The sequence below is a fragment of the Schistocerca nitens genome, chromosome 4, assembly GCF_023898315.1.
Source record: "Schistocerca nitens isolate TAMUIC-IGC-003100 chromosome 4, iqSchNite1.1, whole genome shotgun sequence".
Taxonomy (NCBI): Eukaryota; Metazoa; Arthropoda; class Insecta; order Orthoptera; family Acrididae; genus Schistocerca; species Schistocerca nitens.
In genome coordinates this window covers 731,028,069-731,100,157 of record NC_064617.1, presented here as the reverse complement: position 1 = coordinate 731,100,157, position 72,089 = coordinate 731,028,069, and positions in this window count along the sequence as shown.

The window sequence follows — 72,089 nt, the reverse complement described above, 5'->3', positions numbered from 1 at the left end:
TAAGAACACTAAACAAGTAAGACCAATTGACCATGACCCTGTTAACAGCAGACTGCTCAGAAAACCAGTGGCACTAAATGATCAGTGAGTGGACTAGAGAAGGCAAAATTGTTGAACTTTCTGATAAGCTTATGGCTCTTTCTGACAAGTATGCTTTTATATCTACATTCTGAGTAAGCAAAACTCTTGCTTCTTGGCCGACAACTGGACTACATTAAATCATGAATAACGGAGTGCTGCTCATAGGCATTTCAAATAAAATCCCAAGCCTGAATGTTACAAAGAATACTGAAAGCTGACAACAGGGTAAAGCAATACATTTCCAGTGATAGAATGTGGTGCACCCGTCGAGCTCTGCGCAGCAATGAAAGCCATGTTGTTCTGTGGAACATTGAAGACAAAATCAGAATATGTATTTCAGGTCTCGGCTGATGAACTGAATGAATGTTTTTCAGTACCAGACAGCCCCAAAGAACTATCATCTGCAAGAATGGCAAGAAAACATATCTGACCCTGACATCTTCCATGTAAAATACTTTAAAATAAACACAGTAAATGGAGAATTCATTGTGAAGCTATAGGCAATGACAATATGAGCATTACCTTCAGTAAGAAGCCACTAATAACTTAGTACTAGTGTTGTCAAACATATTTATTTTCTCTCTCCTGAATGAGCTGTATCCCATTCATGGGAAACAGGCATAGTCCTAAGAACAAAACACACACTCATCTTGTGATTACCGGGTAGTTAACATCTTACCTGCCACCAACAGCACAGAAATTTATTAATCACAACCAAATGACTGAACATTTACGCAAATTTAACATACATGATTATTGTCAGTCCAATATTTATTAACATTAAAGGAAATATACCCTCAGTACCAGACCTTGGCAAAGCATTTGATGCATTAAACTGTTCAGGAAAATGCAACAGATAAAATTTTCTGATAGTGCGCTGAAATGATTTTGTAAGGAGGGACAAACAGCAATTTGATGTAGATCTGGATGTATATACTAATTACTTCTTAGATAAAACAGTTAACATGGGAACAGACCAAGTTCGTGCTTTATGTAATACTGGGTAAGTATTCACTCTGCTACAGTAAATGGAGCTGCAGTTTATTAGGTTTTCTGTTGGAGTTGCACACAATATTTTTATTAGTATCAGTTTGGAAGATTTTTGCTCATTCTCAAACCGTTACCTACAGTTAACGCAGAACAGGGAATCAGCGATCATAAAGCGGTTACGGCATCGATGATTTCAGCCGTAAATAGAAATATTAAAAAAGATAGGATTTTTATGTTTAGCAAAAGTGACAAAAAGCAGATTACAGAGTACCTGACGGCTCAACACAAAAGTTTTGTCTCAAGTACAGATAGTGTTGAGAATCAGTGGACATAGTTCAAAACCATCGTACAATATGCGTTAGATGAGTATGTGCCAAGCAAGATCGTAAGAGATGGAAAAGAGCCACTGTGGTACAACAACCGAGTTAGAAAACTGCTGCGGAAGCAAAGGGAACTTCACAGCAAACATAAACATAGCCAAAGCCATGCAGGCAAACAAAAATTACGCGAAGCAAAATGTAGTGTGAGGAGGGCTATGCGAGAGGTGTTCAATGAATTCGAAAGTAAAGTTCTATGTACTGACTTGGCATAAAATCCTAAGAAATTCTGGTCTTATGTCAAAGCGGTAGGTGGATCAAACCAAAATGTCCAGACACTCTGTGACCAAAATGGTACTGAAACAGAGGATGACAGACTAAAGGCCAAAATACTAAATGTCTTTTTCCAAAGCTGTTTCACAGAGAAGGACTGCACTGTAGCTCCTTCTCTAGATTGTCGCACAGATGACAAAATGGCAGATATTGAAATAGACTACAGAGGGATAGAGAAACAATTAAAATCACTCAAAAGAGGAAAGGCCACTGGACCTGATGGGATACCAGTTCTATTTTACACAGAGTACGCGAAGGAACTTGCCTCCCTTCTTGCAGCGGTGTACCGTAGGTCTCTAGAAGAGCGTAGCGTTCCAAAGGATTGGAAAAGGGCACAGGTCATCCCCGTTTTCAAGAAGGGACGTCGAACAGATGTGCAGAACTATAGACCTATATCTCTAACGTCGATCAGTTGTAGAATTTTGGAACACGTATTATGTTCGAGTATAATGACTTTCCTGGAGACTAGAAATCTACTCTGTAGGAATCAGCATGGGTTTTGAAAAAGACGGTCGTGTGAAACCCAGCTCGCGCTATTCGTCCGCGAGACTCAGAGGGCCATAGACACGGGTTCACAGGTAGATGCCGTGTTTCTTGACTTCCGCAAGGCGTTCGACACAGTTCCCCACAGTCGTTTAATGAACAAAGTAAGAGCATATGGACTATCAGACCAATTGTGTGATTGGATTGAGGAGTTCCTAGATAACAGAACGCAGCATGTCATTCTCAATGGAGAGAAGTCTTCCGAAGTAAGAGTGATTTCAGGTGTGCCACAGGGGAGTGTCATGGGACCGTTGCTGTTCACAATATACATAAATGACCTGGTGGATGACATCGGAAGTTCACTGAGGCTTTTTGCAGATGATGCTGTGGTGTATCGAGAAGTTGTGACAATGGAAAATTGTACTGAAATGCAGGAGGATCTGCAGCGAATTGACGCATGGTGCAGGGAATGGCAATTGAATCTCAATGTAGACAAGTGTAATGTGCTGTGAATACATAGAAAGATAGATCCCTTATCATTTAGCTACAAAATAGCAGGTCACCAACTGGAAGCAGTTAATTCCATAAATTATCTGGGAGTACGCATTAGGAGTGATTTAAAATGGAATGATCATATAAAGTTGATCGTCGGTAAAGCAGATGCCAGACTGAGATTCGTTGGAAGAATCCTAAGGAAATGCAACCCGAAAACAAAGGAAGTAGGTTACAGTACGCTTGTTCGCCCACTGCTTGAATAGTGCTCAGCAGTGTGGGATCCGTACCAGATAGGGTTGATAGAAGAGAGAGAGAAGATCCAACGGAGAGCAGCGCGTTTCATTACAGGATCATTTAGTAATCGCGAAAGCGTTATGGAGATGATAGATAAACTCCAGTGGAAGACTCTGCAGGAGAGATGCTTAGTAGCTCGGTACGGGCTTTTGTTAAAGTTTCGAGAACATACCTTCACCGAAGAGTCAAGCAGTATATTGCTCCCTCCTACGTATATCTCACGAAGAGACCATGAGGATAAAATCAGAGAGATTAGAGCCCACACAGAAGCATACAGACAATCCTTCTTTCCACGAACAATACGAGACTGGAATAGAAGGGAGAACCGATAGAGGTACTCAGGATACCCTCTGCCACACACCGTCAGGTGGCTTGCGGAGTATGGATGTAGATGTAGATTATAAGGTACACTGCTATTAACGCAACATGATATATATAACATTCAAGCATTTTTTGTGTACAGATTTCAGTAGTGCTATAAATCTTTTATAACGTACCTGCATTTCTAATGTTTGACTGTACATAATATTTTTGTTTTTACTCCAGATCAATATAACAAATGTTATTTGATTGTATTAAGATAGTCTTGGTACATTAAAAAAAACTAGCTGTCTGTAGTTGTTTAGACAAAAATTGTGACAGGCACCTTCAGCTGTGTATGTGGGTCATATGCTCTGTCTCTCCAAAGATCATAAGCTTACAACTAAATGTCTTAATAATGTATTGATAAAGGTCTTGGACATTGTTGCATTATTTTATAAACTACTGATATGTCATTAGCTAACAGCTTTGCTGAATCATGAATCTTTTTAAAAAAGACCAAAATAATTAGTTAATTTAAATTTGGACTCTTCGTTCACCAATTGGCCTGGGTCCTTCATCTTCCGTTTCTATATTTCCCATTCTTCATGTATATCTAACTACATTCCTTTAGGTGCTATTTGTAAAATGTTCATAGTATTTTCAGTACTACATTCTGTATGTTTTGTGCTTTACAAATGATGGTCAACAGCAATCTTGTAATCTTGTTGTGTGGGGTGATATGTTTCTTTTATCTAGTTATAAAATTCTGACAAGTTTGACCTATATAAAAACAATCAGAAGTTCTGCATTTCAATGTACACTCCTGGAAATTGAAATAAGAACACCGTGAATTCATTGTCCCAGGAAGGGGAGACTTTATTGACACATTCCTGGGGTCAGATACATCACATGATCACACTGACAGAACCACAGGCACATAGACACAGGCAACAGAGCATGCACAATGTCGGCACTAGTACAGTGTATATCCACCTTTTGCAGCAATGCAGGCTGCTATTCTCCCATGGAGACGATCGTAGAGATGCTGGATGTAGTCCTGTGGAACGGCTTGCCATGCCATTTCCACCTGGCGCCTCAGTTGGACCAGCGTTCGTGCTGGACGTGCAGACCGCGTGAGACGACGCTTCATCCAGTCCCAAACCTGCTCAATGGGGGACAGATCCGGAGGTCTTGCTGGCCAGGGTAGTTGACTTACACCTTCTAGAGCACGTTGGGTGGCACGGGATACATGCGGACGTGCATTGTCCTGTTGGAACAGCAAGTTCCCTTGCCGGTCTAGGAATGGTAGAACGATGGGTTCGATGACGGTTTGGATGTACCGTGCACTATTCAGTGTCCCCTCGACGATCACCAGTGGTGTACGGCCAGTGTAGGAGATCGCTCCCCACACCATGATGCCGGGTGTTGGCCCTGTGTGCCTCGGTCGTATGCAGTCCTGATTGTGGCGCTCACCTGCACGGCGCCAAACACGCATACGACCATCATTGGCACCAAGGCAGAAGCGACTCTCATCGCTGAAGATGACACGTCTCCATTCGTCCCTCCATTCACGCCTGTCGCGACACCACTGGAGGCGGGCTGCACGATGTTGGGGCGTGAGCGGAAGACGGCCTAACGGTGTGCGGGACCGTAGCCCAGCTTCATGGAGACGGTTGCGAATGGTCCTCGCCGATACCCCAGGAGCAACAGTGTCCCTAATTTGCTGGGAAGTGGCGGTGCGGTCCCCTACGGCACTGCGTAGGATCCTACGGTCTTGGCGTGCATCCGTGCGTCGCTGCGGTCCGGTCCCAGGTCGACGGGCACGTGCACCTTCCGCCGACCACTGGCGACAACATCGATGTACTGTGGAGACCTCACGCCCCACGTGTTGAGCAATTCGGCGGTACGTCCACCCGGCCTCCCGCATGCCCACTATACGCCCTCGCTCAAAGTCCGTCAACTGCACATACGGTTCACGTCCACGCTGTCGCGGCATGCTACCAGTGTTAAAGACTGCGATGGAGCTCCGTATGCCACGGCAAACTGGCTGACACTGACGGCGGCGGTGCACAAATGCTGCGCAGCTAGCGCCATTCGACGGCCAACACCGCGGTTCCTGGTGTGTCCGCTGTGCCGTGCGTGTGACCATTGCTTGTACAGCCCTCTCGCAGTGTCCGGAGCAAGTATGGTGGGTCTGACACACCGGTGTCAATGTGTTCTTTTTTCCATTTCCAGGAGTGTATATGCACCAGGTGCATAATATTTTTTTCATTTTTACTATTTCATGTCTTAGTTGTATGAAATGATGTTTTGTACTATTTAGGGAAAACATTCATTGGCTTTTCCATAATAGAACCATAATAGTTCAATATAATAAACATTTTTTCTTCTTTATATTGCCTGTTTCCCCCTTTTGTACTTTTTTGGAAGCTTGTAACTAAGTTTCTCTTAAAACCATTGTCTACTGCTACTTGTTTGAGGATCCATAACTCTCATAACTCTCATTGTATTTCTGTTTCATTTAACAGGAGCTTACATATGCGCGAGAAAATATGTCTTTTTATGTTGTGGTTGGTGGCAATGGAAGTAATGGTTTGATAGTGAGCAGAAATACTCAAATTTAATCACTAATAAAAATATTATACACAACTCTGATGGAAACCGTAATTAATAGATTACAAATATGTTGTGTTTCTGATCTTGATACCCTCACAATGTTGGAATTATGTAACTGGAGTTGTGCTGTAAATAACAGTAGTGCACACTTTTTCAGCCTTAACTGGAATACATGGGACATGTCTTGGGCAAGGATGGTAGGCAACTAATGGAGACACATTCCATATCATTCACAACTGTACTAAACCTTGGAATCTTTAAAGAAATACACTCAGTACTGTCAATTAACATATACACTTTTTTCATTATCATTGCTGCACCACTGAACAAGCTTCACAAAACACATTCATTATGAATGAACTTCAGAAGAGGAATATGCCTTAGCTACTCGGAAGCCACCTACCTTGGCTCACCCATTTTATTCTGTTGCCTCTCATTCTCACAACAAACGGATTCCGTTATAACCTGGCACAGTGATGTCATCCATCAGACAGACCAGAGCATCCAATGTTTGTGTGTTGAAACCCCTGTTATTGCATTGAACTATAAAGCCCCCTCTCTCATTTGTGATATTCAAAAATTCCGTGGATCCTTTTTGGCACTTTACTTGAACAATTCACTAATCATAAACCCTATCTCACACTTTTTTCCTTTGCCACCACATTTAATGATACATTGTTAAATGATTACAAAGCTGGGCTGTCTTCATCTGTGGCTGTCCGTTTAAAATCCCATTTCTACCCTCAGTGTGCCAATGTGAATGCTCTCTCACAGTTGCCAGTTATGCAATATGAAGTTTTCAACTCCTGTGCACACTGGAGACCAACCCTAGCAGCCCTCATTGACCTACTACTAACAACCTCACATGTAGCAAAACCAGTACCTTAGGCTCCACTTCTACAGTGTGTAAGTTATTATGCAGGCAGTGGCTGTCCTGTAGGATTTGGACCAATGACCAGAACAATTTTAACTCTAAGAGTGTTATCTTTACGGTAAGTAGCAAGCTATCTTTTCCTACATTTTTGTAGAGATCAAAAACTTGTTTTACTTCTGCAGTAGGCTTTGGGTAAGCCAGAAAGTACTTTTCCTCTCAGCAATGGCTGAAGGCGGTAGTGATGTTCCACAGGTCATACAATCTGACTTCTAAACACTCCTCCATCCTAACCAACAGTACACAAGTAGTTAATGTATTTAACAACCATTTCCTAAGTGTGGGAGAAAAAATTGGTGAGAACAGTTCAAAAGAAAAAGCCATGGAAGAGTCTGTTTTGAACAAATTTATTCAGATTAAGTTTCACCTAACAACCTCTTGTGAAATAAGTAAAATTATTAAATCTTTGAAAAATAAATGTTCTGTTGGAGTAGATGACATCTCTAATAAGATATTAAAACAATGTGGAGCAATTACAGCTGATGTTTTGAGTCACATATATAATGCATCATTAACTCAAGGTATTTTCCCAGACAGGTTAAAATATGTCATTGTCAGGCCGCTCTACAAAAAGTGGGACACCACAGATGTCAATAATTATTGGCCAGTATCCTTGCTTACAGCATTTTCAAAAATCTTCAAGGAAGTAATGTACTCGAGAGTGGTTAGCCTTCTCAGCAGTAATGGGATACTTAGTAAATCACAGTTCATATTTCGAAAAGGCTGTTCCACTGAGACAGCAGTATACAATTTTACTGTCCACATAATAGAGTCTTTAAATAGTAAAATGTCTCCAATAGGAATTTTCTGTGACTTGTCCAAAGCATTTGATTGTGTAAACCATGACATTATGTTACAGAAATTACAGTTCTGTGGTATACATGGAGTAGCATATGAGTGGTTTAAGTTGTACCTACAGAACAGGAAGCAAAAACTTTCCTTATATGGGTAAAGTGATTTAAATAAGTTTGCCGCTTCATCTAACTGGGGTGAAATTATATTAGGTGTTCCACAGGGTTCAATCATGGGTCCCCTTCTGTTCTTGATATATGTGAATGACCTCTCTTCCCATCTGAAAGAGGAAACTGAACTGACACTGTTTGCTGATGATACAAGCATCATTATTAATGCGGTAAAAGAAACTCCAATTGAAAATGATACAAATAAGGTCTTTGGAAAAGTCATTAATTGGTTTTCTGCAAATGGGCTTGCTCTAAACCTTGAAACAACTCAGTACATCCAATTTTCTGCTGCAAAAAGTACTGTTCCTTCATTAAATATAACACATCAACAGAATTCAGTAGACAGGGTACAGCATACTAAGTCTTTGGGTGTACACGTAGATAAGAATCTTAATTGGAAAATTAGTATTTTGGATCTTCTAAAGCTTCTAGGTTCAGCAACTTTTGCACTCAGAATAATTGCCAATTTTGAGGATATATAAATTAGTAAGCTAACACACTTTGCATACTTACACTCTCTGATGTCATACGGAATAATATTTTGGGGTAACTCAACATTTAGAGAAAAAGTATTCACTGCTCGAAAGAAAGTGGTTAGAATAATGTGTGGGGTTTATAGTCGCAAATCTTGTAGGCATCTTTTTAAAAGATTGGGAATATTTACAACAGCTTCACAGTACATTTACTCACTAATGAAATTTGTTCTCAACAACATGGACCAGTTTAAAAACAACAGTGACATTCATGATTATAATACCAGAAAAAAAGAAAGACTTACAATATCCTTTACTCAACCTATCTTTGGCACAGAAAAGGGTAAAATATGTTGGTATAAAATTTTATGACAAATTATCAGAGGAAATAAAATGTCTGACAGACAGCAGTAATAGCTTCAAAAATAAATTGAAATCATATCTCCCTGACAACTTCTATACCATAGATGAATTCTTGAATAGGAATAAAGAAATCTATAAATATAGTTTATGCATTTTGTGCCATTTAAGGGAATGGTGTAAATAATAGAAATATTAATCTTTAACTCTGTATTGTGTGTGTATATACATAAAACTAGGCCATTGAGACATCACCAGAGCATGATCAAAGATGTCATTGAGATGCACATGTTGTAAAGTGTAACCAACAACCTGTCAGCAGTTTCAGTTTTAAGCTATCACTACTGGATCTTTTGGATCAACTGCACATAAACTTTGCAGGCCCATTCCAGCAAAATATGTAGATGTTAGTGACTATGAGGTGTCACACTTACAATTTGTCATCAAAATTCTCCACCTCAGCAGAAGCCACCACTCTGGTATTAACCTGCATATTTACATTAAGTAGTCTTCCGAAGGTCATTACCTCAGAAAATGGGCTCCAATTCTGAGTGCAGATATTCAAGAACTTCTGTGCTATTAATGGTATCTACCAACTGCAATATTTCAGCTCTCGTCGAGTTGTCCAACAAAATGCCTAGTACCGATTTCCGAAATGCAAATTACTTGCATTTTTCAGGAACCGAACAGGGTGACACACTAACACCTTTATAAGCACCAACCACATCACATCTATCTAGGGGAAGCATCGAACTAAGTGGCTACATGTGCACCAACAACGAACAGTAGTTCTCCTACTTCAGCCAGACGACTAACAACCATCGTCGAGTGCCCAGTTGGGAATCTCGATACAGGACCCCGTTCTAGTCCAAGGGTTTGGGCGCCACCTCACTGGGTATATGACATCATTATTGAGCTGCAAGGTATGACTATGGTCACCACAGGTACTAAGGCAGGAATCGTCCAGTAACACACCAACAAGATACATCACCAATAGGTCCTTTTATTTATTGAGTCACCATCAGTGCTAGCAGCAGGAGAGCTGATCTTGAGCATCACGCCCAAAGCTCACCATCAGCAGTGGAATTTGGCTTTTATGTGGGGATGTCAGATTCTCATAATTCAGTACCAAGGTAAACTCATGGCTGACTACAAACTGTAACTGTGAAGTTATGCCTGCAGATGGGAAAACTTTCAGCCATCTACTACACAAAGAAATTGAAAAGATGAACCCAACAACTAGCTAAGCATTTCTCTTCTTCCAGGTGCCCACAAAACATTCTCATGCACCATTATTTTACCAGATTAAAATTGAGGTGGATACTATGCATACAGTGCTGCAAGTCAGTTCACTCAGTGGGCACGTGTATAGATTTTAAAAACTGATCAGTTTATCTGCATCAATCTATTTGAAGTACTTCACGAATGTGGTGAGACTGATGAAAATACTCTAAAAGTAAAATTCGTGGTGAAGTCATCAAGTATAGATTTAAGTGTCAGGAAGTAGTTTCTGAAAGTATTTGTATGGAGTGTAGCCTTGGATGGAAGTGAAATGTGGACAATACATAGTTTAGACAAGAAGAGAATAGAAGCTTTTGAAATGTGGTGCTACAGAAGAATGCTGAAGATTAGAAGATTAGATGTATAGATTACATAACTATTGAAGAGGTATTGAATAGAACTGGGGAGAAGAGAAATTTGTGGCACAACTTGGCTAGAAGAAGGGATCGGTTGGTAGGACATGTTCTGAGCCATCAAGGGATCACCAATTTAGTAATGGAGGGTAAAACTTGTAGATGGAGACCAAGAGATGAATATACTAAGCAGATCCAGAAGGATGTAGGTTGCAGTAGGTACTGAGAGATGAAGCAGCTTGCACATGATAGAGTAGCATGGAGAGCTGCATCAAACCAGTCTCAGGACTGAAGACAACAACAACAACAGTAAACTATCTTCACTCCTTTACAGTCTGGTACAAGACAAGATCATCAACACTTAGCTGAAAGAAATAACCTAAATAAATGTAACAACAAAACATAAACAAATCAACATTAAATACCTCAGCTGTGCTGCTGACCTGCAAAAAATACTGTGATAACTGAATCAGGCAAGGTTGCCAAAAAGAAGAAAAGAAAAAAAAAATCAACCACGTACGAATAGTAGCTATAAGTCGTGTAACTTAGGTAAAGCGGCACAATGTAAGCGGTTTTCATTAGTCCATTAAGAGGTTATACCCATTAAGAAACTGCTGATTTCACATGCAACAATTGCGAATTGGACGTAAAAAGTGACACAGTCACATCCCATTTGTAAGCAAGCAACACCAAACGCCTTATGTAGAGGCCGTAAAACACCAAGCAAGACAGAGTTTGGGAGTTCAGTAAATGACAGCAGCCTCAGATGTATAAGCCTACAGCAAATACTATATAAGTGAGCTGTCAGACTCAGTTAACTTTACGCACTAAGGAGAACTTGGAATAGCTTGCCTGTATGTACCTCCAGGCGAGGGTTATTGGTTTTCATCACACATTTGCTCACATGAACCTATGTCTATATGTCACTTACATTGTGATAAGTACTCAAAGCTAAGAGTTTGATTAGAACAATAGAATTTGGCATCTCTGCGGTCCATGGTCTGTAGTTACCGTACATTACTTTATATATCTGCATCTTAATCAAGTTGTTCTGGTAATTGGTTACAAGCTGCATCTATGCTTTATGCTTGCTGAAGTTATAAACTGGTGTCTGTGTTCTTTTGCATGTACCTTGCTAACACGGGAAGAAGCAATAAAAAGCAGGCCAGTAAATCAATCAAGACTCTCATTTTCCCTATCAGCAACATATCTACCTCTTGAGCCTAACATCTGATTCATTCTGCACTGTCTCCAACCACAGAGACCTGAAAAATCTCAGCTTGACACTGTCACTGTTTCATTCCTGTACACAGCCACACTCGTACAAAAGCGTGGATGACAAAAAAATTCCACTTCACCTCTTTTCTGAACACAAGCTTCTAAAGAAAGTACACTGCAAACTGTGTCATGTTACAACATATAAAAATGGTGTCAGGTGTGGGGACCAGGTTTCAATTCCTGGCCGAGTACCTTTACTAACAAGTAAGGGTCTTAGAGTATGAAAGACAGGTTTTTCTTTTAGGAGAACTAGCAGATCCCGTTTTAGGATGGTGTCAGGTGTGGGGACCAGGTTTCAATTCCTGGCCGAGTACCTTTACTAACAAGTAAGGGTCTTAGAGTATGAAAGACAGGTTTTTCTTTTAGGAGAACTAGCAGATCCCGTTTTAGGATGAACTAGCTTGAGCTTCTGAGGTAGATCAAGTACGGTCCACAGGCAGAACAGACATTTCTAGTTTACAGCAGGAACAAGGCAAGAAGAAGTCACTGTCCTGTGTTGAAGAATTATGAGCCAGCGCCTTACAGCAGTAACCAACATATGATGCTGTTGGAGCAGTTCTAACAGCTGAGGTCGGGGCCACTGATTCTTGAATCAGCGGCAAGTGTGTGCTGACTGCACCGAATTCCATCCTAGTGCCTGCATGATACATCAGCACAGCAGACCGCCTGGCTGAAAAACAGAGTGAGTGGTTCACAACATAGTATGGAAACAAGGTCTACAGCAATGAAAAAGGTCGAAAAAACATCTAACTCAGTCTAGAAGATAGTGAAGATCCCATTGAGCATATAGTCTTGTCTGATACACTTAATTGCAAGAGCTTCTGATGGACAATAAGATGAACTTAGGGAATTCATAGACAATAGTGGTCCAACATTCCAACACCAAGCCATAGTCATAATGTGGTATTAAAATTTTTTTAAACTAGAACTGTGGGGAGCGAGGGTGGCGGGTTGTAGCTCAAAGCAAACTACTCATAAATGATTTGACAGCAACTTGAACAGATATAAAAGGAATTTTATTGGTAAGATCGGTTCCCATCAGATCACCAAAGCGGGCTTGGGTAGCCCTCGGATGGGTGACCAGCTGGGTGTGCCGAGCACTGTTGGCAACTTGGTTTTTCTCAGCCCTTGCGAGGCCAATTTAGGAATGCTTGACTGAAAAGAAAATTGACAACGGCCGGAAAGTGGTGAGCTGATACAGGGCCCTCCATATCTGCTTCCAGTGACGCCTATCGGCAGAGGATGACACAGTGGTCGGCTGATCCCACTGAGTCTTCCAAGACCTGTTCAGATGGAGTATGAGTCAAAAGTGACTTTGGAGTACCATTATTATTCACTAGCAGACACATAAGGGCCAAAAGTATGGCAAAATGGGCAAGTCTCTGGATAGGCATGCCATAATTGGGAAGTGGCGCGAGCAGTATTCATACAGGGAACCAAAGTTGAGAGGATTAAAACAGTGGTGAGAGCAAGAGGTGAGGATTTAATGGTAGCACAAGCAGTAGATCTCACATTAACAGACGAAGCATCCATTACATTGTGTAAAGAAAAGTTCAATGAATCCTTTCACATGAGAGATTATTGTTCTAGCTGTAAGAAAGGAGGCCATCATGTGAGGAATTGCACTATGGAAAAACATTTCAGGAAAATATATGCCATGCTGCCGAATTGTAGTGGAGCAGAGAAATGAGAACACCATCCTCCCTCGCCACCAAGAAGGTCGGCACGGGGAAATGGGAAGCAAACGACCAACGGTGTGTCATCAGTGTGATCTTCAAGGGCGTCTAGGGCTGTATGATAAGGCTAGACCCGTGATATGTTACATTTGTAAAGAACCAGGACACTTAATGTGACAGTGTAATGTCAATGCTAGACTAGCGAATGTGAAGAATCAGAAAGCGAGAAACAAAAGTATGGCATGAGTAAGCAGTTGATCCATACCACAAAGTTGTACTCAGTAGACTGCAAGGGCAGGAATAATTTTGTAAGTATATGACACATGCGGGACCCACAAGTTTCATTGTAGATAGTGCTGCTCAGGCGAGCATAATAAAGAAATTGGCATTGAAGAATGTGGTGGGCAGTAACACCAACAAAAGAATAAAACTTAAAGGGATCACTGAAGATAGATGACGATGTGTGTGTGGGAACACAAGTTTAGATAGTGGAGGATGAGTTAGATGTCCCGCATGAAGGAATTTTAGGCAGAGACTTCTGCGACCCTTTAAGGATAGTAATAGATTATTCAGTGAAGATGCTATGTGTAAAGAGCACACCTCTACAGTTACCTAACTGTCGAATAACCGAGAGAAACAAGTTGTGAGGACACCAGACGTACCAGTAGGAATTCAGGTATGATTAAACTTAATAGCCGAAAGAGGAGAGAGACCTCCAAAGTAAGGAACCAGGATAGATAAAAAGCGATAGGGTGCTGCATCCAAGGGAAACACAGAACAAAGATGGACAACTGATGGAAAGGAAAAAAAAAAGAGTCTGTGTGATGTAATATGAATAGGCCCAGGAGAAGAAGAGATTTTAGGGATGCAAGTACTGATACCTGATCTGACTACAGAAATAGTGGAGAAGTAGCAGCTGCAAATGGGAGTGTACAGGTATTTGCCTACAGCCTTTGTGACCATGCAGAGAGGTACCTGCATCACAAGTATTTTGAATGCCACGGAAGAAGTACTTATAGTCAAACATCTTGAAGTGAAGGCTTAATCAGTCCCTGACACGGGAGAAGGTGAAGAATACCGCATATGAACTATAGTACCAGTGGATCAAGAGAAAAGTTCACTAATTAGCAGAATAAAGGAAATGGTTCAAATGGATCACTTAAAGAAAAAAGAAAGGACTTAGATTGTTGAATTGTGTATTGCATATCATGATGTATTTCACATCTGCAGAGATTGATTAATGCGCACTGAGAAAGTGAAGCATGAAATTAAGTTGAAACCAGATGCACAAGTAAAAGTAATAAATTATCCAACCATCTCGACTGTCAGAGGTGCGAAAGCAAGACCTCCAAAACAAGACAGATGTAAAGTTAAGAGAGGGTACAATTACGCCCCAAACATAGGTGGGTTGAATTTCGCGTTGATGATTCCAAAAAAGGTAGGTGCCTCCAGAAAGGGCAAGTGAAGAATATTCGTGAAGTACAGGCGACTGAATGACATTTCTCTTAAGCACTGTATTTCTGCTATCTCTCATTGATGAGAGTTTAATTAGCTTCGGAAAATCCAAGTACTTCATTACTTTGACTCTACAAAGAGGTATCACCAGATACAGTTGAATGAGGATGATACAGAGTAAACAGCATTCTCTACTCCAGAAGGACATTATTAGTACAGAAGGTTACTGATGGGAGTAATAGATAGTGGAGCCAGTTTTCAAAGACTGAACACACTATTAACCAGACTTCAATGACACAAGATGTTTCTATATTTAGATATTTGCTCTTTTTTGGAGCTATGTTGGAAGAGCATAATGCCAGACTTGGAGAAACATTTGAGAGGTTCCAATTACACAATTTAAAATTGTTGTTGTTGTGGTCTTCAGTCCTGAGACTGGTTTGATGCAGCTCTCCATACTACTCTATCATGTGCAAGCTTCTTCATCTCCCAGTACTTACTGCAACCTACATCCTTCTGAATCTGCTTAGTGTATTCATCTCTTGGTCTCCCTCTACGATTTTTACCCTCCGCGCTGCCCTCCAATGCTAAATTTGTGCTCCCTTGATGCCTCAGAACATGACCTACCAACTGGTCCCTTCTTCTTGTCAAGTTGTGCCACAAACTCCTCTTCTCCCCTATTCTATTCAATACCTCCTCATTAGTTATGTGATCTACCCATCTAAATTACAGGTTGACAAATGTGAGTGCCTACAAAAAGGGGTAACCTAAGGCACATAATTATGACAGCTGGATTAAAGCCTGACCCACATAAGGTGAATGTGATAAAAGAGTAACCAAGACCCAGTCCCATGATGCAGTTACAAAGCTTTCTAGGGATAGTGTCATTTTATCTCCAGTTTATCAAGGACTTCAGTTGGATAGCAAAATTGTTACATGAATTACTGAAGAATGGAGCAAACTATGAGTTATTGATTCAACAGGAAGCAGCTTTTCTGGAACTGAAAGAGAAAATAATAAGTCCCCAATCTTACAGTATCCTGATTTTACAAAACAGTTAATAATTACAAAGAATGGTAGCAAGCAGTCAATCAATGAAGTATTGAGCCAAGGAGGATTAGGACAGGATTTGCTAGTAGCCCTTCTATCTAGAACACTGAACTGTGCGAAAAGAGGATATAGTACGATTGAGCGACAGCTCTTGCCCATAGTGTGAGCAGTGAAACACTACAGATCATACATGTACAGAAGAAGATTAATTGTATGTACTGATCACAAACTCTTGAAATGCTTGGCGCATCAAGATTAATGAAATTCAAGATTAAACTGGTAGAATACGACTTTGAGATAAGATACAAAAAGGGAATGCAAAACACAGCAGCAGACAGATTTTTACATATACCAGTGGACCCAGGTGCAGCAGTATTCCAATTAAAGATTATGTAGTGCAAAACAGTGCATGTCAAGAGATTAAAATAATTAATTTAACTTTAGATTTTGGAGGTTATGATAAAGTCGAGTTGATAAAATATAAAGGAGAAATAATAAGCTAAATTCTATCTTAAAGCTGACTGAGAGACTTGCGCTTAGGATTCAAAAGGTATAGGTGAGGAAGACATTGTGATCTGTCCTCGGAGACAGGTTGCCTCTGTTAGCCTAATCCTGGCAGCAGTAACAAACAGGAAGAGAAGGAAGATATCCACAAGAAATGTAAAAGTTCAGACATCCAGAGAATAAAGAAAAAGGGCATGGAAGTGGATGCATGAATTAGAAAATAAGCTAGCATTACATGAAAGAGTAGTGGAGACTAAGAGGTCCATGCGGAAAACATGGGTTTCTGTTTCTGTATCAGCGACCACCACCACTCTCGTAACTGTAGGAGTAATGCTTAGACATTGCAGGTGCAGCACCCAGTACAAAAAGTGGAAAGATGAGAAGTGATATGACCATGTGCATGTGAATTGTTATCCAGCTCAAGGACATATCTCACAAGAATCCCCCCCCCCCCCTTTCAAATGACCAGGTGATGATATTCCCAAACCCAGTGCTTCGCCTTACACAAGAATGCAGATGAAGAATGGAGATGATGTGATCACATACTGTACATATTAGTGTTCCCTGGATGTAGTAATTGTATCTATGGAATCTATTATGTATATTTATATGTTAAAAGAAAAGAGAAAGCTATATATTTATGTATGTACACTGCCAGAAAAAAATTAGTACATCTAGAAAGACGACTTTGATTTTGATCCGATGGTGGCATATGCCACCTGGGGGATAGTTGATGTACTGATTCTGGTTTCAGTGTTGCCTGCCAACATATAGCATAGCACCCAGAGTGCCATATGTGTCTACCCTTTAACAGGGAGTGCTCAAACCCAGAAGGCTCAGTGTTGTGCAAATGTATGAAGCAAGCAGGCACCATGCCACAGAGATGCAGTTGTGCTTCCTGCAACCAACTGAGTGAGTTTGAAAGGGATCAAATTGTGACCTTCCGAGTGGCAGGATGATTCTTTCCGAGAATTATCACTCAAATTGGACATGCTGCAACTGTTGTGCAATGATGCTGATACCAGTGGTCGCGTAAACGTCCTCACACCTGTTGATGAGATTCTGGACATTCACGCAGCACAAATGCCTGCCAGGATCGTCGTATTGTAAGGGCAGCAGTGGCACATCATACAGCTACCACAGCACAGAGAAGAAGGCTTGTGAGCCCAGACAGGTCAACATGAACTGTTGCAAACTGGTTATTAGGAGTGGGATTATGGGCGTGCACACCTCTAGCCCATCTTTCACTCATACCACAATATCACTGTGCACAGTAGGCCTGATACCGTCAGAGGAAACTGTGAAGATGGAACGGCACACCATCGTCTTCTGTGATGAAAGCAGATTCTGTCTGCATGCAAATGATGGTCATTTGCATGTACGATGTAGACCTGGTGAGTATTGTCTCCTAGTGTGTATTTGTCCAAGACTCACTGGCTCCATCCTAGGCCTTATGGACTGCAGTGCGATGAGTTAAAACTCTTTTTCATCTCTGGTGTTTCTGGAGGGTAAGCTAGCCAGTACTTGGTACACACAGAATGTTGTTAGACCCATTACTGTGTCATTCTTGCAACAGGAGTGATGCTTGACCACATACTGCCAGTGAAATTTAGCATGATCTGCAAGACGTGCAGCAACTTCCAAGACTAGCTCAATCTCCAAACTTATCTCAAATCAAGCACATGTGGGATATGATAGGATGAGAAGTGACTCATGTAACACATCAACCGTCAACTTTTACAGAAGTAGATGAACAGGTCAAGCACACATGGCATAACATATCGCAGGCTAGTATTTGCTATCTGTACGATCAACTGGATACCAGAGTCCATGCCTGCCTTCGCGCCCGTGGAGGCTACAACACATACTAATATGGGTTTTTCAGCATGGGTTGATATCTGTTACCTCAGAAATGCTTGTGCTATTTATCTGTAAATGTAAAGATTTCATGTACTCCATATACACTGTTGCAGCCTCTAAAGGGGTGTGGAAAATGGAAATGAAGTCCCATGCTTCTTGACAGAGTGTAGGGGAATGATGCAGGAGACTAGAAAAAGGTCCTAATGGAGGTGGTTTGCTGTTGCCTTCCTCCAACCATAATGGGGATGAATGATGATGATGATGATGATGATGATGATGATGATGATGATGATGACGTCACAACAACACCCAGTCACCTTGGGGCAGGTGAAAATCCCTGACTCCCGCCGGGAATTGAACCCAGGACCCCGTGCTTGGGAAGCGAGAACGCTACCGCGAGACCATGAGCTGTGGACTCTAAAAGGGTATACTAATTTTTTTCTGGCTGTGAGACTTATAACTTAGGTAGAAGCTCACAGTCCAAGCTGCTTTTGTCAGTCCATGCGCATTGAGAAACCGTTGATTTGACATGCAACAATTGTGAATTGGAGGTAAAAAATGATGCAGTCACATCCCATATGGAATGAAACAGCACCAAACACCATACATAGAGGCCCTCAAATGCTAAGCAAGGCAGAGTTCAGAAGTTCCAATGAGTGATGGCAGCCTCAGATGGATGAACCTACATTTAATACTATGTAAGTGAACAGTCAGATTCAATTAACATTGTGCACTAAGGAGGGCTTGCAAAAACTTGCCTGTATGTACCTTTGGGCTGGAGCTATTGTTTCTATGATACATTTGTCTACATTACCTATGTCTCTTATGTCACTTACATTGTGACAAGTAGAACAACAGAATCTGGCACCTCCATGGTTCATGCTCTGTAGTATCATATATTACTGTGTACACCTGACTCTTAATCAAGTTGTAAGCTGGAGTGGCTATTTTTTCTGGGAACTGGTTGTAACCCTTATCTATGTTTTATGCTTACTGAAGTTATAAACTAGTGTCTGAGCTCTTCTGCACATTCCTTGCTAACACTATAAGAAGCAATAAAAAGCTGACCAGTAAGCCAACCTAGAGTCGCATTTCCCCTATCATCACCATATCTACCTCCTTAGCCTAACAGGTGAGTCATTCCGTACTGTTCCCAAACACAGAGACCTGCAAAGTCTCACCTTGACCTTGTTGCTATTTCACTCCTGTCTGTAGTTGCTCACATATCAAGAAACAGATGACCAAAAATCATACTTTATCTCTGATCTGAGTGTGAGCTTCTAAAGCATGTCCTGATTCACGTCAGGTTACGATACTACCAAGACTACCAATGAAGGTAGACATGCCCTAGAGAGTGATTTAGTTGCATGGAAAAGATGTGTGAAATTTTATGTACATGTGGTAAAGCACAAAGAGACCAAGAAAATCTTCCATATCATAAACAAGGTCAAAAAAAAGTACAATGATCAATGATTAGCTGATATCCAGAAACATCTCACAGAAGTTGCTGTGGACCCACTAGCAAATTCACATTCTATATGCAGGCAGAAGGTATACTGCCATAAGTTCACACTGAAACAACTGAGGGAAAAAGAGTCAAAACCCAAAAACCCTTGAACAATAAAATGATGACTGAACTCTAATAGACTGGAGTTTTTGGAAGATAAGAACAAGACAACTAAAGATAGATAGCAGTGCTAGATAGGATGGGCCAAAACCTTTTCAGTTTCATTTTTCCCATTTATATTTTATGTTGGTTGCTGTTATATCTGGTCATCTTCCTTGACTGACAACTATATGGCTAACAAACATAGAAAAGTTTTAGGTTAAATGTACTAGGTTAGCAATACTTTTCTTACAAGTTTCTGTCATATTTACTGCAGGGCTTAATCATAGTCATCTACACTCCTGGAAATGGAAAAAAGAACACATTGACACCGGTGTGTCAGACCCACCATACTTGCTCCGGACACTGCAAGAGGGCTGTACAAGCAATGGTCACACGCACGGCACAGCGGACACACCAGGAACCGCGGTGTTGGCCGTCGAATGGCGCTAGCTGCGCAGCATTTGTGCACCGCCGCCGTCAGTGTCAGCCAGTTTGCCGTGGCATACGGAGCTCCATCGCAGTCTTTAACACTGGTAGCATGCCGCGACAGCGTGGACGTGAACCGTATGTGCAGTTGACGGACTTTGAGCGAGGGCGTATAGTGGGCATGCGGGAGGCCGGGTGGACGTACCGCCGAATTGCTCAACACGTGGGGCGTGAGGTCTCCACAGTACATCGATGTTGTCGCCAGTGGTCGGCGGAAGGTGCACGTGCCCGTCGACCTGGGACCAGACCGCAGCGACGCACGGATGCACGCCAAGACCATAGGATCCTACGCAGTGCCGTAGGGGACCGCACCGCCACTTCCCAGCAAATTAGGGACACTGTTGCTCCTGGGGTATCGGCGAGGATCATTCGCAACCGTCTCCATGAAGCTGGGCTACGGTCCCGCACACCGTTAGGCCGTCTTCCGCTCACGCCCCAACATCGTGCAGCCCGCCTCCAGTGGTGTCGTGACAGGCGTGAATGCAGGGACGAATGGAGACGTGTCGTCTTCAGCGATGAGAGTCGCTTCTGCCTTGGTGCCAATGATGGTCGTATGCGTGTTTGGCGCCGTGCAGGTGAGCGCCACAATCAGGACTGCATACGACCGAGGCACACAGGGCCAACACCCGGCATCATGGTGTGGGGAGCGATCTCCTACACTGGCCGTACACCACTGGTGATCGTCGAGGGGACACTGAATAGTGCACGGTACATCCAAACCGTCATCGAACCCATCGTTCTACCATTCCTAGACCGGCAAGGGAACTTGCTGTTCCAACAGGACAATGCACGTCCGCATGTATCCCTTGCCACCCAACGTGCTCTAGAAGGTGTAAGTCAACTACCCTGGCCAGCAAGATCTCCGGATCTGTCCCCCATTGAGCATGTTTGGGACTGGATGAAGCGTCGTCTCACGCGGTCTGCACGTCCAGCACGAACGCTGGTCCAACTGAGGCGCCAGGTGGAAATGGCATGGCAAGCCGTTCCACAGGACTACATCCAGCATCTCTACGACCGTCTCCATGGGAGAATAGCAGCCTGCATTGCTGCGAAAGGTGGATATACACTGTACTAGTGCCGACATTGTGCATTCTCTGTTGCCTGTGTCTATGTGCCTGTGGTTCTGTCAGTGTGATCATGTGATGTATCTGACCCCAGGAATGTGTCAATAAAGTTTCCCCTTCCTGGGATAATGAATTCACGGTGTTCTTATTTCAATTTCCAGGAGTGTATATACAGGGTGTACATAAAGTCCGGAACACTTTCAGTTCTTTATTGCACAAGAGCCAAACATTGTACAGATATCATACATATGTCATTTTGAAGAGAAACCCTGAAAGTTTTTTTCATGTATAAGACCACAGCATAGTTTTGTAATTTGCCGACAGTCAGCGTTAGTTGCAAACATAGTGAGTTCTGGTGCTGAGCAAGCTTTCTGTGTGTTGGGGTTCGACAAAAAAAAGTGTGCTACAGCTGTTCAACAGATGTTTAGAACCAAGTACAGTAAGAAGTCACCAACAAAGAAGGCTATTTACCACTGGCACAACAAATTCGTTAGAAAGGGTTGCTTGTGCCCGGCAAAGAGAAGTGGTCATCCTAGTGTGAGTGAAGTGAATTTGGAGCGCTTGCGAGAGGCTTTAATAAGGAGTCCAAAGAAATTGGTGCGTCGTGCATCCCGTGAACTTGAAATGGCTCCATTGGCAGTGTGGAAAGGTCTGCAACAGAAGCTGGCTACGAAAACATTCAAATTAGAGCTAGTGCAGAAGCTCAATGACAACGACAAAGACAAGCATTGTGAGATTTGTTTGCAGTTGCAACAATTGGATGAGAATGGGGATGGCATTGTTGATCGCTTAAGGAAGCCACATTTCACACTAATGGGAAAGTGAACAGGCATAATTGTCGAATCTGGGGTAGAAAGCATCCACACGAATGCATTGAATTTGAGCCTGATTCCCCAAAGGTAAATGTTTTTCGTGCCTTGTCACGTCGAAAACTGTACGAACCATTCTTCTTCGCCGAGAGCACTGTCGCTGGATATTCCTACTTGGACATGTTGCAGCAATGGCTAATGCCTCAAATGCAGTCGGACTCTCCGTTCATCTTTCGGCAGGATGGGGCTCCACCCTATTTTTATCGTGAAGTTCGTGGGTACCTGAACACAGAGCTGCCGCATCGATGCCGTGCTATAGAAGGGGACGGCCTGTTTCATGAAATGGTCTCCCTGATCACCAGATATCACTCTGTGTGACCTTCTTCTGTGAGGACACTTTAAAGATCAGGTGTATGTACCGCCTCTACCATGTGATGTAGCAGAGCTCCGAGAGAGAATACGGGAAGTGACTGCCACAGTCGACGAAGCAACCATACTGATTGTTACACTACCACCGCAGGGGCGGGTATGGCAAGATTTCGATTACCGTATTGACATCTGCCGGGTCACTCATGGTTCGCATATAGAATGTTTGTAAAAAAAACTTTCAGAGTTTCCCTTCAAAATGCAATTTGTATGATATCTGTACAATGTTTAGTTTTTGTGCAATAAATAATTGAAAGTGTTCCCGAAATTTATGTACACCCTGTACAAGTAGTCTGAGCAGTATTGTGCGACAGCTCTCATCTAGTCGAACACTGCCGTCTGCTACCTTCAAAATATTTGGAAACCCCTCTAACTTTCATGCTACACTCACAAACTTAAATCTACAGTGTCGAATCACATTGTCTGGGAGACAGTATCCAAAAGTTCTCGAAATTGGAATTTTATGCACGAATGGTTGCGAGTACGTTGAAGTACCGCTAGTGGCACGCATCCTTCTTCAATCAGCTTGGAAGTGGCTGCAAACCATGTTTCTGTAAGTTAAGGTCTTGAAATAAAGTTTCGAAAACTGGTCCAGAAATGCACCACATGTTGAAGCAAGTTTTTGGAGACAATGCTTTAGTTCAGGCACAGACTTTATTTCCAGGTGGCCGTCAACTGGCTTCACACCATAAAATGTTTAGAACGCGAGGATTGGTCCTGTAAGATCGTAGACAGACCATCCAAGATCTCTGTAATACTTTGGAAATAATTTGTGGCACGTGTGAAGGATTGCGACGAAGTTTGTGCCACATCTGCTTCAAGACGAAGAGAAACAACACTATGTGGAAATCTGCAAGGAACTGCTTCAAAACAATCCAAATTTTCTTTCGAAAGTTATAATTGGCACTGTAACTTTAATTTATGGTGATGACCACGAACAAAGCAGCAATCACCGCAGCAGAAAAGTCCTTCACCTCAGCAAAAAGCTCGACAAGTGTCAGAAGTAACATTAAGTCCATGTTGATTTGGCTTTATGCATATACTCGTATGTTGACAGAATTGTTCATAAAGGGTTTAGACAGCCAATACTTAGTTCAGTCGCGATGTTCTGTGACGGCCATAAAAGTGAAACACAATTGCGTACGGCCTTCATTATTCGGAAATTATTTACTACAAACAAAATGACAGTTGTTCCCCATTCGCCGTAGTCACCAGTCTTAATTCAGCGAGCCTGCTTCTCTTCCCCAAGATGAAAATTAAATTGGAGGGACCAACATTGTGATACTATGGAGGAGACTGAAGCAGAATCGCAAAGGCTACTAAACACCCTAAACAAAGGAAAACTTGAACGATGCATTTTGGAATGGCAGAAGCGTTAGACTCGTTACATTTGGTGGTGCAGTGTAAGATCTAGGTAAAAAGCAATAATTTTAATTAACATCTCTTTGGATGCTACCTTATAGTTGCAACACCTACAGCACAAAGTTTGCGCTATATGGCACATGATGTGCACTGACGAAGTCTTATAGTAATAGGTGTCTCTCCCAGAAGTTGCCAGGGGTCTGTTTTCCAGTTTCTCAGTCCTGTTTTCCAGTTTCTCAGTCCGTATTTTCAGTTCCGTTTTATGTAATGTGCAGCTTGACTGAGCGGAAGGAGACAGTAATCCTTAGGTGTCCTATGCTGCATCCATTGTCGATGGGCTCTTATTTGAAGTGCCCAGTAGAGAGAGCAGCGTCAGATTTATGTGACGCGACATGCAGAGCAGGGATATTTCATTGGTGGCAACAGAAAAATGCGAAGTATAATCGGTATTCTACGGAGCAGCTGAGTAAGACGTGGCTTATCAATATCAACAAAAGCCGCGACGCGCTGCTTTCGCAGCACCGTCTCGGGTTGCGGTCACAGTGGAACCGATATCGGTGGATTCCTAAGACGACCGATCTCATCATCCAAAAGTACAGACTTCGGACGACAATCGGTGGAATTGAGTTGAGTTTGTTTTCTTTTTGTCAAATCAACCGACGCACTCACACACGAATATGGACTGTGAGAAAATCGTAAGTTTAGTACAAGAAAGAGTGAGTTTTGGTATCCACAGGATGAAAATACCACAATCGGGATAGAGTTCGTAATCAATGGACTGAAATCGCAGGTTTACTGGTAAACGCAGTAGGCAAAATCTTTATCGGAAATTTCATGCGTACATTATTATCCCAAAAAACATTTCGTTCAAGTGAGAATGGTGGTGTACCTTATGCTGATAGTTACTGTAATCGATCTTTTTTGGGTTGTCATTGGCAGGTATTAGCTGTCTACAAATTTTTATTACTGCTTACTAGTGTTTTGGTGTTGTTCAGGGTATCTTATTCTAAACTTTGTCATTCACACATGTGCTGAATGACAGTCATTGAAGGTTACTCAAAAAACAAGATTACAAACGTGCTCCACAACTTGAAATAAATTCAGCAAAACTGACACATGTCAGTTAACTTTCAATGGCTGTCATTCATCATAGGTAGAAGAGAAGGACAAACAGTTTTAAATAAGATACTCTGAAGTTCACCTAAAGTACCGTACTGAAAAGTAGAAAAACATAACCATATTTGCAAACCACCTCAGATAATGGAATCACCACCCTACTAGTGTAAACACGGCAATAATAAAATTTGTAGAGAGCTAATGTCCACCTACCACAACCATAAACATACCCATTAAAATAACTTTAAGCATTTCTCACTCCAACAGATTTTGTTTACTTGTGGTTTCCAATAAAGTAGCGATCTCAGTCCATAGATTCCGAGCTATATCCAGCACCGGATTAAGCAAGAGCGGGCCCGTAGCAAATTCTGACAAGGGACCCTTGGTTTGTTTAGGTCGTATAGTTTAGGATATAAGGTTATTACAAATAAACTTTTCTCGATTTAATGTTGGCAAATTTAAAAGTAATAAAAGTTAGATCAATGTCTGAGCAAAACGTATTCAATGTTGATTATACTGAGGACATTTAGACGTTCCTGTCACATCGTATTTCTTAATTAATTTTTAATGCTCTTTAACGTTGAAAAAAAAACTGTTCTCCACTGCAGTTGGTGATCATTAAAGGTAAGTAAACGCATAAGGCTATTTCTCCTAACGAATTTTCCATTAAAATTTTGTAAATTTGTAGTTCCAATGCCTCGTTCTTTTTCCTGTCATGGGCAACAGCGACATCCGTTTTCAGAAGCTTAGCGAACTGTACCAGTTCGGTGCCTAGGCGGGGAGGCACTGCCATGAATGGTAAAATACCAGTGGTTACAGGTGTTGGAGCAGCACCTTTTTTAGGATAGGTAAGACAGAAAGATGTCAAGTTCTACGAGAGGTCAGGATTGAAACAAATCTTCAGTTTAGGAAAGAAATTAAACAGCACAATTCTAGCACATTGGATCACCAATCACAGCTATCAATTATAAATTTTCACCAATCACCAGAAATTTTATCTCCACCAAGTTGTATCTCAGTCCTAGGTAATTGCATTGATGAATTAAAGTCACCCAACCCAGTTGACATAATCTGCCTCTCTGAACACCGTGTGACCACTGGTATAGGAACTAGGCCTAAGCACAATGAGAAACTCAGACAGGAGAGTACTGCAAATGTTAGAATAAGGAAAGGTTCTCATAAAAGTATAATTAAAAATAATGTAAGTATATTTCATCAAAATATTGGGAGTTTAAAGAATAAAGTAGATGAGCTTCTGGTTTGTTTAGAAGATTTAGAAGCTGAGAATGAAATAGATATACCATGCCTGTCTGAGCATCACATTGTTACTGATATGGATAAGGTAAATGTAAGTGGATATAAGCCCTCTGCACATGTAATGAGAGAAAATATGGAGAAAGGAGGAGTTGCCATATATGTCAAAAGTTATCATTGTGCAAAAAGTATAGAAACAAAAAAGTTTTGTGTAGAGAAACATATAGAAGCATGTGCCTGTGAGCTTAAATTAAATAAAGGCACATTTATAATTGTAACTGTATATAAGTCCCCATCAGGAAATTTTCATCTATTTCTGAAAAATTTGGACTCCTTGTTGTGCTATCTGTCAGACAGGGGAAGCAAATTATTATTTGTGGGGACTTTAATGTAGATTCTCTGAAAGAGGGTAATAGGAAAAATGACCTTGAAGTATTACTCGGTTCTTTCAATTTGACACCCGTTATTGATTTTCCTACTCGGGTGGTAAAGGATAGCAGCTCACTGATAGATAACTTCTTTATAGACCAAGATAAGTTTAACCAGATAAATGCTCAGCCTGTTGAGAATGGTCTTTCTGATCATGGTGCACAGCTAGTTACAATATATGACATAGCTCCATTCAGCAATACTAAACAGTCCTCCAAAGTAGTACGTTCAGTCAACGATTTAACAATTGCAAATTTCAGGGAAAGCCTACAGCAGTTAGACTGGGATGGGGTGTACCGTGAACCTGATGCCAATTTAAAATATAATTTATTTCATGACATTTTTGTAAATGCATTTGAAAACTGCTTCCCCAAGAAAATAGTTAAATATACTCGTAAGAAACCTTGTAACAAACCATGGCTTACTAAGGGTATAAAAATATCTTGTAACCGGAAAAGGGAAATGTATCTGACAGTAAGAAAGAGTAGTGACCCAGAAACTATCAAAAATTATAAAAACTACTGTGTTATATTAAGAAAAGTTATTAAAAAATCCAGGAGTATGTGTATCATGTCTGAAATCAGCAACTCTGATAATAAAATTAAAACAATTTGGAATATTATTAAAAGAGAAACAGGTCAACCAAGAGCAGAGGAAGACAGTATTACCATCAAATTGAATGAAAACTTTATGAACAAAAAGTCAGAAGTTGAAAATATTTTTAATAATCATTTTCTAAATGTTGTGGATATAGTAGGATCCAGGTGTTCATTAGAAGATGCTAGGCTGTTAATGGAAGAGGCCATACCTATGCAATTTGATACAATTGAAATCTCACCCACTTCTCCCTCTGAAATTAGGAAAATAATAAACTTGCTTAAAAGCAAAAACTCACATGGAATTGATGGCATTTCCAGCAAAATACTAAAAGTTTGTTCTCAACAGATAAGTAAGATTCTCAGCCACCTGTGTAATAGCTCTCTGGAACAGGGCATTTTCCCTGATAGACTGAAATATGCTATTGTTATACCTTTGCATAAAAAGGGGGATAGATCTGATGTCAACAATTACCGTCCAATCTCCCTTCTAACAGCTTTATCCAAAATTTTTGAGAAAGTAATGTATTCAAGAGTAGCTTCACATATCTGTAAAAATGAAGTACTAACAAAATGTCAGTTTGGTTTCCAGAAAGGTTTTTCAACAGAAAATGCCATATATGCTTTCACCAGTCAAATTTTGAATGATCTGAATAACCGAACACCACCCATTGGGATTTTTTGTGATCTCTCAAAGGCTTTTGATTATGTAAATCATGAAATTCTGCTAGACAAGCTCAAATATTGTGGCATGAGTGGGACAGTGCACAAATGGTTTAATTCGTACCTAACTGGAAGAGTGCAGAAAGTAGAAATAAGTAGTTCTCGTAACATGCAAAGATCAGCACATTCCTCAAACTGGGGAACTATCAAGAATGGGGTTCCACAAGGGTCAGTCTTGGGTCCTTTGTTGTTCTTATTATATATTAATGACTTGCCATTCTATATTCATGAAGAGGCAAAGTTAGTTCTCTTTGCTGATGATACAAGTATAGTAATCACACCTGACAAACAAGAATTAACTGATGAAATTGTCAATACTGTCTTTCAGAAAATTACTAAGTGGTTCCTTCTAAACGGACTCTCACTGAATTTTGATAAGACACAGTACATACAGTTCCGTACAGTGAATGGTATGACGCCATTAATAAATATAGACCTTAATCAGAAGCATATAGCTAAGGTAGAAAATTGCCAATTTTTAGGTGTGTCCATTGATGAGAGATTAAATTGGAAGAAACACATTGATGATCTGCTGAAACGTTTGAGTTCAGCTACTTATGCAATAAGGGTCATTGCAAATTTTGGTGATAAACATCTTAGTAAATTAGCTTACTACGCCTATTTTCACTCATTGCTTTCATATGGCATCATATTTTGGGGTAATTCATCATTGAGGAATAAAGAATTTATTGCACAAAAGCGTGTAATCAGAATAATAGCTGGAGTCCACCCAACATCATCCTGCAGAAATTTATTTAAGGATCTAGGGATATTCACAGTAGCTTCTCAGTATATATACTCTCTTATGAAATTTGTTATTAACAACCACACCCAATTCAAAAGTAATAGCAGTGTGCATAACTACAATACTAGGAGAAAGGATGATCTTCACTACTCAAGATTAAATCTAACTTTGGCACAGAAAGGGGTGAATTATACTGGCACTAAAGTCTTTGGTCACTTACCAAATAGTATCAAAAGTCTGACAGATAACCAACAAGTATTTAAGAAGAAATTGAAAGAATTTCTGAATGACAACTCCTTCTACTCCATAGAGGAATTTTTAGATATAAATTAAGAAAAAAAAATATTTAAAAAAATTAAAAAAATAAAAATAAAAAATAAAGAAAAACAAAAAACACAATAAAATAAAGTTGTTATATTAACTTAAGTATGTTGTTAAATTAACCTAATTATGTCATGTATTGGAAAATTCGACTCGTTCCACATCATTACGAAATATCGTATTCATGATCCATGGAACTAGTATTAATCTAATCTAATCTAATCTAATCTAATCTACTCTTCTAAATCATCTGGGTAAGCATTCACGACATTAGTTCTTTTCAAGATCTCTTCTCCTGTAAGATATTTAAAGTCACGTAATATTCCAAAAACATTAATCAGGTGATGATTTTCCATGCGTTTAGATAATGCAGCCAGTACGTTGTCAATTATCATAATAAACACCTGAAATTAAAAATGTTCTCCAGGTGTTCGATATTCTACAATTACATCGACTGTAAATGACCCACTAAAACGGACGTACTTTGTATTTTGCTTGTGTCATCTTGAAGTTTGTTGCTAATATTTTTCACAGCTAGTCAGAGATTTGGCTTTAGTCTTAGTTTCTGAAAATATGAACCATTGCATGGGTATATTCACGTAAGGATTTATAAAGTGCATATCTGGTGCTCAGATATTGATCAGATGACTGCAGCTAAACGCCAGTCGCTTGCAAGCGTTCTAGGATTGTGTTCCATGCGATGCACATTATTCCCATTTCCAACTTATTCATTTTCAAAACCAGTAAGTAAGTCTGATTGCGGCACTCTACCTTTGTATGCATGTTAGTAGATATGTCATTCAAAACTTGTCTGATCGTACGAAAACCAAATAAAAGCGCCTCTGTATCATCAGCTCTGGCCGACCATCTAGTGTCCGATAACCTTTTCAAAATCGGAATTTTAGTACTAAATTTTAGTACTATCATTTTTCAGTGCTTTCAGAAGAAGGCCTCATCGATAGGTAGAAGTGGAAAAAAGTGTAGAGGCTTTCAAGGAAATCAAGGAAAATTGATGCTTTTGTACAACAGCACACCTGGCGACCAAATTTAGCGAATGTGAAAAATAGGGAATATATTCAGTGTACTTATTTATATCTTTAATTCGTGCTTCTAAGCTGGTGTACCTGCCACTCATTGGCATTGTCATAGCTTTGCCCATGAGAATCTTTGATATTAATTTATTTAATCATATGGCTAGGGCTCCCGTCGGGCAGACCATTCGCTGGGTGCTGGTCTTTCAATTTGTCGCCACTTCGGCGATCTGCAGTCGATGAGGATGATAGGATGATGATGAGGACAGCACAACACCCAGTCCCAGGGCAGAGAAAATTTCTCGACCCAGCCAGGAATCGAACCCGGGCCCAGAGGATTGACAATCCGTCACGCTGACCTTTCAGCTAGCGGGGGCGGACTTTGATATTAATGCCATCCTCTGTTAAAAAAGATAGTAAGCTTTGGGAGAGTTGTTCAGGAGTATAACCTTCCATATCCAAAAACTTCACTTTTGTAACTGCTGCCAGAGACATGTTTCCTTTGAACATTTTTATACTGGGACTAGCCTTTAACCATGACTTCGTCTGCGCATAAAAGACGCCAGCACAGGTGGTAGCTCACAAAGATTTGCCGTCCTGCTGGCACGTTTCCACTGGTCCGGATTGTAGGACATAGCGCACTATCAGAGTCAGTTGATCTACATGAGATATACCAGGAGTAGAATCCAATGGGACTGAATAGTGTTTGAATCTCTTAATTACACAAATAACATGATCCAGTATGGCTTATGCAATTAGATGGAGAAATTTCTCGCACATTGTTTCTAACAATTATGATGTATGTCCCTTTTATTTCCACGAAGACATATATGTTGGGCCAGAAACACCACAAATTTGGCTAGTAATTCTTATAACCCTAAACAAATTGCATTGCGGGGTGAACCAACAGTTTCATCACTACCTCGAAATGCTAGCCCTCACTCAGCTAAAAAACTTATACAATTCGTTCTCAGTGTGTTCTCCAATACTTTAGTTCGCTATCAATTTGGCTTACAAGTTGAGAATCGACACTATTCACATGCTTTATTAGCCTGTAATTAGTGCCAGAACACTGTTAATGTGCTTTATTAGTCTGTAACTAGTGCTAGAGACATCTTAGCTTTTTACATTATTATACTGTGGTATCATATTTTAAGTTAGATCTACAAAAATACAACTGAAAATCGCACCCAAATCCGTGCATTAGTTTTTGCATGGTGTGCGTAAGTATTGGGGCAAGGTGGGTATGACCCCAGGTGGGTATGGCCCAAAAGTACCATTATCCAAGATGGCGGTGATGATGTCACCCAACCCCAAGGTGAGTACAGCCCCAAACTACCGTTATCCAAGATGGCGAGAAAGTGTCTCGTCCCTCTGCCATGCCCCTCCCGCCCACCACGCCCCCCCCCCCCCCCCCCCGATGCGAAGTTCAGGTTCCATCGGGACAATGCAACCTCTGTTAAACTAAGAAAGTGGCAGAAAAGAAAGGTCACCTGGGCTATCTCCACTTACCTTAGAAAATGGTGGAAAAGAAAGGGCAGTTCCACTAACCTAAGTCACCCAACCGCCACCTCCTCCTAGTAGGAATTGGCTGGGGAGAGGACTCGACCTGTGCTGGACATAAGTCTTTATTATTCTGCATGCACTACTTATTTAAACAATATGATGCAGTACACCCATCCAGTGTGTTCACCATGAGGGCAGGACTCCAACTGACTCAGTACACAGTACCACCACCAGAGAGTGCTATCATTCCTCTCATCTGTTCAACCACTTTCCCTCTCCTGCGATACTAATGGTACTAATGCGATGTGTGTAGCCCGCGCACACATAGTGACATCACAGCTTATAGCCCGCACACGCATACTGACATACAACCTATATCTAAATGAGTGCAAAATCATCTTCTGGGCCACGGGTGTGCATGTTCACTGCTGCTGATGTCATTCTCGTCTCTGCCTGCAGTCCAGCAAATACCTATTTGCAGAACGACTCACCCTTTCAAACACTTTAGAAAAACTGTTCCACCACTTGTGACATATGTGTGTGTCATGCATATTGACATCACAGATCATGCAATAGAATTCCATGCCACCACTCGCGATTCTAACGGTATTCATGCGACGTGTGTAGCCTGCGTGCGCATAGTCACATCACAGTGTATAACCCACACATGCATACTGACGTCTGCCGTATCCTGTCCACTAGACCGCACAGGAGGGTACTGACAGACCCGCGAAGTGAGGTGGCTGTCAGCTTTCAAACCACACACAGGTGCCTGTTTGCGTCCTACACGCATGAGATGTCAACATCCCTTTCATACTTGGTACCTGAGAAATTCCTCTCAAAATAAGTGTTCACCTAGACACTGTTGCTGATGTGACCGTTCAGGAGCGATGATGGTGCCATGAGCCACTGCCTGATGCAAGCCAGCATGACCCATCTCTCTCTCACTCCTGCTGACGGCATGTGAAGGTTTACCGTTCCTGGCATGATGATGCATAGCTGCAGTGTGGGTCCAGTGGGAGCACTGTTTGCAATTATTTTTTGCAGATGAGACTTTCAGCACTAAAATTATTTTGCAAAGATCGCTAAATTGCACTGACAGTTAAACCCACAAACGTTGTCTACTGATCATCAAATACTTACAAGACTCACAAGAATATTGGAAGCCAGGAACATATTTAACAGTGTAACTACAATTAAATATTACGATTACTGCTAAAGTCTGACATCAATCGATGTACAGGCAATATCTCATCTTGACGACTGTGGTTCTGGAACAAATCTTAGTATCTATAGCTCACATAATTTTCCACATAAAAAATCTCTCTCATACCCTCGCCATTATCAATGTGCTGAATCTATATGTCCGTCATGATAGGACACACACTCATCTTCTCTGGTCATGCCACAACACCATCTACAGTAACTTTACAGTGAAATATATACACATTATCCACAAACAGTGCAGTTATCTTTTATATCTGAACAGCACCCAAAAAAGTTATGGTGTACCTACGCTCACACTGGCTATATGTCTCGATTCTCCTCAGTCCTAGGACATTATCTGACAAATTCTTACAATCAGCGGTTCTGGAAGGTGCTACATCCTGACAAGATTCTCTCAAACAAACGTTTTGAAGGACAGGTGTCAGGCACTATGTGATATAATGAATACTGAATGTGCAGACATAATGCTTGGAAAGACATCACTGATGCAGTCCACTGTACTGTAATCATCATCATTATCGATAGAATAACAAGGAAAATGCGAATTCGTTCTTCCTAGCGGTCCTAACATAGCACCCCGTCCATCACATGTTACCCTTCCTGCTTTCAACATACACAGTTGTTCTCACCGCTATGTAGAGACCCCTATATCCCAGCACAATAGATGTCTTGTGAATGAATGTGGGATTATGATTGGCTCTTATCAAATTTACCCACCGAATTACTGATGCTGTTGGTGTGGAAACACAGTCCACCTTTTCTTTTTCTTTCTGCAGACGAGAATTTCAGCGGAAAAAAGGTATTTTACACTGATCGCCATATTGCACCAACAACTAAACCTCGCAATGTGCCATACATATCGTCAAATATGGACAAACTTTTACTCAATTACACTGACCTGCCAATGAGGACAGGAGCTTGAATATTAGAGTGTGAAACCGATCTCCAACCCAGCAATATATCACTGCTTACTGTGTCGATGTAGTAAACATACAATTCGTATCCTACGCCATACAAAAATCGCCCCTGTTACATCATTCGTACATATACCGCAAAGACAGGCAGCACCGTAAATATACTCGTGCACTAGATATCTCTGTGTGAGGTCAGTGGTCATCCACTCCCGACGAGTGACCAGAGCACTCTCAGTGGGCCGGAGTCACTCTCAGAACTGTTCTACAGATTCGGGCTCGTTCCCCCTGACACAAACGCATTACTGTTTCTGATCCGGACCTGCTTCCCTGCTCGATTTTTTCTACACCCATCTTCAGACTCTGGGATTACAAGGACAAATATATTTTCACATGGTTTCCACACGGCAGTATCGTATCAATCACTCACACAACATAATTCCAAAGATGCAGACTGGGAATTATCTGTCAACTAACACAAAACTTCAGGTAGGAGGAGCATACTCTAGACCACTTAGTAACTAGAAACAAACAGAGAAAACTGATATTTCCACTCGCGAATACTGATGTCAGTGATGTAGTAGATTCCAAATCAACTCTATAATTTACAAACTCAACTAAAGTGTTTCTCATGTATAGAGAACCAGCAGACGTATTTTCCACCTGCTAGATGCACCCACCACAAACGATATGCTCTCAACTAACTAAAGCCAGGAATGGGTGGAAGCAGTCAACCAAACAGTTTGCATGGGAGGGAATAAAGGTCCAGTGCAAACGCACCTTCATATCCAATCTTCTCAAGTTTCCGCACAATCACCAAAGCTATCCAATACATACTAAGTATTAGTTCACTATTCGGCTGCCTCCATTCACACGGCCTCTGCTGTTAGCTATAAATGTGTATCATTCCCACCACATGCCATGCATACATGGTATCATCCTACGAAATCGGTCACATATATATTTGATTGCTGTACTTAACAATTAAATATTACGATTGGGGTTTCAGGTGAACGACATTTGACAATGAGCGAAGTATCGGAAATACATCCTGCTGACGAATGTGGCTCTGTAAATAGAAATATCTGTACAATTTTTATGACTTGACATGCTCTTCCCTTTGCATATTTTGGAACACAAACACGTACTTTATAAGCCTGATGCCCAAGATGAACCTATCATGCCGCCCATACTACTATTAAGCATAATACTTCGTCAATAACTAATTGCCTACGATACGAAATAATACTGATCGAAAATCAGTGATGGGCGGACATGTCTAATAAGTTTTTCTTGCGAGTGCTACCACTGCATCTTAGAAAGAGAGTCGTGATCGGCCAGATGTTAAAAAAGCCAATGGCAACAACGACTGTATGTTACTGTCACAACCGGTTGTGGTTTTACAGCGGCATACAAGTATGCATGTTAAAAGCCATACTGGCTTTATAAATCGAGGTATGATATTACCTCTGAATGAGGTGTTTTTTTTTTTCGGACAAATACCGAGACGGTGATCGTAGGAGTGTATAGTATCAGACCAGCACTCCGGATAGACGTAGCCCATGATGCAACGTCGTGATAAAATTACTGCATATTGAAAGTGATTCAGCTAACGAACATGGTATGTAAGCGGTATTTGCGACTTCCTCACACGACGCCAGCTAGATATTTCTATAGTATTTTTTTGTAACGCATTCTTCTTCAATGCAATGTCAGAGGGTCAGTGGTATATCCACTGGGCTATAGGTAATGACTGATTGAGAAGGATCACAAATAGTGGTAGATGACTGAGGTCGTAAGAAATGTACACAAGCTTTTCAGATCTCTAATGCCACACTATCCGCTAGAAATGCTGTCTGGGATTTGGAATCAAATCTTTTTTCTCAAGCACATACATACATTGGATCCTACTGAGAAGTCCATTAATGATTACAGCCACTAGTGAATAATATTTCTGGGACTCCCATATCTCGAAACGAATCACATTGCTCGAATCTATCTGCTACAGTAAAATTACTGCCTCGTTTTAGGTAGCCCCTATGCATCCTGCAAATGCCTCCACACACTCTATGCTACCATCCCCGTACCTTTGCGCACGTGATCATTCCAGTGTAAGTCGGAACTGAGTGGGGTCAGAGGAAACTATATCTACCACCTCCTGCAATCCGTGCAGGAACAGGTGAAGCTGAGTTATTGCGACAGAACTGTGTCGACCATTCAACGGAATCGAAGCCTGCTCCTGCAACACGAAGTAGTATAAAAGACAGTATGGGAACTGTGGGAAGAATGTGGATTTTGCTACAGCGTTGTGGTGCTTCTCCAAACTACATACAAATACTATAGTTCCATGTCCATTCACATCTATCTCCCCAACATGTTATCTTCATTATTCTGTACCATCCATCAGAGAAAAATTACGACCTACAAAAGCTTAACTATCTTCATCCAATAGATAACTAGATAAGATTTTTGCCGCATCTCCCTCCTCCCATATAACGAAAACAAATACCGCATGTATGCAGGTATAGAGCACATGTGACGATCCTATTAAATATACAGTCATTGATCAACTGCACAGACCAGTTTAAAGTACCATCTCCTGTATTGTAGGAGGATGACATTATCCTACAGACCATACTGTAAGCCGCAAGAGATGCTCCCTGTGACCCTGTCTCGTTGTTTGAAACATTATTTTTTTCTGCTCTAATACGCTTTGTACACTGCCAAACATTTTGTTTTTCTGCCACGACTTTGAGGTCTTTGTCAGGTTCTAAATTGACATTAAGACGCTCTGATCTACTGCCTCTCGCAGATAACAAGGACATCGCCCCAAAGTACCATTATCCAAGATGTCGCACTGTGACGCAATTGACGTTATTCAAGATAGTTGCTGTGATATCAGCTGATGACGCGTTTGACGTCATTTATTAAGACGTTCTGATCCGTGGCCTCTCGCAGGCAACAATGACATCACCCCAAAGTACAGTTATCCAAGAGGTCACACTGTGACACGATTGATGTCATTCAAGATGACTGCCATGACGTCAGCTGATGACGTGAGTACCGCTACCGAAGGTGGCTGGAAAGTGCCACACACCCCCTGCCAAGCCCCCCATGGCAGGAAATTTGACTTTTGGAGGGAAGAGAGGTCAATTGGGCTACCTCTAGACGTTGCACTGTTTATTACTGCTGTTACCTTAACACACTGCACACACTGAATGATTTTAAATAAAAGTCATTTACAACATAAGGAAATTGGAAGAGCCTTACGGCATTGGCATGGGTTTCCAAACTACATTTAAACTCTTCTGTCACTTTGACTGAATAGCTGATGGCTCTGCGTTACATTTCTACGGATTCCTCATATTGCAGTCACGCACATGATCACTGTTTCGGTGCTACCCATCCTCAGATGATGTCCCCCCCCCCCCCCCCCCAAAGAAAAAGAAAACTCCTTCACCAATTCAAACAAGCTCTGTCAGTCAGTCAGAACCAACAGTGTGCCAGTGGACGGATGGTATGGAAAAGACCATCGATGTACTCTAATAATAAGCATCACAGTTGATAGTGCAAACAACGATAGCAATTTTACAGTCATTTCAACACCGACCAATGATGCGACAGCATGTTACCCAATTTCAGTATCATAGCTAAGCCACCCCTTCTCCGCTTTGCGAGTATCATTGCGAATACGAATAGATGACTGTGCAGTACATCCATTCATTGTTAATTCTCGAACGCATACACAATCAAAGTACATCAGACGGCACTCTAAATATTTCTAACGCATCGAGCATAGTGATTAATTTGCGATCTATCTCTCTGTGTATGGGAGTCACAGAGCATTCACGCTGTTTTAGGGTAAAATTAGAGAGAGAAAGATCCTCCTCACGCTATCATTGACCAACGCGCCCTGCAGCACCATCACCGATTTAATCTGCAACCGACTAGAAGTAGGTCGCTATCCCCCACGTCTCGTGAATGAATGGTGCTTGCCGAGTCCTCACCCATCCAAGTGCATAAGATTTCTCGAAATGCATCCGTGTCAAGGAGGTTAGCACTCCTTATCGAGATCGTGATGTAATAGCAGACGGTTAAGAAGAACAAGAAACATATGATTTTTATGCACGATGGAGCTCCAGACAGATGAAGTTCGACGCGTTCTTACATAAATCAACCAAGCTATCAACTCCAAAATATTGTTTTAGAGTCTAGGATCAGTACCTGGAAGGTACTAGTAAGAGAGAGCATAAACACACGCACTCCTAAGGCCACAATGTTCTGCACTTAAAACGGACTATAATGTTAGATCGCTTGCGTTTCCAAACTATCAGTCGTATGGAATGTAGCGCTGTTAATATTCCAATGTAAGAAATATATTTCAATCGCAGGACATACATCCTTCTTCCTGGTTTCTCTACGATAAACTATGTTATCGAACCGTAACACGAGAAAAACTACTTCCTTAAATCATTTGCTGTGTGATACCAGTACAATATAGCTATCGAGATACGTATAGCGTCCACTGTTCACATCCGATCACGGTTCGGAAATTACACTATGCCTGCACCAGCTCTATATAAAACGATCGTTAGTAACGGCGAATACTTCCCACAAGGAAACAGATAAACGCATAGCAGCAGCGTCCGACATGTGAAAATTACAAGTCATTCCGTCACTAACCATTCAGACAGATGTGTACAGGGGGATTGCACTACTTCACAAGCACCTATCGCTAACTTAGTTATGACGCTGAAGTCTCGATTTTACACCCAAGATGCGACAGGGGGGATGGAGTACATCGCATAAATCAAAGTTCGTTTAGAGGAATGTGTCACGCTTCATCACACATGAGATGGAAGTCCTCTGATGACCGACAGGTTTACCGTTGACGACCGCAAGTAGACAGTACTTTAAACCACATACAGAACACTTGGCTGTATATGAGTAGAATGCTGGCTATGTCATTCGACTGATGCATCATGACAGAACAGTGGAAAATTTGACCTGCAACAACTTCTCCCTCTCTAGAATGCATCAGTCAACCATTAAATCGAACCTCATTACAGCTCCATCTCAATGGATCACCCCGTCCACTCTCTGTTATCCTTTAACGCAGATGCAAGTAAGTTTAGAGACGGATGGTTCTCTGTCTTCCTGAAAAGCATCAAATACAGTAGTCAACTCGTGTGTATCACTGGTACCTCAATAGACATACAGTATAATACTGCCTCAACAGAGAAAAATTGATTGCTTCCCTGATTCCCTTCGATTTCGACGTTTTCTCGGATTCCTCTTGCTGCAGTATACATGTTCCCATGTACAAATTGTTCGGCGCGACCCGGAAGATACCCAAGTACTTCCTCAATTTGCCCGTATTTTGGTGTATATTTGGTCAATTTATACCTATTCCCTCGTCTTTTTTCGCAATTCTATCGATTTTATGCAGATCTATCCATGCGATCATGAGATAACCTCTCGTTCTGTGTTCTAAAATTGCTTGTAAATGTTGCACAGATGCAAACACCTAGCCCAATTGCAATGATCGGGAGGTGTAGTACAGCACTGTACTCGATTGTATCCAGTCTCCAGTGGTTTACACAGTGCGACGTCTAGAGGTAGCCCAATTGATCTACCTTCCCTCCCAAATTCAAACTTCCCTCCATGGGGCGCTTGGCAGGAGATGTGTGGCACTTTCCAGCCAACTTCGGTAGCGGTACTCACGTCATCAGCTGACGTCATGGCAGTCATCTTGAATGACGTCATCAGCTGACGTCACAGCAGCTATCTTGAATGACGTCAATCGCGTCACAGTGCAACGTCTTGGATAACAGTACTTGGGGGCGATGTCCTTGTTGTCCGCAAGAGGCAGTAGATCAGAGCGTCTTAGTGTCAGTTTAGAACCTGACAAGGCCCTCAAAGTCGTGGCAGAAACACAAAATGTTTGGCAGTGTACAAAGCGTATTAGAGCAGAAAAAAAATAATGTTTCAAACAACGAGACAGGGTCACAGGGAGCATCTCTTGCGGCTTACAGTATGGTCTGTGGGATACCGTCATCCTCCTACAATACGGGAAATGGTACTTTAAACTGGTCTGTGCAGTTGATCAATGACTGTATATTTAATAGGATCGTCACATGCGCTCGATGCCTGCACACATACGGTATTTGTTTTCGTTATATGGGAGGAGGGAGATGCGATAAAAATCTTATCTAGTTATCTATCGGATGAAGTTAGTTGAGCTTTTATTGGTCGTAATTTTTCTCTGATGGATGGTACAGAATAACAAAGATAGCATGTTTAGGAGATAGATGTGAATGGACATGGATCCGTAGTATTTTTGTGTAGTTTGGATCATGTGCGCAGAGGTGCAGGGATCGTAGTGTACAGAGTGAGTAGGAATCTGCAGGATGCATAGGGGCTACCTTAAACAAGGCGGTAATTTTACTGTAGCAGATAGATTCGAGAAAAGTTACTCATTTCTAGATATGAGGGCGCCAGAAATATGATTCACTAGTGGTTGTAGTCAATAATGAAATTCTCGGTAGGATCCAATGTATGTATGTGCTTGAGTGGAAAGACTTGATTCGAAATCCCAGATAGCATTTCTAGCGGATAGTGTGGCATTAGAGATCTGAAAAGCTTGTGTACATTTCTTACGACCTCAATCACCTACTGCTATTTGTGATCCTTCTCAATCAACCAGTGGTTAGCACACTGGACTCGCATTCGGGAGGACGACGGTTCAATCCCGCGACCGGCCATCCTGATTTAGGTTTTCCGTGATTTCCCTAAATCTCTCCAGGCAAATGCCGGGATGGTTCCTTTGAAAGGGCACGGCCGACTTCCTTCCGCATCCTTCCCTAATCCGATGAGACCGATGACCTCGCTGTTTGGTCTCTTCCCCCAAACAACCAACCAATCAATCAACCATTGCCTATACCCCGTGGATGTATCACTGTCCCTCTGACATTGCATCGAGACAGAATGCCTTTCAAATACACTACTGGAAATTTAAAATGCTACACCACGAAGATGACGTGCTACAGACGCGAAATTTAACCAACAGGAAGAAGATGCTGTGATATACAAATGATAACTTTTCAGAGCATTCACACAAGTTTGTCGCCTGTGGCGACACCTACAAAGTGCTGACATGAGGAAAGTTTCCAGCCGATATCTCATACACAAACAGCAGTTGGCCGGCGTTGCCTGGTGAAACGTTGTTGTGATGCCTCGTGTAACGAGGAGAAATGAGTACCATCACCTTCCTGACTTTGATAAAGGTCGGATTGTAGCCTGTCGCTATTGCGGTTTATCGTATCGCGACATTGCTGCTCGCGTTGGTCAAGATCCAATGACTGTTAGCATCGGTGGGTTCAGGAGGGTAATACGGAACGCCGTGCTCGATCCCAATGGCCTCCTATCACTAGCATTCGAGATGACAGGCATCATATCTGCATGGCTGTAACGGATCGTGCAGCCATATCTCGATCCTTCAGTCAACAGATGGGGACGTTTGCAAGACAACAACCATCTGCACGAACAGTTCGACGACGTTTGCAGCAGCATGGACTATCAGCCCGGAGACCATGGCTGCGGTTACCCTTGACGCTGCATCACAGACAGGAGTACCTGCGCTGGTGTACTCAACGACGAACCTGGGTGCACGAATGGCAAAACATCATTTTTTTCGGATGAATCCAGGTTCTGTTTTCAGCATCATGATGGTCGCATCCGTGTTTGGTGACATCGCGGTGAATGCACATGGGAAGCATGTATTCCTCATCGCCATACTGGTGTACCACCCGGCGTGATGGTAAGGGGTGCCATTGGTTACACGTCTCGGTCACCTCTAGTTTGCATTGATGGCACTTTGAACAGTGGGCGTTACATTTCAGATGTGTTACGACCCATGGCTCTACCCTTCATTCGATCATTCTGAAACATTACATTTCAGCAGGGCCTTTCTGGATACAGAAAATGTTCGACTGCTGCCCTGGCCAGCACATTCTCCAGATCTCTCACCAACTGAAAACGCCTGTTCAATGGTGGCTGAGCAACTGGCTTGTCACAATACGCCAGTCACTATTCTTGATGAACTGTGGTATCGTGTTGTACCTGTACACGACATCCAAGCTCTGTTTGACTCAATGCCCAGACGTATCAAGGCCGTTATTATGGCCAGAGGTGGTTGTTCTGGGTACTGATTTTTCAGGATCTATGCACCCAAATTGCGTGAAAATGTAATCACATGTCAGTTCTAGTATAATATATTTGTCCAATGAATATACGTTTAACATCTGCATTTCTTCTTAGTGTAGCAATTTTAATGGCTAGTAGTGTACTATAGAAACATCTAGCTGGGGCAGTGTGAGGGAGTCGCAAATACCGCTTACATACCACGTTCCTTAGGCAAATCACTTTCAAAATGCTGTAATTTTATCACGAGGTTGTATCATGGGCTCTGTGTAACCGGAGTGTTGGTCTGATACTGAACGCTCCTACGATCACCGTCTCGGTATTTGCTCGGAAAAAAAACCACCTCATTCAGAGGTAATGTCGAACTTCGATTTATAAAGCCAGTATTGCTTTTAACTTGGATACTTGTATGCCGCTGTAGAACCACAACCGCTTGTGACAGTAACATACAGTAGTTGTTGCCATTGGGTTTTTTAAAATCTGGCTGATTACGACTCTGTTTCTAAGAAGCAGTGGTAGCACTCGTAAGAAAAATTTATTTAACATGTCCACCCATCGCTGATTTTTGCTCAGTAATATTTCATATCATAGGCAATTAGTTATTGACGAAGTATTATACTTGGTAGTAGTAGGGTCTGCATGATAGGTTCACCTTGAGTATCAGGCTTATAAAGTGTGTGTTTGTGTTCCAAAATATGCAAAGGGAAGAGTATGTCAAGTCATAAGAATGGTACAGATATTTCTATTTCCAGAGCCACATTCGTCAGCAGGGTGTATTTCCGATACTTCGCTCATTGTCGAATGTCGTTCACCTGAAACCATAATCGTAACATTTAATTGTAAGTATAGCGACCAAATATATATGTGACCGATTCTATAGGATGTTTACATGTATGCATGGCCTGTGGTGGGAATGATACACATTTCTAGCTAACAGCAGAGGCCATGTGAATGGAGGCAGCCGAATAGCGGACTAATACTTAGTGTGTGTAGGATAGCTTTGGTGATCGTGTGGAAACTTGAGAAGATTGAATATGGAGGTGCGTTTGCACTGGACCCTTATTCCCTCCCACGTAAATTGTTCAGTTGACTGCTTCCGCCCATTCCTGGCTTTATTTAGTTGAGAGGATATAGATTGTGGTTTGTGCATATAGCTGATGGAAGATACATTTACTGGTCCTCTAGACATGAGAAACACCTTAGTTGAGTTTTTAAGTTATAGGGTTTATTTGGAATCTATTACATCACCGACATTGGCATTTGCAAGTGGAAATATTAGTTTTCTCTATTTCTTTCTAGTTACTCAGTGGTCTAGAGCATGCTCCTCCTAGCTAAAATTTCGTGTTTGTTGAGAAATAGTTCCCAGTCTGTGTCCTCAGAATTATGTTGTGTGAGCGATTGGTACGATACTACTTTGTGCAAACCATGTGCAAATATATTTGTTTTTGTAATCCCAGACTGTGGAGATGGGTGTAGAAAAAATCGAGCAGGGAAGCAGGTCCGGACCAGAAACTGTAATGCGTTTGTGTCGGGGGGAACAAGCCCGAATTTGTAGAACAGTTCTGAGAGTGACTCCGGCCTGCTGAGGGTGCTCTGGTCTCTCGTCGGGAGTGGATGACCACTGACCTCACACAGAGATATCTAGTGCGCGAGTATATATACGGTGCTGCCTGTCTTAGCGGTATATGTACGAATGATGTAAAAGGGGCGATTTTTGTATGGCATAGGATACGAATTGTTTGTTTACTACATCGACACAGTAAGCAGTGATATATTGCTGGGTTGGAGATCGGTTTCATGCTCTAATATTCAAGCTCCTGTCCTCATTGGGAGGGCAGTGTAATTGAGTAAGAGTCTTTCCGTACTTGATGATATGTATGGCACATTACGAGGTTTAGTTGTTGGTGCAATAGGGTGATCAGTGTAAAATAGCTGTTTGCTGCTGAATGTCTCATCTGCAGAAAGAAAAAGAAAAGGTGGACTGGGTTTCCACACCAACAGCATCAGTAATTCGGTGGGTAAATTTCATAAGAGCCAATCATAATCCCACATTCATTCACAAGACATCCATTGTGCTGGGATATAGGGGTCTCTACATAGCAGTGAGAACGTTTGTGTATGTTGAACGCAGGAAGGGTAACATGTGATGTTAGGATCGGTAGTGATGATGATTACAGCTCAACAACCCGCGTCAGTGATGTCTTTCCAAGCATTATGTCTGTGCATTCAGTATTTATTATATCACATAGTGCCTGACACCTGTCCTTCAAAACGTTCGTTTGATAGAATCTTGGCAGGATGCAGCACCTTCCAGAAGCGCTGACTGTAAGAATTTGTCAGATAATGTCCTAGGACTGAGGAGAATCGAGACATATAGCCAGTATGAGCGTAGGTACACCATAACTTTTTTGGCTGTTGTTCAGATATAAAAGATAACTGCACTGTTTGTTTATAATGTGTATATATTTCACTGTAAAGTTACTGTGGCTTTTGTTGTGACATGACCAGAGAAGATGAGTGTATGTCCTATCATGAGGGACATATAGATTCAGCACATCGATAATGGCGAGGGTATGAAAGAGATTTTTTATGTGGAAAATTATGTGAGCTATAGATACTGAGATTTGTTCCAGAACCACAGTCGTCAAGATGAGACATTGCCTGTACGTCAATCACTGTCAGACTGTAGCAGCAATCGTAATATTTAATTGTAGTTACACTGTTAAATATGAACCTGGCCTCCAATATTCTTGTGAGTCTTGTACGTATTTGATGATCCTTAGACAACTTTTCTGGGTTTAACTGTCAGTGCAATTTAGCGATCTGTGCAAAATAATATTAGCGCTGAAAGTCTTGTCTGCAAAAAACAATTGCGAATGGTGGTCCCACTGGACCCACACTGCAGCTACGTGTCATCGCGCCAGGAACGCTAAAATTTATTGGTAGCAGTGACAGAGTGATGGGTCATGCTGGCTTTCATCCAGCGTTGGCCTGCGGCAGCTTCTTTGCTCTCGTCCGGTGACGTCTGCAACTGTGCCTAGGTGAACATGTATTTCGAGAGGAATTTCTCAGGTACCAAGTATGAAAGGGATGTCGATACCTCATCATGCGTGTGGGACATGAATGGGCAACTGTGCGTGGTTTCATAGCTGATGGCTGCCTCACTTCACGGGGCTGTTGGCAGCCTTCTGTGCAGTCTAATGGACAGGGCTATACGCTGTGACATCACTATGTGCACTTGAGCTATACACGTTGCATTGCGAGTGGTGGCGTGGAATTCTATTGCAGGATCCGTGATGTCAGTATGTGTGTCACACACATGTCGTGATCAGTGGAACAGTATTTCTATAGCGTCTGCGAGGATGAGTTGCTCTGCAAATAGGTCTTCGCTGGACTGCAGGTAGAGATGGGAATGACGTCAGCAGTGGTGAACATGCACACACGTGGCCCAGAGGATGACTTGGCGCTTATTTAGGTAGAGATGTGACATCAGTATGTGCATGCGTGCTATACGCTGTGACGGCACTATGGCTGCATGAACTACACACATCGCACGAGTACTGTTATAGTCGCGGCAGAGGGAAAGCTGTCGAACAGCTGAGCGGGATGATAGTTCCCTGGTGGTGGTACTTTGTACTAAGTCAGTTGGAGTCCGGACCTTGTGGTGGACACACTGGATGGGTGTACTGCATCATATTGTTTAAATAAATAGTGCATGCAGAATAATAAAGACTTATGTCCAGCACAGGTTGAGTCCTCTCCCCAACCAATCCCTATTAGGAGGAGTGGCGGTTGGGTAACTTAGTTTAGTGGAACTGCCATTTCTTTCTCGCCATTTTCTTAAGTTAGTAGAGGTTGCCTTATCCTGATGGAATTGGAAATTCCCGGGAGGGGGGGGGGGCGCTGCAGGGGGAATGGCAGGGGGACATGGCACTTTCCCGCCATCTTGGATAACGGCACTTTGTGGCCGTACCCGCCTGGGGCCATACCTGTCTTGCCCCAATACTCGCATACAAAAGTATGTGCAGTACTGAATGGTTTTCGCTGCCAATGTCGTGATTAGCTGGGTGGACGTCACTCCAGATCACCATCCTTTGAAAAATTGTTAGAGGTAGCGTTAAGGGAACACTTCCTTTGAATTGTAAGGCTGCTAACATTAATATGAAGTACAGATTCAAGACCTACACCATTCTTCCACGCTACTGATTTGTAAATCGAAATCTATTAACCTGTTATTAAAACAATTGTTTGTGCTTCACCTTTTCCATTAAAAGTGTACTAAAACATGCTAATGCTTAAAATGTACGTCACGGATGGTCAAAGCTGCACACTATCAAAATCATTGATCAAATTTTGACGCAAAATCGTTTGCAAGGTTGTTACTTCACCAGTGTTCTGTTTTCTGTTATATATAAAGGGTCGAAGGAACAAACTCTGAAGCCATGTTTACAGACACACTACAGAGACGTCAAATAGATGTAGTGACACCAGCGATCCAAGCGGTTACATTTCACATTGAACAGAAGACGAACTATTTTTATGATCAAATCTATGTCGAGGTCCTGGATTTGATCATATTTATTTGACGACGGGTGAGATTTGACTAAGTTCCACATGACATCATCAAATTTGGCGAAGAGTTCTCGGGCTTCCAGCCGGGTGGCGGTGTCTTCAAACTGCGACGTTTCGACGAGTGACATACTCATCATCTTCTGGCGAAGTGCCAAGACTTTGCGGATGCCGGTCCCTTTATACCTGCGGTGTGCCCCCCACCACCTGGCCGCGGGAGGCTGGGTCCAGAGGAGCCGGCGGGCGGGGTGGAGGGGGAAGCGGGTGCGCCGTTCGTGTCTCCGTCAGAGCATTCTGATCGCGTCTCGTGAGCTGGACGGTTCTTGTTGCGTTCCTGGCGTATTGCGGCTAATGCTGGATTCCAGGCCGCGCTCAGTTGATAGCCTTCGTCCCTGTTCACAAGATTCTCATGGACCCGTATTTCTATTGATTCTTTAATGACGCTATCCCAATAGCTGCCAGCTCGGCACAGCACTCTGGTGTTTTCGAAGTCAAAGGTGTGGTTTTCTTTGATGCTATGTTCAGCTATAGCAGATTTCTCTATCTGTACAAGTCGAACATGCCTGATGTGTTCCTCGCACCTTTTAGAGATGCAGCGCTGCGTTTGACCAATGTACTGCACACCACATTCGCAGGCAATGCTGTATATACCAGGTGTGTTTAGTTTGAGTGGGTCTTTAGCTGAGCCCAGCAGCTCTTTCGTCTTCGGCGGTGGTCGGAAGACGGTATTTATGTTTGATTTTCTTAATATCCTCCAGATTTTGGCTGATGTGGGCCCCAAATATGGAAGAAAGGCGAGTCTCTTGTTAACTTCCTCTTCCTCTTCCTGAAATTTGTCAGCCTGTCTCCTCTTGAAGGCCCTGCCAATCTGTGTTTCACTGTACCCGTTTTTCCGAAATACCTCTCTTAGGTGGTGTAATTCGTCTGAGAGGCTTTCTTTGTCACAAATGACGTACGCCCCATGTACCAAGGTGGTCAGTACTGACTGGCGTTGCGCCGGATGGTGGCAGCTGGTTGCATGGAGGTACAGGTCTGTGTGCGTCTTTTTTCTATATACTGAATGGCCCAGCGTGCCATCCGCTTTCTTCCTGATCAGTATGTCCAGGAATGGAATACAGCCATTCTCTTCTACTTCCATCGTGAAGGTGATATTCTTATGTATGCCGTATAGCGTCATTAAAGAATCAATAGAAATACGGGTCCATGAGAATCTTGTGAACAGGGACGAAGGCTATCAACTGAGCGCGGCCTGGAATCCAGCATTAGCCGCAATACGCCAGGAACGCAACAAGAACCGTCCAGCTCACGAGACGCGATCAGAATGCTCTGACGGAGACACGAACGGCGCACCCGCTTCCCCCTCCACCCCGCCCGCCGGCTCCTCTGGACCCAGCCTCCCGCGGCCAGGTGGTGGGGGGCACACCGCAGGTATAAAGGGACCGGCATCCGCAAAGTCTTGGCACTTCGCCAGAAGATGATGAGTATGTCACTCGTCGAAACGTCGCAGTTTGAAGACACCGCCACCCGGCTGGAAGCCCGAGAACTCTTCGCCAGCTGTATACGCCGGGAAAGCATACATTCACAATCATCAAATTTCTTTGACATATCAACTTTGACAAAGAAATATGATAATGTAATACCGGACTAACTGCTGTGCTGTGGGGCGTTGGTTGCATGCCAGGGGTTTGTTGCATGAACCAAATGTCACTAAGAAGGTATTGCTGACCATCTAGGTTACCTCCAAAACGCCGATAACCCTATTCTTCATCGTGACACCAGAAGCATTGTTAATCAGTTGGCAGAATGTTGCGAACTTAACCAAATGGTGAGATAATTCACCTTTTTCAGTAGTATACTTGCAACAAATAAATGCTGTACTCGAAATGACTGTAAAAAAAAAGGAAAGAGAAAAAAAGTCCTCTAATTTGACAATAGTTTTCGGGCCCAGTCCCCCCCCCCCCCCCCCGCCCCTCCCCACCGCTCCCACTCCAATGCGGGGGCCCGTAGCATGTGCCAACTTCTGCTACGTGGTTAATCCGGCACTTGCTATATCCAAATTACGATATTTTTCATCCTCAGAATGCCACAAACTCTCTCTGTCTTGGACTAAACAATTTCTCACAGTCCGTATTTAGTGTCTGAGAGCGTCGACTGACAGGACCGAGAGAAACAAACTGATATGAATTTAACCATTTGTAGTGTGAAGCCGGAACTTTTGGGCGATGAGATTGTCTACTGTGTGACCGCGCACGTAGTGGCGTACTTATTAGAAAAGATCGCCCGTATTTGACCGATGTCGGTCGTCGATGGAATCCAGCGACATCGGAGCCACAGTTTCTCGCTCTTGTTTCTTCAAATGTCTTATATTTTGTATACGTTACTTTGGCTTTTATGTAAATCATGCTCTATGTTGCTAATGTATCGGCTTCAATACCGCCCTTTAATTCTGAGCACTTCGATCTTTACGAGAAATGATTTCCTTTTTTAATCAATTCAGTAATTTACACCATTCGGTGATGGCAGCATCTCCAAAGCTGCTGCCTTTTTATCCTTTATTAATGTCTTAATTTCAACGCTCCGGAGTCTCAATCCTCATCTGGAGTGTTTGTTTTTCCTGGTTTCCAGTACTTCAAAAGCAGTATGCGTCATTATTTCCTTGATTCTAATCCATTCTTCATTTATGTTCTTGTTTACAAAATATTATTGATACTTCTGGTTGAGTCGATTCTGATACAAACGTTTGGTACTGTATTCATGTAGGAAGAGTACTTGGAACACTTCTGATTCGGGTTGAGACTTTGGCAACATTCTTTCCAGTTCTTCAAGTATGCCACAGTGCATCTTACCAAGAAATGATCTGATGATGCATCGAAATCTCTTTTCGTTTCCTAGGACGTAATCGATAGTATTATCGATGCTGCACTTGAGCTGTCCATGTGAATTTGCGACTATTGCGATGCGTGGATAAGGTATTAGAAATTTTCGGTTTATTATGCGTAGCAAACTACTGACTTCGTAGCGGTCGAAGTTTGAAGACCTCCCCCAGTGATGAGGTGAGTGATTCTCTTATCGGTCAGGGTAGCGTAGCTGTTTCCCATCCTGGCGTTTCGTATCCGAACGGCGGTCGTGTAGGTCTGCTTAGGCTGAACAGACGTCCCTGTTCTGCCGGGACAATGCGGGGTTTCACGCTAATGTCCTGGTGCCCCCAGAAAATCATTCGGGACACATATTTGTAGTGGTTTTTAACAGAGGAACTCATTTAATTACATGTTTGTGCAAAACAAATTTGCTAGAAGTAGAACGCTATAGAAATATATGAACCATGGACCTTACCGTTAGTGGGGAGCCTTGCGTGCCTCAACGACACAGATAGCCGTACCGTAGGTGCAACCACAACAGAGGGGTATCTGTTGAGAGGCCAGACAAACGTATGGTTCCTGAAGAGGGGCAGCAGCCTTTCCAGTAGTTGCAGGGGCAACAGTCCGGATGATTGACCGATCTGGCCCTGAAACACTAACCAAAACGGCCTTGCAGTTGTGGTACTGCGAACGGCTGAAAGCAAGGGGAAACCACAGCCATAATTTTTCCTGAGGGCATGCAGTTTTACTGTATGATTAAATGATGATGGCGTCCTCTTGGGTAAAATATTCCGGAGGTAAAATAGTCCCCCATTCGGATCTCCGGGCGGGGACTACTCAGGAGGACGTCGTTATCAGGAGAAAGAAAACTGGCGTTCTACGGATCGGAGCGTGGAATGTCAGATCCCTTAATCGGGAAGGTAGGTTAGAAAATTTAAAAAGGGAAATGGATAGGTTAAAGTTAGATATAGTGACTGAAAGAACCAGAGGTTGTACAGAGTTTCAGGGAGAGCATAAGGGAACAATTGACAGGAATGGGGGAAAGAAATACAGTAGAAGAAGAATGGGTAGCTTTGAGGAACGAAATAGTGAAGGCAGCAGAGGATCAAGTAGGTGAAAAGGGGAGGGCTAGTAGAAATCCTTGGTTAACAGAAGAGATACTGAATTTAATTGATGAAAGGAGAAAATACAAAAATGCAGTAAGTGAAGCAGGCAAAAAGGAATACAAACGTCTCAAAAATGAGATCGACAGGAAGTGCAAAATGGCTAAGCAGGGATAGCTAGAGGACAAATGTAAGGATGAAGAGGCTTATCTCAAGAGACCTTTGGAGAAAAGAGAATCACTTGCATGAATATCAAGAGCTCAGATGGAAACCCAGTTCTAAGCAAAGAAAGGAAAGCAGAAAGGTGGAAGGAGTATATAGAGGGTCTACACAGGGACGATGTTCTTGAGGACAATATTATGGAAATGGAAGAGGATATAGATGAAGATGAAATATGAGATATGATACTGCGTGAAGAGTTTGACAGAGCACTGGAAGACCTAAGTCGAGACAAGGCCCTGGGAGTAGACAACATTCCATTAGAACTACTGACAGCCTTGGGAGAGCCAGTCCTGACAAAACTCTACCATCTAGTTAACAAGATGTACGAGACAAGCGAAATTCCCTCAGACTTCAAGAAGAATACAATAATTCCAATCCCAAAGAAAGCAGGTGTTGACAGATGTGAAAATCACCGAACTATTTGTTTAATAAGTCACAGCTGCAAAATACTAACGCGCATTCTTTACAGACGAATGGAAAAACTGGTAGAAGCCGACCTCGGGGAAGATCAGTTTGGATTCCGTAGAAATGTTGGAACACGTGAGGCAGTACTGACCCTACGACTTATCTTAGAAAATAGATTAAGGAAAGGCAAACCTACGTTTCTAACATTTGTAGACTTAGAAAAAGCTTTTTACAGTGTTGACTGGAATACTCTCTTTCAAATTCTGAAGGTGGCAGGTGTAAAATATAGGGAGCGAAAGGCTATTTACAATTTGTACAGAAACCAGATGGCAGTTATAAGAGTCGAGGGGCATGAAAGGGAAGCAGTGGTTTGGAAGGGAGTGAGACAGGATTGTTGCCTCTCCCCAATGCTATTCAATCTGTATATTGAGGAAGCAGTAAAGGAAACCAAAGAAAAATTCGGAGTAGGTATTAAAATCCATAGAGAAGAAATAAAAATTTTGAGGTTTGCCGATGACATTGTAATTCTATCAGAGACAGCAAAGGACTTGGAAGAGCATGGAATGGACAGTGTCTTGAAAAGAGGATATAAGATGAACATCAACAAAAGCAAAATGAGGATAATGGAATGTAGTCGAATTAAGTGGGGTGCTGCTGAGGGAATTAGATTAGGAAATGAGACACTTAAAGTAGTAAAGGTGTTTTGCTATTTGGGGAGCAAAATAACTGATCATGGTCGAAGTAGAGAGGATATAAAATGTAGACCGGCAATGGTAAGGAAAGCGTTTCTGAAGAAGAGAAATTTGTTAACATCGAGTATTGATTTAAGTGTCAGGAAATCGTTTCTGAAAGTATTTGTATGGAGTGTAGCCATGTATGGAAGTGAAACATGGACGATAAATAGTTTAGACAAGAAGAGAATAGAAGCTTTCGAAATGTGGTGCTACAGAAGAATGCTGAAGATTAGATCGGTAGATCACATAACTAATGAGGAGGTGTTGAATAGAATTGGTGAGAAGAGGAGTTTGTGGTACAACTTGACTAGAAGAAGGGATCGGTTGGTAGGACATGTTCTGAGGCATCAAGGGATCACCAATTTAGTACTGGAGGGCAGCGTGGAGAGTAAAAATCGTAGAGGGAGACCAAGAGATGAATACACTAAGCAGATTCAGAAGGATGTAGGCTGCAGTAGGTACTGGGAGATGAAGAAGTTTGCACAGGATAGAGTAGCATGGAGAGCTGCATCAAACCAGTCTCAGGACTGAAGACCACAACAACAACAACACACAATACATATCGCATTTGGTTTAACTCACGTTATGCCTAAAGAAAGAAAAGCTGGTATTACCAAACCCCGTCACTAACTTGCTGGCCTTCCACTTTATTGCCCTCGAGACAAGTAAAACCAAAACCAAAGGAGGTATAAAGGAGCCTCACTTAAACCGTTTCTCCGAAAGAGACTACAGTCACATGGAGGAGAATTTTGTGACCTATGTGAGCGATGCAGCGTGCTTGTCCTGACAGTCTGCAGCCAAACGAAAGGGCGGCGCATTGTTGGCAGATTTCACTCAGTGACAGATCTTCTACTCTACTGATTTTTGGGGACAACTGAGAACAGTGCTGACTTGTCGGAGGATGATCAACTGCGGACAAAGTGACTACCTACTATTTTTAGTAGTCAGTAAGTGTGACTATTAAACTCAGAAATCGTGGTACCTGATGAAAATGTCCAAGCGGAAGTGTTCATTTAGTGAAACGTTAAAGGAAGAATATCCATTTCTTAAAAAAGAGACAAACGTTAAAGCTCAGTGTACGGTATGCAGATCGGTATTTTCAATAGGGCACGGCGGGAGAAGCGATGTGAATGATCACCTCCAAAAGAAGAAGCACAAGGAAGTGTCATCGGCGTTACAAGAAACAAGAAGATAAATTCGTTTTTTAAGAGAAACAGTCCAGGAATGACAGAATTAAAACTGTCTGCTGAATAAGGTACATTTGCGTATCAAACCGCTTATCACAATCACAGCTTGGGATCAAATGACTGCACTTCTTTGATTCGTAAGCTTTTCGACAGGCCTAAATATTCTTGCAGAGGGTCCGGGATACATTCGAAGGACTTAAGTCAACTTTTTCCCCTTGACAACTGACATCAGATTTTGCTAAATTTCTTCTCTAATAGTTCTTCCCCATTATGGTTGAGATTTCTACCAGATCAGTTACTAAATTTTGTTGCTACTATTAAATAAATTGAGAATGAAAATATCTCATTCACTGAAACTTCTAATTTGAGAGACAATCGTGTACAAGAGTTAACTTCTAGGTAGGTCAACAGTTTCATAGCAACAACAGTTAAAGAAATGTTGAAAAATCTTGTGGAAGATGGAATTATTACAGAAAAAGAATTCATCAAATCATTCAGACCATTGTCGATGGACTGTGCGAATTACATAAAAAAAAGTGGATCTCGGGTTAGTATTCAGTCATTCAGTATCTATTTTGGATTCTTTGTAATGGTCTGCCTCACTGGATTCATGTGCAGGATTCTCTTAGTTTTTGTCTCTGTATGGTATTCTTCTGTCTGCTTTCAATGACAATTCATTATGTTAAGAACGCAACGGAAGAGCATATCAAACATTGGGTAATGAAGAAATTGTCTCTAGAAAAAACATGGGCTGCAGTATTTAAAAATGTGAAATTTGTTATGTTTGTTTGAAAAATGTAGAGAAAATTATTAATTTTGCTTTATGTCTGCCAGGTACAAATGTTTCAGTAGAAATGGTTTTCAGTTTGATTAACATGTACTAACCTGATGAAAAAGGTCGTGGTAATTTTGATACGATGACAACTATTATTATTGTGAAAACTCATTTTAGTCTATCTTACACAGAATTTTATGATTCTCCTCCTCCTAATAACGAACTGATAGAATCAGTTCATTCCTCTGATAAATATAGCGAAGGAAAATCTTAGGATGAAATGTATAATTTGTATCTAATTACTGATTAATAATATTTCATAGTTTTTAGGATTAATAAATTGTACCTGTTTAAAATATTAAATGATTGACACTGCAGAAAATACATACAGGCTGTTATAATAAAAATGTATGTATAACTCTTTTTTATTTCTGAAGAAAAGAATTTTGTCTATGTGTAATGTCCTACATTTTCCTTTTCACTTCACAAAATGAAGATATATGCTATAGATTTTTCATCTGATGCCTTGTCATATGGCTATTATCTATTTCAAAACATCACGTTAACTGACAGGAAAGGTAAGCATAAGTGGACAAATGAAGCTAAGCGTAAACACAAGTGTCCGGGTTTTTGTCTGTTTTAAATCTTGTAACCCTAGGTCTGTTTTCACTACAAGGTCTGTTCTCAAAGAGAAGAACGAGAGGTCCCTAGTTCCGAATTGCTAGAAGTCCGTCGACTTCGGTCTCCTCATGTTTTGTGACCGGCCGCTGCCAACAGGAGCAGTCTAATACAGAACCTAGCGTACGTAGCCATTGCGAATTAATTGTTGTGGCTTATTGCGCTGTGTCGCACATTAATGCTTATACTGATGAGTGACGAAGCGTTTTACGTAGCAAGGTGGCAAATGGGATGGTTCCTTTGAAAGGGCGCGACCGATTTCCTTCCCCGTCCAACCCCTAATCCGATCTCGTCATCCGTCTCTAGTGATCTCGCTGTGGACGCGACGTTAAACACTTACTCCCCTCCTCACGAAGCGGTTCCTGGTCCATCACGGGCGGTGCCAAATACCCTTTCCACTCCTCGGAGAAGGGCAAGCTGTAGTCCTTTAAGGAGTGGAGCAAGAAAAATGATTAATAATGTCACTGCATGTTACGATCAGGAGAGTTGCTCCACCCTCTCTCTCAGCCGATGGTATGAACAGTAAGCTTCAGAGCTACGAGTAACACTGGAAATTTTGCGAAGATAATCCTGCGAAACCACGAGGAACTTCCGGCAAAAAGAGCAGGGCTCAATTCAGGTTTTTCACTTCGACAGAGCTTTGAAACTGCCTCCCCTTTGTTTGAATTACTTTAAAGTGGTAATTTTGTTTGTCCTCGTATAATCTCCGTTATTGGTTCAAATGGTTCAAATGGCTCTGAGCACTATGGGACTTTACTTCTGAGGTCATCAGTCCCCCAGAACTAAGAACTACTTAAACCTAACTAACCTAAGGACATCATACACATCCATGCCCGAGGCAGGATCCAAACCTGTGACCGTAGCGGTCGCGCGGTTCCAGACTGTAGCGCCTGGGACCGCTCGGCCACCCCGGCCGGCTCTCCGTTATTGATCGCAGGAATCCCTGGAAGCGTTTCGCTTACAAGGAGACGTTTTGAAACAACATACGCGGTTGTGTATGTTAGGGTCCCAGATATTATCACACGCTGCAATTGTTTACCCAGGTGGGCCCTCGTTCACAAGTAATCAACGAAAAAGAATATCCTGTTATCCGCCACTTGACTAAAGGGCAACAACAAAGGCGATTATTGCCAGAGTGTTTTACTACTGGCTATTTAAAAAAAATGGTTTAAATGGCTCTGAGCACTATGGGACTTAACTTCTGAGGTCATCAGTCCCCTAGAACTTAGAACTACTTAAACCTAACTGACCTAAGGACATCACACACATCCATGCCCGAGGCAGGATTCGAACCTGCGACCGTAGCGGTCGCGCGGTTCCAGACTCTATCGCCTAGAACCGCTCGGCCATTCCGGCCGGCTTTTTAATTTCGTATTGGCAATGACGACTGGTACAGAATTAGTTTCATGTTGAATAACAGTGCTTGCTATTACTGTCAGTTTCGATTTTACGAATCCTATAAGCTTTTCTTACGCCACTATCTCAGTTTTTACTTTCGCAGACGTGCAATACGTAGCAGCTGCCAGCTGCCAATAGATGGCGCTTTCAATGGTGCTTGGAGCACAGAGTGACATGCGAGCGCAAGTGTAGTGCCAGCTTTGCGTGGCTTGACCCCTCTCACTGCTCCTCATCTTCGGTAGCGTGTGCGCTGGGAGTCGGTACGGAGCTTGCTTCTTCCGTTCCCTGAATCGCCCTCAGCCTTGTCCTTATTCCTTTTTAGGTCGCTTCAGTCCTGTTTATTTCAGTACGATTTCTCCCCAGCAGATTAATTGAACGGCAACGATCCTCTTACATTTAAGTTACATTTAAGCAGTTATACGGAGATGAAAAGATAATGGCCGGCCGCGGTGGTCTAGCGGTTCTGGGCGCTCAGTCCGGAACCGCGCGACCGCTACGGTCGCAGGTTCGAATCCTGCCTCGGGCATGGATGTGTGTGATGTCCTTAGGTTAGTTAGGTTTAAGTAGTTCTAAGTTCTAGGGGACTGATGACCACAGATGTTAAGTCCCGTAGCGCTCAGAGCCATTTGAAAAGATAATGAAGCTTTCGCAGGACAGACTGGTGTAAAGAGTTTCATCAAACCACCCTGGCCTACCAGAACGATTACGTTCGGCAATGCAGGATGTATCCTTTTGTATCGAGAGTTGGGAACATTTTATGCGCACAGGAATATGATCGCTTTGTTGGTCCGGGTGGGGAATATAATGTTGAATGGGCGTACTGACCTCCGAATCGTTGAAAATGATACACTCAATGGTCAACGTTACCGCGACACTGTATTCCTTCCCCTTGTGTGGGACACCGTATTCCTTCCCCTGATGTCATTCTTTATGGATGAGAATGTGCGACTGCATCAAACAACTCAGGTGGAGGAGCTCTTGGAATGAGAGGATATTCGGCGGATGAACTGGTCTGCCGATTCCCATTTGCCGAATCCCATCAAACATGTGGTATGGACAGGGGAGAAGTATTACAGCACATCTACATGCACCAACGGCTATCCAACAGTTGTCAGCCAAGCTGGAGGAGAAATGGTATGCCCTACCGTTTACCAACCTTGTGGCCAGTCATGGGAGCTCGTTGCTGGGCATGGACTTCCATCTGTGATGATCACACACTCTAATAACAACTATGCCCCACTTTTAGTAATGTGTGCGGGACCATCATGAGTCACAGTGTTTCATTGTAATTACTGTGTTTGAATAAAAGTTTTATTTCTGTTCCTCTCATTGAGTATGTCTTTCAGTTATCATCACTGCTGCACTATACTGTACTATATCAGTTCTTTCTACATATGGTTCAAGTTTCTTCCCGCTGCTTTAGATAGCAGTGACACATCATGCAAAAGTTACTTTCACTCTTATATTTTCCACACCAGTGTATTTTTACCTTATTGAATATTCTTAAGGTCATCTATATTGAAAATTTGTTTGTGTTTTTTTCATTTCAACTTTACCCATTCATTTTTAATCTCCACCTCCGCATGCCAGTTTTCCTTGTTAAGTACGATCTTACACAAATCACTGTAGTTTGCTGAATGTGGCAGAGCCTCATCTGCTTCGGTAGAGTCCATGCTAAACAACTATATCATGATCATAATGACACATTTCCCGAAAGTGAAATATCCTTAAGCGACTCTGAGCTGTGAGGAAATGGAGATGATGACAGTATTGTCATCAATTTTCTCATTAAGCTGATAACCTACACCACGCTACATGCCACAAACCAGCCTGTCATTCGACTAATAATTTGTAGCTACATTCATTGGCTTCAGCCTTTACCTTCCTGTCCAGTCTATAATTACCCAATGGCCCAGTCTGTCGCACTTGGACGTTATTTCCGAAGACATTTCAGTTACACATAGCCAAAGTTCCATGCAACACTCGACTGAGTATTGATACGTCTAGGTATTTACAAAGTTATGCTTTGGCCAAAAGGTTAGTAACGTCAATTGTGTTAGTTACAGACTCAGATGCCTTCCTTACGAAACATGAATTTTACCCAGACAGCACACTTTCCACCACAGATATTGATGCACAAAGGCGAGACTCGACCCTTTGCAGTAGTTTGTGGAGTATGCAAACACACTGGACAAAAACTAGTCAGTCAAGACAGCATGTTAATAGAGTGCACGCAGAATAACATGGCCAGTAGACATGCAGTCGACAGAGCATGTATGGGGAGAGTGGTAGTTGTGGGGGTTGCAGGCAGGCACTGTAGGGGAAATGCTGAGTGCTGGAGGGGAAGTGGTGTTCTAAAGTGAAGACCACACTCACATTTTTTGTAAATATTTAGTGGAGTCCCTCCATGCCCACACTTGTATGGTGACCACTCAAAAAGATCTACTGCTTTGGTTAGTATCTAAAAAGAACTCCACTGAAAATGCAACAAAAGCGGCGATTTATTTTCGCCTGGCTTGTTAACCACTTACAAGTCTCAGAGAAGCGCCACTAGTGGCGAATTTTGAGTAAAACTTACATATTATTGCTTTTCTTGCCAAAGCACAGCGGAGTTTACATAATGACACCTCACTAACAAGTTGTGCAGACGCAATTGCGACAGAATTCTGAACAGTCAGGAACTGTGGAAATGTAAAGTCAATTGCGTGTGAAAAACTCGTGTTCAGTACAAAAATAAACGTTTAATATCTTCACTTATGTTGTTCCGGACCCCAAAGCATTTCTCGTTTCACCAGCTATCGACAACCCTTAAAAATCACATTCTTTCATTGAAAAACATGTAGTTAGTGGAATAATACGGTAGATAATGAAGTCTGCATAATAACCGTACGGCAAAATACTCTCCTCTTTGCAAGCTGTCATTTACCAAAATCACTTTTCGATATCTCAAACTGTTTATGAAATACACTACTGGCCATTAAAATTGCTACACCACGAAGATGACGTGCTACAGATGGGAAATTTAACCGACAGGAAGAAGATGCTGTAATATGCAAATGATTAGCTTTTCAGAGCATTCACAGAAGTTTGGCGCCGGTGGCGGCACCTACAACGTGCTGACATGAGGAAAGTTTCCAACCGATTTCTCATACACAAACATCAGTTGACCCGCGTTGCCTGGTGATTTGTTGTTGTGGTGCCTCGTGTAAGGAGGAGAAATGCGTACCATCACGTTTCCGACTTTGATAAAGATCGGACTGTAGCCTATCGCGATTGCGGTTTATCGTATCGCGACATTGCTGCTCGCGTTGGTCGAGATACAATGAGTGAGCAGAATATTGAATCGGTGGGTTCAGGAGGGTAATACGGAACGCCGTGTTGGATTCCAACGGTCTCGTATCACTTGCAGTCGAGATGACAGGCATCTTATCCGCATGGCTGTAATGGATCGTGCAGCCACGTCTCGATCCCTGAGTCAACAGATGGGGACGTTTGCAAGACAACAACCATCTGCACGAACAGTTCGACGACGTTTGCAGCAGCATGGACTATCAGCTCGGAGACCATGGCTGCGGTTACCCTTGACGCTGCATCACAGACAGGAGCGCCTGCGATGGTGTACTCAACGACGAACCTGGGTGCACGAATGGCAAAAGTCATTTTTTCGGATGAATCCAGGTTCTGTTTTCAGCATCATGATGGTCGCATCCGTGTTTGGCGACATCGCGGTGAACGCACATTGGAAGCGTGTATTCGTCATCGCCATAGTAGCGTATCACCCGGCGCGATGGTATGGGGTGCCATTGGTTACACGTCTCGGTCAGCTCTTGTTCGCATTGACGGCACTTTGAACAGTGGATGTCACATTTCAGATGTGTTACGACCCATGGCTCTACCCTTTATTCGATCCCTGCGAAACCGTACATTTCAGCAGGATAATGCACGACCGCATGTTGCAGGTCCTGTACGGGCCTTTCTGGATACAGAAAATGTTCGACTGCTGCCCTGGCCAGCACATTCTCCAGATCTCACACCAATTGAAAACGTCTGGTCAATGGTGGCCGAGCAACCGGCTCGTCACAATATGCCAGTCACTACTCTTGATGAACTGTAGTATCGTGTTGAAGCTGCATGGGCAGCTGTACCTGTACACGCCATCCAAGCTCTGTTTGACTCAATGGCCAGGCGTATCACGGCCGTTATTACAGCCAGAGGAGGTTGTTCTGGGTACTGATTTCTCAGGACCTATGCACCCAAATTGCGTGAAAATGTAATCATATGTCAGTTCTAATACACTCCTGGAAATGGAAAAAAGAACACATTGACACCGGTGTGTCAGACCCACCATACTTGCTCCGGACACTGCGAGAGGGCTGTACAAGCAATGATCACACGCACGGCACAGCGGACACACCAGGAACCGCGGTGTTGGCCGTCGAATGGCGCTAGCTGCGCAGCATTTGTGCACCGCCGCCGTCAGTGTCAGCCAGTTTGCCGTGGCATACGGAGCTCCATCGCAGTCTTTAACACTGGTAGCATGCCGCGACAGCGTGGACGTGAACCGTGTGTGCAGTTGACGGACTTTGAGCGAGGGCGTATAGTGGGCATGCGGGAGGCCGGGTGGACGTACCGCCGAATTGCTCAACACGTGGGGCGTGAGGTCTCCACGGTACATCGATGTTGTCGCCAGTGGTCGGCGGAAGGTGCACGTGCCCGTCGACCTGGGACCGGACCGCAGAGACGCACGGATGCACGCCAAGACCGTAGGATCCTACGCAGTGCCGTAGGGGACCGCACCGCCACTTCCCAGCAAATTAGGGACACTGTTGCTCCTGGGGTATCGGCGAGGACCATTCGCAACCGTCTCCATGAAGCTGGGCTACGGTCCCGCACACCGTTAGGCCGTCTTCTGCTCACGCCCCAACATCGTGCAGCCCGCCTCCAGTGGTGTCGCGACAGGCGTGAATGGAGGGACGAATGGAGACGTGTCGTCTTCAGCGATGAGAGTCGCTTCTGCCTTGGTGCCAATGATGGTCGTATGCGTGTTTGGCGCCGTGCAGGTGAGCGCCACAATCAGGACTGCATACGACCGAGGCACACAGGGCCAACACCCGGCATCATGGTGTGGGGAGCGATCTCCTACACTGGCCGTACACCACTGGTGATCGTCGAGGGGACACTGAATAGTGCACGGTACATCCAAACCGTCATCGAACCCATCGTTCTACCATTCCTAGACCGGCAAGGGAACTTGCTGTTCCAACAGGACAATGCACGTCCGCATGTATCCCTTGCCACCCAACGTGCTCTAGAAGGTGTAAGTCAACTACCCTGGCCAGCAAGATCTCCGGATCTGTCCCCCATTGAGCATGTTTGGGACTGGATGAAGCGTCGTCTCACGCGGTCTGCACGTCCAGCACGAACGCTGGTCCAACTGAGGCGCCAGGTGGAAATGGCATGGCAAGCCGTTCCACAGGACTACATCCAGCATCTCTACGATCGTCTCCATGGGAGAATAGCAGCAGCCTGCATTGCTGCGAAAGGTGGATATACACTGTACTAGTGCCGACATTGTGCATGCTCTGTTGCCTGTGTCTATGTGCCTGTGGTTCTGTCAGTGTGATCATGTGATGTATCTGACCCCAGGAATGTGTCAATAAAGTTTCCCCTTCCTGGGACAATGAATTCACGGTGTTCTTATTTCAATTTCCAGGAGTGTATAATACATTAGTCCAATGAATACCAGTTTATCATCTGCATTTCTTCTTGGTGTAGCAATTTTAACGGCCAGTAGTGTATGAGGAATGTTGTGGATATTTCGTTCTGGCTTTATCGCTGGAGCACGTGATCGCAGATATCTGTGCTATATCAGATCAATTTTCTCCTGATTGATAACAGATAGAGACCTCCACAAAAGTCTAAAGAAAACTTCAATATGTTAGCTAAATTTCATACACAGCAACATATTATCTAATATGCATCAGTCATAGCGACCCCTATTTTTAAATGCAAACTTTTTCGAATATGGTACAGTGCCTTACTGAAATGCAAATATCACAATAACTGTGATCATTAACGAAATCATGGTCACGTCATCATGAAGCTGAGATGTAAGGTTATCAGTGACGCAAAAATGCCTTTTTTTACGGAATGGTTTCTATAAAATCGCTTAAGAAACTCTGCAGGGCGTGCACCTCGATTCTGTCATCGCAGTATGTCGGTGACTAGCTGAAAAAAGGTAAGCAATGTTGGCCTCCCCTTCTGAACAAACGAATGAATTCGTCCAGCGCTTTGGACGAAAATTGTCACTGCATATGCGCCACCACATCCTGTGCGGACTCTACCGTTAACATTTACTGCCTTTAGCCTCGAAATGGCATCAATTCTTCAAGGAAGAGTGCCCACAATTTTCTTATCCAACAAAAGCCACTCTTTGATAGATAGATCCTATAGAGCTGCCACGGATCAGGGATATTGACAACTTCATTTCATCCTCTGTTCTAAGTTACCCGAGACATTTTCTCTGGGATTAATATTAGATGATTCAGTGGCCCAGTCGAGACGTGATAGCGTGCCTGAGTGTTCATGCAGCCACGAACATATGTGTGCAGCCATATGATCACAGCTGTAGTCATCTTAGAATATGAATGTCCATAGTATATCATCACGAACGTGTAGAAAAAAAGAAACATTCGGTCACAGAGAATATTTAAATAAACAGCTTGGTTTATGTTCAGGATAACCTTAATGAGTGGACCCAACTCATAGTACAAAAAAATCCACAAAACATTATAAGTCGACCTCTGTCCTGAACTACACTCTCCACACATCGCAGGTTAAACACGTCATGTGGCCTTAGTGTATTCTATATGTTACTTCATGAGAAAAGAGACAAAACTGTGACTCATGGGACGACACTGCACACTTCTAGTCAATGTTGAGTGGTACTTAAGATAGGTAAATAAATTAGTGAAATCAATATGAAGTGAAGTAGAAATTAGAAAATAGATGAAAACTTAGTTTAGTTTAGAAGAATTACACACTGGCAAACAGCGGGCAGAGCAGCAGTGGTAACGGCCGGCGCTTGCAAGTCAGCACGTTCAGGAGAAGCCATCGCCCTCCCCACATAAGCGGAAGCTTTGGTTCAGCCGTCGAGGCATCGCCCGACCGGCTCACGTGATTGTCAATTGTCACATGTGATCAAAGGCCCTCGCCTACATTCCAAGAGCCAATGACCTACGTTAAGAAGATTCTTCGAGAAGCTTTCAACATGACAGAAGAGGCAATGACTGTGAAGTCGTTCACCTCCAGTGAACTGAAGTAAATAAATACGTGAGACGCAGTGGGCCCGACAGTTGTTTTCAGTTCAGTTTCGGTTCGAGTTCAGTTCCAGTCAGTGCTGAAGACCGTCATGCAGGAAGAGACTACATCATACACAGAAGCACCAAGTCCGCCGCTGTAATGGAATAGCAAGCAGCAGCCTCGCCACCAGAAGACAGAAGTTAGAAGGTATTTGAAGACTGATTTTTACGTACCCGGGTGACTCGTGAGGACGAGGAGACGGCCTCACATCAGCAGTCACCTGTGAGCTGGTGATGAAGATGTGACAGCCGAAGACTGGCAAGCTGGAGTCCGTTGTTCGAGTCCGAGACACTGGCCTTACCCCGCTGCACAGCTCCGCTGGCCAACGTACACAGCCGCATCGAGAAGAGAAACACTGGGACGCCACATCCAAGGTATCACCATCCGATTCACGACTTCGTTCTCAATAATTAAACGGGCCACCTCACAATGCGCGTCTCCAGTCAACTGGGCGAAACAGCGACATGAGATCTACACCACCAGGCGTAATCAGACGCTGGCGCCCACGCAGCAGAAGGCTTCGCAATCGACACAGCTGCCGCTCTCCCAGCCAGAACAATCCAGTAAGGAAACCATTGCACAAATCTTCAATAAAAAGTTATCTTATGTAAAAATGCTGTTTCATTCTACCTCATACCCGAGCCAAGGAAGAACCCACTCTTCCCACATGTTTTTAAGAGAGAAAAAGTAATTTATTTAATGTTTTTCACCCTGTCATAATGCTTTAGAATCAACTGCCCTATGCAGTAATGCTCATCCTGACAATTGACTAGTATCAAAAGAGAAAACCCAGTTACATCAGCAACAGTCCAGTTTCTGTGTTGTTTGGTCCTTTGAAGACGTGCAGCTTTAATTGCCATTGTGAGGTACCCAACTTCAGTTGTCAGTTGTGGCCAATTTCCTTCGCAATGTCCACACGGAAAGCGGTAGAGATGGAGCTATATTCACTGACAGAATGTAATATTTTCAGTGCCATTCTGTTCTTGTTTATTGGATGCCATATTTAAAACTCCTGGTACCTAACAATATTACATGCTTCCAGAATGAGATTTTCACTCTGCAGCGGAGTGTGCCCTGATATGAAACTTCCTGGCAGATTAAAACTGTGTGCCTGACCGAGACTCGAACTCGGGACCTTTGCCTTTCGCGGGCAAGTGCTCTACCAACTGAGCTACTGAAGCACGACTCACGCCCGTTTAATATTACATGCTGCTACTATCATTCTTTAATTCACTGTCCATGGGTGATAAGGGACCTGTTCTTAAGCATTGCATCCTCAACTGAGAAAACCCAGAAGAGATTGCTGAGTAAAAAGCTGATGACATAAACACAGCAGGGCAATGAAGCAGCCAATATATTGGCAGTTAATATGCTGAAGAAGACTAATAAGAAGAGGGAGAAGAAGAAGATCAAACTACTAGAAGTGATGATGATGTAGTTCTAGCTTGTGAAAGAAAGAAGTGCTGTTTACTTTGATAACATAACGAGGAACTTATATAATGATCCAAGAACAAAAGACATTTTAGGTGTGCTACTTGACGTGGATAAGTCTGCATTATAGTGAAAGATTGTACATTTGTTTTAACAAATTATTTCTGGAAAAAACACATACAAAAACAATAGGACAGTCAATTTTTTTTCACATACACTATGTGCTCAAAAGTATCCGGATATCTGACTGAAAATGACTTAAAAGTTCGTGGTGCCCTCCATCGGTAATGCCGGAATTCAATATGGTGTTGGCCCACCCTTAGCCTTGATGACAGCTTCCACTCTCGCAGGCATAAGTTCAATCAGGTACTGGAAGTTTTCTTGGGGAATGGCAGCCCATTCTTCATAGAGTGCTGCACTAAGGAGAGGTATCGATGTCGGTCGGTGAGGCCTGGCACGAAGTCGGCATTCCAAAACATCCCAAAGGTGTTCAATAGGATTCAGATCAGGACTCTGTGCAGGCCAGTCCATTACAGGGATGTTATTGTCGTGTAACCACTCCGCCACAGGTCGTGCATTATGGACAGGTGCTCCATTGTGTTGAAAGATGCAACTGCCATCCCAGAATTGCTTTTCAACAGTGGGAAGCAAGAAAGTGCTTGAAACATCAATGTAGGTCTGTGCTGTGATAGTGCCACGCCAAACAACAAGGGGTGCAAGCCCCCTCCATGAAAAACACGACCTCACCATAACACCACCGCCACCGCTGACAGATGATATTCACTGGGCATTCGCCATACCTACACTCTGCCATCGGATCGCCACATTATGTACCGTGATTCGTCACTCCACACAACGTTTTTCCACTGTTCAATCGTCCAATGTTTACGCTCCTTATACCAAGCGAGGCGTCGTTTGGCATTTGATGTGTGACGTGATGTGTGGCTTATGAGCATCTGCTCGACCATGAAATCCAAGTTTTCTCACCTCCCTCCTAACTGTCATAGTACTTGTAGTGGATCCTGATGCAGTTTGGAATACCTGTGTGATGGTCTGGACAGAAGTCTGCCTATTACACATTACGACCCTCTTCAACTGTCGGCGGTCTGTGTCAGTCAACAGACTAGGTCGGCTTGTACGCTTTTGTGCTGTATGTGTCCCTTCACGTTTCCACTTCACTACCACATCGGAGACAGTGGACCTAGGGATGATTAGGAGTGTGCAAATCTCGCGTAAAAACGTATGAGACAAGTGACACCCAATCACCTGACCACATTCGAAGTCCGTGAGTTCCTTGGAGCGCCCCATTCTGCTCTCTCACAATGTCTAATGACTACTGAGGTCGCTGATATGGAGTACCTGGAAGTAGGTGGCAGCAAAATGTACCTAATATGAAAAACGTATGTTTTTTTGGGGTGTCCGGATACTTTTGATCGCATAGTGCACATGTCGCCACTTTCCGCTGAAGCTGATGTAGTAACCACAGGTAATGGCCAAGTCTTACGACTTCGAAACATAACACAGGAGAAATTACGAGACAAGAGATACTGCTTGCCTTGGTGCGACAACAGCCAGACCTAGGAAAGAGGCCACATAAAATGTCAGAGGCTCCTAAGCACATCAGGGAAAATATTGACCAGAGGCGCCAGGGAAGCGACGGTCGCTTATAGTGTAACACTATAACCTGGAAAAACAAGAGTGATATAATTGCAAACAAGGAGCGACAGTAAGAGAGGGATAAAGGGAGAGGGTCTTTCAAAAGGGGGACCTATACATCATGAAGAGCCTATAACAGGGCTAAGATATAATTTAGCGACAATCCTCTCCCTCCTGCCACTCAGCCTCAAGAACAGTGCACAATTAGAGTCAATGAGATGATGAAGGTCCTTCGACAACATGCCATGTCCTGGACTAGCGGGGGTGTAGAGGAAAACCGAATAAAACTCGGAAACAGGACACTTCGAGAGGGCTCCTGCTATCAGAATAGGAAGTTGGTAGTAGTATCGGCAGGGACAGCCGAAAAGGGTATCCAGGCAGGGCTAAGCTGAGTTATCTGCAATAGATGCAGCACAGCTGATGGAATCCTAGTCATTTAGCTAGGGACTTCTGCATGTTGGGTCATTAGTGTGGACTCAGTAAGTGCTAAATGTGGCATTTTGAGTAGGCAGATAGGGGTGAGTTATTCTACGTCCCTGTATATAGGCTTTGTCGCTTTGTTGGTGCAGTTTCTTTAGAGTAAGCATGTCAGGAGCTGATACTGTTTTCTGAATAAAGTTAGAAGTTGTAACACACTCTTACTGTTCGCCATTTCTGTGCTTGCCTATCGTAATAAAGGAAGTTTAACAACATAGTTACGTCAAGACTCCCTCTCGCTTAGGCCAACTGATTATTTTCCTTCTTCCCAAACACAGTCGTCCAATCCCAAACGACACTCACATTTGGGACGCAGCACCGTGGCGTTACAGTGTTTCGTGTCATCTGCTGTACAGTGAATGTTTCGTGGTTCTGTGACCTGTTGCAATTTTAAAACTATATGTGAGGACGATTTCGGTTGCCTTAGCAGGTATCCTACCATACTTAATGAAGAACATTGTTTTATATTTATCACTTCTATTGAGCCTTGCTTTTAGTGCTGAGAGCAGTCCATTAGTGATGAACAGTCACAAAATACACTGAATTGGCATAATCAAATCAACAAGATAACACTCATATTCCTTTGCCTAACTTTACTTATACATGTATTACAGACCAAACTGTCTATGTCTGAACAGTTCGGTTAATTCTTTCACTACTTGTAGAGGCCCGAAAACGGTGTCTTTTATCCGATACCTCTAGAGACCACCTGCCAACTGCTTTAAGATTGTATCGTTATAAATTTGACCGGCCCAAATATCTCACGAAATAAGCACCAAACGAAAAAACTACAAAGAACGAAACTCGTCTAGCTTGAAGGGTGAAACCAGATGGCGCTATGGTTGGCCCGCTAGATGGCGCTGCAATAGGTCAAACGGATATCAACTGTGTTTTTTTTTTAAATCGGAACCCACATTTTTTATTACATATTCGTTTAGTACGTGAAGAAATATGAATGTTTTAGGTGTACCACTTTTTTCGCTTTGTGATAGATGGCGCTGTAATAGTCGCAAACGTATAAGTACGTAACATACATTACCCGTGATACAGGGTGTCCAGAAAAAGGACTCCCTGATTTCAAAATTAAATATCTCGAAAACAAAGATCGATAGAGGAATGCAGTAAACGGTATGTTTATTGTGAAAGCTGTAAGAAGTTTATACAGCAGTTTGAAATAATAGTTACAAAAGCTGCTAACAGATGGCGCTGTAATCGCCATACGTAATGCCTAGTATAAATAGTGATCCGAAGCCCAGAGCGATCAGTTCCACTATTGAAAGGTGAAAGAAGGTTAGCGTACCGAAGGAAGAGATTAATACCATGTACTCCATTGAACAACGCGTTTTTCTGGTGCTAGAGTACCACAGGTTAGAAGAGAGTCCTACGGCAACAAGGCGAAGTTTTCAAACACGATTAAATGTTCCAAAAGGACCCGATGCGAAAACCATTCGTACGCTCTTCGCAAAATTTCAACGAACAGCCAGCGTAACTGATGATCTAGTGGGGCATGTTGGCCGCAAGCAAACCGCAGTTACACCTGAAAATATCGCCACAGTTTCTGGAATTATTCAGCGAAATCCAAAGTCATCCGTCCGTAGGATTGCATCGGAGACTGATTTGAAGCGTTCCAGCACGCAGAAAATACTGAGAAAGAGCCTACACATGTTTCCGTTCAAAATTCAAACGCACCAGGCCATACCCGTACGAGCTGTGCAACAAAGGGTTGCCTTTGCTAATCAGATGCTCACAATGATTGATAGTGAAGGATTTGATGTTGGCTGCATCTGGTTTACAGATGAAGCACACTTCCACCTGAATGGATACGTGAACAAGCAGAACTGGCGATTTTGGGGTTCCGAAAAGCCATATTGGTGTGAAGCGAAACCCCTGTATTCTCCTAAAGTTACTCTGTGGGCTGCAGTATGCAGCAGAGGCATTATTGGCCCTATTTCATTCGAGAAACGGTCACTGGTGAACGTTACGTTGCAATTTTGGAACAATTTGTCGCCACACAGCAAGTGGTAGAGGATCGACCAGGTACTGAATGGTTTTTGCAAGATGGAGCCCGACCACATCGGACCGAACAAGTGTTTCGCTTTCTTGTGGAATACTTCGGGAATCGTGTCATTGCTTTGGAATATCCCAAATTCACTGGTGCAGGCATGGATTGGCCTCCATATTCGCCGTATTTGACTCCCTGTGACTTTTTTTGTGGGGCACAGTGAAAGACATGGTCTACCCGAAGCATCCCGCCACGCTGTACGAGATTGAATCGGCGGTCTCTGTGGCATGTGAATCCATTTCGGTTGAGACACTATGAAATGTGATGGCGAATTTCATTCTTCGTTTGCTCCACCTCTGTAGTGCCAATGGTGAACATTTTGAAAACATTGTGATGTGATTGTTTTCAAAGATTGTTTTCATACGATTATTTCGTTTATGTACGCTGATATGAGCTGTACAGTGTACAGCGCCATCTGTTAGCAGCTTTTGTAACTATTATTTCAAACTGCTGTATAAACTTCTTACAGCTTTCACAATAAACATACCGTTTACTGCATTCCTCTATCGATCTTTGTTTTCGAGATATTTAATTCTGAAATCAGGGAGTTCTTTTCTGGACACCCTGTACATTACCCGTGTTAAAATGGACTGTTTACCAATTGCGGAAAAGGTCGATATAGCGTTGATGTATGGCTATTGTGATCAAAATGCCCAACGGGCGTGTGCTATGTTTGCTGCTCGGTATCCTGGACGACATCATCCAAGTGTCCGGATCGTTCGCCGGATAGTTACGTTATTTAAGGAAACAGGAAGTGTTCAGCCACATGTGAAACGTCAACCACGACCTGCAACAAATGATGATGCCCAAGTAGGTGTTTTAGCTGCTGTTGCGGCTAATCCGCACATCAGTAGCAGACAAATTGCGCGAGAATTGGGAATCTCAAAAACGTCGGTGTTGAGAATGCTGCATCACCATCGATTGCACCCGTACCATATTTCTATGCACCAGGAATTGCATGGCGACGACTTTGAACGTCGTGTACAGTTCTGCCACTGGGCAAAAGAGAAATTACGAGACGATGACAGATTTTCTGCACGCGCTCTATTTAGCGATGAAGCGTCATTCACCAACAGCGGTAACGTAAACCGGCATAATATGCACTATTGGGCAACGGAAAATCCACGAGGGCTGCGACAAGTGGAACATCAGCGACCTTGGCGGGTTAATGCATGGTGCGGCATTATGGGAGGGAGGATAATTGGCCCCCATTTTATCGATGGGAATCTAAATGGTGCAATGTATGCTGATTTCCTACGTAATGATCTACCGATGTTACTACAAGTTTCACTGCATGACAGAATGGCGATGTGCTTCCAACATGATGGATGTCCGGCACATAGCTCGTGTGCAGTTGAAGCGGTATTGAATACCATATTTCATGACAGGTGGATTGGTCGTCGAAGCGCCATACCATGGCCCGCTCGTTCACCGGATCTGACGTCCCCGGATTTCTTTCTGTGGGGAAAGTTGAAGGATATTTTCTATCGTGATCCACCGACAACGCCTGACAACATGCGTCAGCGCATTGTCAATGCATGTGCGAACATTACGGAAGGCGAACTACTCTTTGTTGAGAGGAATGTCGTTACACGTATTGCCAAATGCATTGAGGTTGACGGACATCATCTTGAGCATTTATTGCATTAATGTGGTATTTACAGGTAATCACGCTGTAACAGCATGCGTTCTCAGTGGTAAATGTATCACATTGGAACAACCGAAATAAAATGTTCAAACGTACCTAGTGTTGTATTTTAATTTAAAAAACCTACCTGTTACCAACTTTTCGTCTAAAATTGTGAGCCATATGTTTGTGATTACTATAGCGGTATCTATCACAAAGCGAAAAAAGTGGTCCAACTGAAACGTTCATATTTCTTCTCGTACTACACGAATATGCAATAAAAATGGGGGTTCCTATTTAAAAAAACGCAGTTGATATCCGTTTGACCTATGGCAGCGCCATCTAGCGGACCAACCATAGCGCTATCTGGTTTCCCCCTTCAAGCTAGACAAGTTTCGTTCTTTGTAGTTTTTTCGTTTGACGCTTATTTCGTGAGATATTTGGCCCGGACACGATCAATGGACCAACCTGTATACTCCGTTAGCCACCAAGCGGTGTGTGGCCGAGGGCACAATTCGGGCCAAAGTCATATTTTCCCCCGCCTGTTCCACTCGCGGATCGCGCGAGGGAAAAACGACTGTCTGAACGCCTCAGTACGAGCTCTAATTTCCCTTATCTTTGAATGGTGATCATTGCGCGATCTGAAAGTTGGTGGTAATAATATATGCTCTACATCCTCGGCGAAAATCGGATTTCGGAATTTAGTGAGCAACCCCTTCTGCTTAGCGCGCCGTCTATCTGCAAGTGTGTCTCACTTCAAACTTTCCATGAGATTTGTAACGCTCTCGCGATGGCTAAATGTACCAGCCACGAATCTTGCCGCTCTTCTTTGGGCCTTCTCAACCTCTTGAATCAGACCCAACTGGTCAGGGCCCCATTCAGACGAACAATACTCTAAGACTGGAAGAACTTACGTATTGTAAGCTATTTCCTTTGTTGAAGGACTGCATCGCTTCAGAATTCTACCAGAAACCGCAATCTAGAGTTCGCCTTGCCCTTTACTTCCATTTGAGATCATTTCGAATAGTCACAGCCAGATACTTGACGGATGTTACCGCTTCCAAAGACTGGCCATTTATTTTGTACTCGTACATTAATGGGCATTTTCGCCTTGTTATACTCAGTAGGTTACACTTACTAATATTGAGAGATAACAGACAGTCAATACACCACGCATTTATTTTCTGCAAATCCTCGTTGATTTGTTCCCAACTTTCGTGTGATACTACTTTCCTCTAGACTACAGCATCATCGGCAAACAGACTAATGCCGCTGTCAATTCCATCAACCAGATCGTTTATATAAATCGTAAGAAGCAGCGGACCTATTACACTATAACACTGCCCTGGAGTACACCTGAAGTTACGCTTGTTTCTGTTGAAGTCACCCCGTTCAGGACGACATACGGCTCCCTGCCTGTTAGAAAACTATCTATCCAACCGCATATGTCATCGGATAGGCCGTAAGCGCGCACTTTTTGGAGCAAGCGACAGTGCGGAACTGAGTCGAACGCCTTTCGAAAGTCGAGAAACATGGCATCATGGTTCTATACTTGTAGCATAATCAACATAAAATCGAACGGGGATACCGTCTGGGCCAGATGCCTTCCTGGCGTCTAAGGATCTTAACTGTT